The sequence below is a fragment of the Cyclospora cayetanensis genome, unplaced genomic scaffold (genome assembly GCF_002999335.1).
Source record: "Cyclospora cayetanensis isolate NF1_C8 unplaced genomic scaffold, CcayRef3 CcayRef3_contig_210, whole genome shotgun sequence".
Taxonomy (NCBI): domain Eukaryota; phylum Apicomplexa; class Conoidasida; order Eucoccidiorida; family Eimeriidae; genus Cyclospora; species Cyclospora cayetanensis.
In genome coordinates this window covers 1-60,953 of record NW_020312160.1, presented here as the reverse complement: position 1 = coordinate 60,953, position 60,953 = coordinate 1, and the positions used below count along the sequence as shown (strand labels likewise).

General features: G+C 55.2%; 9 protein-coding genes across 9 annotated transcripts; 3 read left to right on the top strand and 6 right to left on the bottom strand.

The window, feature by feature from the left end:
* Positions 1-480: 480 nt before the first annotated feature.
* Positions 481-12,175, bottom strand: LOC34620095. The gene is given in 11 exon segments (XM_026337923.1): positions 481-838; positions 1,137-1,243; positions 1,692-1,973; positions 2,258-2,623; positions 3,183-3,400; positions 3,939-4,149; positions 4,562-6,108; positions 6,280-8,005; positions 8,145-9,650; positions 10,539-11,792; positions 11,825-12,175. Coding segments are annotated over 11 exon segments (7,917 nt in total). The 5' UTR covers positions 12,167-12,175.
* A 998-nt stretch (positions 12,176-13,173) lies between these two features.
* On the top strand, positions 13,174-14,380 carry LOC34620094. The gene is made up of 2 exons (XM_026337922.1): positions 13,174-13,239; positions 13,271-14,380. Exons 1-2 carry the CDS (start codon positions 13,174-13,176, stop codon positions 14,378-14,380), a joined length of 1,176 nt encoding a protein of 391 aa, XP_026193707.1.
* Positions 14,381-15,245: 865 nt separating this feature from the next.
* LOC34620093 lies at positions 15,246-18,080 on the bottom strand. Its single transcript, XM_022733358.2, has 7 exons — positions 17,860-18,080; positions 17,649-17,703; positions 17,152-17,328; positions 16,793-16,979; positions 16,251-16,504; positions 15,758-15,887; positions 15,246-15,508 (listed from the first exon to the last, which is right to left on the bottom strand). Exons 1-7 carry the CDS (start codon positions 18,078-18,080, stop codon positions 15,246-15,248), a joined length of 1,287 nt encoding a protein of 428 aa, XP_022589438.2.
* A 9,833-nt stretch (positions 18,081-27,913) lies between these two features.
* LOC34620091 (AF4/FMR2 family member 4) lies at positions 27,914-34,090 on the top strand. Its single transcript, XM_026337921.1, has 12 exons — positions 27,914-28,033; positions 28,349-28,544; positions 28,837-28,934; positions 29,301-30,131; positions 30,303-31,067; positions 31,139-31,317; positions 31,471-31,561; positions 31,620-31,767; positions 31,806-31,874; positions 32,084-32,170; positions 32,254-33,041; positions 33,794-34,090. Exons 1-12 carry the CDS (start codon positions 27,914-27,916, stop codon positions 34,088-34,090), a joined length of 3,669 nt encoding a protein of 1,222 aa, XP_026193706.1.
* Positions 34,091-35,017: 927 nt separating this feature from the next.
* LOC34623858 lies at positions 35,018-39,264 on the bottom strand. Its single transcript, XM_026337920.1, has 8 exons — positions 37,822-39,264; positions 37,526-37,639; positions 37,361-37,419; positions 37,102-37,204; positions 36,542-36,768; positions 35,592-36,018; positions 35,178-35,396; positions 35,018-35,068 (listed from the first exon to the last, which is right to left on the bottom strand). Exons 1-8 carry the CDS (start codon positions 39,262-39,264, stop codon positions 35,018-35,020), a joined length of 2,643 nt encoding a protein of 880 aa, XP_026193705.1.
* A 1,707-nt stretch (positions 39,265-40,971) lies between these two features.
* On the top strand, positions 40,972-51,495 carry LOC34623861 (AF4/FMR2 family member 4). Its single transcript, XM_026337919.1, has 4 exons — positions 40,972-41,075; positions 41,564-41,627; positions 48,721-50,822; positions 50,976-51,495. Exons 1-4 carry the CDS (start codon positions 40,972-40,974, stop codon positions 51,493-51,495), a joined length of 2,790 nt encoding a protein of 929 aa, XP_026193704.1.
* On the bottom strand, positions 41,695-47,453 carry LOC34623860 (poly(U)-binding-splicing factor PUF60). Its single transcript, XM_022736966.2, has 12 exons — positions 47,355-47,453; positions 47,004-47,121; positions 46,590-46,666; positions 46,391-46,459; positions 45,984-46,120; positions 44,616-44,683; positions 44,339-44,380; positions 44,014-44,112; positions 43,768-43,883; positions 43,198-43,351; positions 42,254-42,684; positions 41,695-41,904 (listed from the first exon to the last, which is right to left on the bottom strand). Exons 1-12 carry the CDS (start codon positions 47,451-47,453, stop codon positions 41,695-41,697), a joined length of 1,620 nt encoding a protein of 539 aa, XP_022589022.2.
* Positions 51,496-52,108: 613 nt separating the features above from the next.
* On the bottom strand, positions 52,109-53,440 carry LOC34623862 (probable protein arginine N-methyltransferase 6.1). The gene has a single exon (XM_026337918.1). It carries the CDS (start codon positions 53,387-53,389, stop codon positions 52,109-52,111), a length of 1,281 nt encoding a protein of 426 aa, XP_026193703.1. The 5' UTR covers positions 53,390-53,440.
* Positions 53,441-56,656: 3,216 nt separating this feature from the next.
* Positions 56,657-59,295, bottom strand: LOC34623863 (RNA helicase aquarius). The gene is made up of 6 exons (XM_026337917.1): positions 59,149-59,295; positions 58,821-58,948; positions 58,356-58,528; positions 57,557-58,020; positions 57,180-57,211; positions 56,657-57,014 (listed from the first exon to the last, which is right to left on the bottom strand). The coding sequence occupies exons 1-6, from the start codon at positions 59,293-59,295 to the stop codon at positions 56,657-56,659; spliced, it is 1,302 nt and encodes a 433-aa protein (XP_026193702.1).
* Positions 59,296-60,953: the final 1,658 nt, after the last annotated feature.

The following is a 60,953-nucleotide window of genomic DNA, read 5'->3' as shown; positions in this document are numbered from 1 at the left end:
AAAAGGAAAAGAGTAGAAGAGAGAGAAAGAGAAAGAGAGGAAGGGGAGAGGAAGAATAAAAGAGAGGAGAGGAAAGAGAGAGGAGGGAAAAGAGAGAAAGAAAAGTGTAGGAGAAATGATAAGGCGAACACCGAGATAGACAGACAAGAAGAATGCGAGGGAACACAGAGCTGAGAGAGAGAGAGAGAGAGAGAGAGAGAGAGAGAGAGAGAGAGACAGACAGACAGACAGACAGACAGACAGACAGACAGACAGACAGACAGACAGACAGAGACAGACAGACTGAATGGGTGCAGCATTCGAACGAGCACAGAAAAAAAAGTGTTTACAGGAGACCAGAGGCGGCCCCCCACATATAGGGTGAGGGCAAAACGTGAAAAAAGCTTTGAGGAGACTCCACTATCGCTCTCTGTCTCTATCTCTCTCTCTCTCTGTAAGTTATCCCGGATTAAGCGATGCGCGTTTCCCCTTCAATCCCTCCTAGAAGGCTCTCAAGTCAACTGGCGCAGAAAGACTGCCACAGAAAGGGGATAGGGTGCGTCGCTGGACTGACGAGGGGAAGCCGTCCTTCCACGTGGCGGCAACTTGCGCCGCAAGGGTAGAGATCGCTCGCGCAGCAGTGAGTCTCTCTTCCCTGACGGAGAGCTCCAGCTGAAGGCGCAGCTTATCCACGATGAAGGCCATGTATCGTGGAATTCCAAATGCGTCCGAAGCAGCAACTTCCGTCCATAGGTCCCTATACACCGCGGCTACAGCCTCGCTGCTGCTGTGGCGGAAGCAAAAGGCGGATGCTGCAACGTGCCCCCGCAGTTCTGCGTTGAACAGCTCACTGGCTCGCCTGAAGCATCGCAGGCAGCAGTTCGAACATCGCGACTCCTGTGAAAAAAGCGTCGGGTGAGAATGGGGCTCTAACTATGTACCCGGAGAAGAGAGCCGCTGCTGCTTTGCGGCGTCTGGATCCTCGGGGAAAAGAAGCGGAGGGGAGCAAAAAGGGGCATGCAAGTTGAACGGGGAAGAGTCTAGGCAGCAGTAGAGAAGCTCCGTCTTGTTCTCCGCAGGCTGCGCAGGGAGGACGGCGAAGGCGTGTGCCAAAGATGTAGGGAGAGAGATGCAGGATGCAGATAGAGTGGCTGGACCTGGAAACGTGGAGGAGGGCGTTGCCAACGCTGAGCTGCGTTTCCACTCTCTCATAGACTTCGAGACAGTCGGGGGAGGGCAGTTGCAGCAACTGCTTCTCTAGCACCTGAAGTCACAGGCAGTCAGCAGGGGGGGCAGGCACCACTGAAGGAGGCCAGGGAAGCGGCAGAGAAGAGAAGCTAGACAAGCGCATCAGAAGAGCCTCCTTAGAGCGACGGTCGTGTGGTGGGGGTGTTGAGGAGCGTGGCGAGGGCAAGAGCTTTGCCTTGCCGCGGTGGAAGCCAGTGGAAAGGGCAGCACAGCTCAGCGCCGAGAATGCAAATGCAGAAATGCAAACACACGTGCAGGGTGACAAAGAGTTGGCGCAGCCTCGCAAAAAGAGTCCATAGAGTTTACGAAGGCTGAGACACAGTCCCCAGGCGTCTAAAGCCTATATGTGGGGGGGAGAGGATGTCAGTTGCGCAAGGTTGAAGTAGGGGCGAAGCAGCTCGTCGCCACGTTTAGACAACCCATTGAACATCCATTGAGCACACCAAGACATGCCTCGCACGCACCTCCTGCATGGCCTTCGAATTGGCAAACTTGCAAACAACCGCGAAGGCTTCAATGGCTGCCCCCCTAACGGTGGGGGAGGGGTCTAGCAGACTCCGTGCGAGAGCCTTTAGGAGGCGCTTAGCGTGGACAGACACCTCAGGAATCTTGGCTCCCCACTCGTCGAATAGCGACGACACGAAGAAACAAACGCCGCATCGACTCGCCACGCCGAGGCTTCCCCGCAGCTTTTGTACCAAAGGCGGTATCAGCGATCCCACAGCACTCAGATCCATTTGGCGTGCCTGAGGAGAAAGGCACACCCTCCAGGAGCAGCAGCAGCAGTTTCCACAGCGATGCAGCACCAGACGCATGGGGAAACAAGCAGCAGCGCGAGGCAGACGCAGCAGCATTCCAGCAAAACGGCGGAAGCTGGCGTGCCGCTTCCAAGCATGCAGCGGGAGCTCCTTCAGCAGCAAAAGCGGGAGATGAGACACCTGGACGTCAGCCGCGAACAGGGAGAGAAAGGCTCTGAAGGGGGATTTGGCCATTCGAAAAAAAAGCGATTTCACAGCAGGCAGCAACGCACAATGTCTTTGAGGATCTTTGCTGCCCTGCCCGTCTGAGAGAGTGACACCCTCGTCCTTTCAAAATCCTTCTGCGAGACGCCGTGAAGTCGCTCGGCGTGAAATTGGTGGAAGGCGAAGGCACGAGGTTCAAAAGCTCCCAGTCCCTCGATAAGGAAGACTACCAACGGCACCAACCAAGCCTCCGTATCGTGAGTAGAGGGGGTGTCATCAGCGGCAGTCTCACTGCCTCCTTTCTTCTCCGTGCAGCTGCCATCATCTCCGGGAGTAAGTGTTGCAGAGGAATGACGCTTAGAACGCCTGCGCCTTTCTGCCGCGAAACAGTTGCCCACGCACTCCCCCAAGACATCCAGACAAAGGATGCGGATCTGCAGCGGTGAGAGCAGCAGAAGCAGCAGCAGCACCATGCAAAACGAGAGGTAACACACAGATTCTTCAAAGTTTCCGCGCGCACAGCACGGTGCACCCCGCTCAACGCCATCTGCTGCTCAGGCTGTTTCTCTCTCTTTCTCTCTCTATTGTTTGTCTGTGTCTCTCTCTGTCTCTCTGTCTGTTTGTCTCTCTGTCTGTTTGTCTCTCTGTCTGCTTGTCTCTCTGTCTGCTTGTCTCTCTGTCTGTTTGTCTCTCTGTCTGTTTGGCTGTCTACTCAACGCCCCCGCGCAGAACATCCGCCTCCGCGCTGCCCTCCCCTTGAGTGCATGCATGCATGCGTAAAAACACGGTTGGAGAACTGCTGCGATGCAGCATGAACGTGGCAACACGGCATGCACATTCCCCACGACAAAGGCCGTCTCAGGAGCCATGGAGGATCGCTCAAAATGGGAAAAATGGATGACCAATTGTCTGGCTTGCAGCGTGCTGTCTGTCTGCCCCCTTTGGATACGCATGCATGTGCAGCAGGTTCCGAAAGAGGCGAGCTGCGCTTACCTCTTTGTTGCCGCTGTGTGCTTCGCAGACTTTCTGCAGCAAGTTCACCGAAGCCACCAGGGGGCGACCCTCGCAGCAAAGCTCCCCAGTGAGAGCTCTAAGAGTTCTTCCAAGGAGCCTTGCTGCTGCGCGCACTTCGTCTACGATATCGTCGAGACAGCGGGCAGCAGACAACCACAAGTCTTCGAAAAAAGGCTTTATTTCTGTCCAGTCGTGCCCTGCGCAACGGTCGAACGCAAACACGCCTCCACAGACTGACACACACTCACAAGCAGCCACACAGCCAACCCACCCGCACATGCCAAGCACTACCACCCACAGCAGATCTACATCCTCCTGAAGCCGCTAAGAGCCCTCTCGGCTAACAGCACTGAAAATATTTCGCTCGCCGATGCATGCACGCGCCGCTGCTGCATGCGATGGCACCAAAGCTTGCGGAGAAAAGAGGCACCAGCAGCAGCGGTATTAGCAGCAGCAAAAGCAAAAGCAGCAGCAGTAGCGCTATTAGCAGCAGCAAAAGCAAAAGCAGCAGCAGTAGCGGTATCAGCAGCAGCAGTAGCGGTACCTGCAGCAGCAAAAGCAGCAGAAGCAAAAGCAACAGCAGTAGTACTAGCAGCACCAAAAGCAGAAGCAGCAGCAGCAGTATTAGCAGCAGCAAAAGAAAAAGCAGCAGCAGAAGCAGCAGCAAAAGCAGAAACAGCAGCAAAAGCACTACCAGGGGGCAAGAAGGCAAGTTTTTCTTCGAGGCAAGCTCACCTTTCAGAATGTCTGAACCTGCTTTGCATGCAGCTTCTCGGAGCAGCTGGTTGGGGCCCTGCAGACACCTGACAATCTGTCTCACGACCAGCTGCCATGGAGACTGCTGATTCTGCTCACGCTGCTGCCTCTGCTGCAGTGCCAACATGAAGGGGTTGCGGGGAGCACCGATAGCTGTGAGCTCTGCAACGGAGGAGATGCCATACACTGCCTGCACACATGGATTCCAGACAATTACCCGCACAGACGCATCGTGAGTCACCTCCGTCGCAAGCAAATCTGCGAAAAAAGACCGTTTGAACGTTGGAATTTTTTCCAGGGCGAACACAAAGGCTCCACAAAGAGCTTCCGCGATTCTACGCCTCTCTGTTGTGAGACGCAGACTTTCCCCCTTCCTCTCTCTCTCTTTATACGTGTGGAGTATCGATCTCAGCCTCCATGTTGCCGCTGCCCCTGTGTGTGTTTCCACGAGCTGCACAACCCGACGTTTTCCCCCTGCGCAGTCACTTCCGTGCTGCTGCTTCTGTTTTCACGGACGTGTCTCCCAAGGATCCGTCTCAAACGCATGCCTGCCCCCTTTTCGCCTCGCCTCCCTGCTGCGGCATGCGAAGTGTGACGCTCACCTGCGAAAGCATCTCGACAGACTCCCTGAGAGGCACCGTGGAATGCCAGAAGTATACGGAAAAGGAAAACAGCAGAGAGAGGGGGCAGCTGAAGCGCAAAGCAGACACCTGGCCGTCCACAGCCAACGCGTCAAGCTCTTCTTCTTGTTCTGCTGCTCCTCTTCCTCCTCTTCCTCCTCGCGCTTCCCCTGCGTCTTGTCTTTGCTGAGGGGCCAGTACTGCAGCTGCCTCGGGAGGTTCTGCGGCTGATTCTGCGTCTGCCAGCCTACCACTGCTGCTGTACGTGCGGAGCAGCGGCTGTCGGAGTTGCTGGAGACAGAAGGCTGGAACGGAGACATCGCATGCAGCAACGCAGAGAAAATCCACGAAAAGAGGCGGCAAGGGCTGATCTAGCAACGCATACACCGCAGCAGCATGGCCACCATCGCGTGCTGCCTGCAGAAGCTGCCGCAGCAACTTGATGCGAGCAGCACCAGCATCAGCGTCGTTCAGCTCTGCTGCTCCTGTCCTCGAAGGCTGCCGCTCAGCTCCTGAGACGTCGCCTCCGCTGCTGTTTTTCTCCCTCTGCTGCTGTTTCTGCTGATGGTGCACTGAGAAGCCTTGCATCTTGAGAGCCTGCTCGGTAGGGCTCACAGAAATTCGAGAACCAACGTAGACAGACAACTCGCGCAACAGCATATCCTTCAAGCTGGCAGTTCTCTCCTCGCAACGAGTGGCTCCTGTTGCAGGGACTGCTGGCGCTGCTGTCGCTGTTTCCGCCAAGATCCTTGCCTGTGCTGCTGCTGCCTGGGGTGCTGCTGCTGCCTGGGCTGCTGCTGCGGCTGCTGCTGCTGCATCCTCGGAGGCGAGACACGCAGCCACGAGACAGCGGCTCAAGCCCCTCCACGCGCACTGCCCGACAAACACATCGGCATCTCCTACTCTGGAGAGGAAAATCCGCTGGAGCAGCAAGAGCAAAGCAGCAACTTCCGGCAGGTGCTTCGCATGCAGCAGCAGCGCGGAGAGCCAGCAGACAGCCGAACTAGACACACGAGGCCATAGTGAAGCCTTCAGTCGAGGCGAAGAAAACACTGCGTGTGCCAACTGCGTTTCTACTCCGCTTTTCTCTGCAGCAACGGCTGCTGCAGATTCCACAGCGGCCGAAGCCGCTGCTGCATCTTCCTCCCTCGGTGCAGCCTTTTTACCCTCTGAAGAATCAGCCAGCTGTTGCAACTGCGCCAGCTGCAAGACCAGCAGTAAGACTTGATTTGTCTCGCTGGCGAGGACTGCCTCTTCTCTCGCGTCTGCGGAAGCGGCTGCAGCAGAGCGCATGCGATGCAGTTCGAGCACCAGCCTCACGACAGCAAGAGCCGCTGCAGAGCGAAGCGAAGGCGAAACAAGAGACGCTGTCTCCATAAGGGCCGCTACAACACGGCGGTACTGCTGGCTCCACACTGCAGCCTCGCTGCTGCCAAGCCGGCAAGCGTTGATTGCACACAGGCTCCCTAGAAAAGCGACTGTCTGCAGGGAAGCGTGCAGCACCAGCAGACCAGTCCGCTGAGAGGTGTCTGTACAGGATCCACAGCAGCGCACAGCGTCCAGAGCACACAGATGGGGAGCAGCAGCAGCAGCAGCAGCACTGTGCAATGGCAAAAGCAGCCACCTTGCGCTTCAAAACAAGACTAGCAGCCACAAAGGGCAGAAACACCCCCGCAAGTGCTCGACAGCAGCAGACGCACTTGCTGCAGGCAGCAGAAGCTCCGTGTCTGCAGCGGCACAGTGGCGCAGACCAGCCTTCGAGATGGCGATTAGAAGCGAAAGCAAAGAATCCACTGAGGCGCTGTCTTTGTTCTGCTCCTGCGACGAGGGTTGCTGCTGCTGCCTTGGGGGTAGCGATTGAAGCGCAGCGAGCACTGCAGGAAAGTAGAACCTCAGAGCTTGTGCCAGCGCCTCCAGGCTGCACAGCAACATCGCGTCAGTCCATGACTGGGCATACACAGCGAAAGCAGAGACAGCCGTTGCCTGTGGCTGCTCGCCTAGGGGAGGCTGCGCAGCGGCAGCTTGCGCTGCTGCTGCAGCGTCGTCATCGCGGCAGTACGCAGCAGTCCACAGGTGAAAGTGCTGCAGCACGACAGAGACTGCCTGCGAAGCGACGCTGTTCTCTGGAGCCTCGCTGCTGCCGACAGCGCAGCTGCTCTTTTCCCTCGCTTCCGAAAGCGCGCCTCCCACAACCACGAGACTGCCAGCGAGCTCTCCCGGCAAAGGCAGTCGCTGTCTTTGCGTCTGCGTTTGCTGTTTTTCTTGCTCACGCACAGCCAGTCCTGTGTGCTGCTGCACGGCATCCTTCAGATGCAGGAGGAGAGGGTCGGAAGGGAGGCTTCCTCGCTCTCCCAGAGAACAGCAGCACTGCAGGCTTGCTGCAAAGGCTGCCTCCTGCTGCAGCAGCTGTTGCACATCCACGAGCCTCCCCGAAAGAAAAGGCAGAAAGGCAGCAAGAAGCCTCTCGTGATCCGACTCTTGGGGGGTACGCTGATGCACTGAAGAGGCGAACATCCGCAACAAATCGGCTGCAGCTCTTCGCGCGTCTTCTCGGGTGCACTGCACCGCCTTGAGGGCCCTTCCCTGCTTCTTCTTCTTCGCTGCTGCCGCTTTCTCCGCAGCAGCTGCAACTGAGCCAGCCGCCAGAGGCGCAAAGAGCACTGAAGAGAGCAGCAGGGGCACCTGCACAGACAGCAGCGACGGCAGTGCCGAGACTCCCCCATCGCAGCGGCCGTTCTGCCGCTGCTGTAGCTGCTTTTCCCACTTCAGCAGTCCCTTCCAGCATCGGCAGAAGGCGCAGCGCATGGCGTCAGTTAGCGTCTGGTCCGCTGGTCTTGCTGCCAGCAGTGGAAAGAGAAGAGCTGAGAGCAAACGCATGTCTTCTCCACGAACGTCGAAGCAACTTGCCGTTGCAGCAAGCGCAGGAGCCGTGCCCTCCGCCAGGCGCAGCTTCTTCAACGGCGAATCTGGGTCAGACGATGCTGCTGCTGCATCGAGTGTAGCTGCAGCTCCTGCAGCTCCTGCTGCTGCCTCTTCTTCTGGCTGCGTCCGCTGCAGCTGCCTTCCGGCACGAAGGCTTCTCCCCAGGTGCAGCTCGGCGTGCAGCAAGTCCGATAGACGTTCCACCAGAGCCAGTCGCACCTCAGCCGCCGATTCTAGAGACGCGTTCGTAGCGGCAGCGAGCTGCTGCTGCACTTCGTGTGCATCCACGTAGAAGGGAGATATCGCAGGTTTGTGGATCCCATAGGGCGTCACCTCCCCTGGCGTGGCCATGTCTTTCTTGGTGCAAAAGCGAGGCAGCACGAAACTCAGCAGCGCAGAAAAAGAGGGGGTCCCCTGCCGCTCGCATTGCTGCAGCAGATCTGCGGCTACCTCGGCTGCATTTGCCTCTTTTGATGCTCCGCTACTGCTGCTGTTGATCCTGCTCTGGTTGATGCACAAAAGGCAGTAGAAGCTGCGGCGGAGAGGACAGCGCAAGAATGCAAAGGAGACAGGAAGCTCTGACAAGCAAGGGGAAGGGGGGCATGCATGCAGCCTGTGTCTCAGGTGCTGCATCGCCGGAGACGCCTGCTTACCTGTTGGCGGGGTGGAAGGGGGGAAAAGCTTTGGAGGCTAGCCGCAACGCTTCCTGGAGCATCAGCTGTTGAGGTGCTAGAGCCGAGAGGTCTGCGCATGCGCCTCCGTTCGACTCCTCTGCAGCCGCGAACGGGGGGGAAGAAGAGGCGTCCTTCTCGCTTCTGTCTGCTGTCGGCGATACTGGAGGAGATGCGCCAGTAGGGGGGTTCAGCCAGAGAGCGACGGTCCAGTCGAGAAGCGCAACAAGCTGCCCCTCAAGACGGTCGTGGTGCTGCTGCAGCTCTCCAATCAGCAAGTCCTCTGGTTGCTTTCCCTGTAGCTGGAAAATAGCCTCTCTCAGCGTTTCTAGCCGCATCGCTAGCCAATCTCCACAGCTGCGCAGCGCCTGAAGTGCGGAGGGAGTGGTGGGAACGTCCACTGCAGCACTGAGTGAAAGTGCAGCAGAAGCTGCCCACCGACTTTGCGGCTGCGCCTTGGTCGCTTTTTGCTGCGCATCGGCTTCAACAGCGCGCGGCACCAGCAGCAGCAGCTGCTGCAGCAGCTGCAGCATGGTTTCCGTCAGCGGTGCAGCAGCCGAGTTTCCCGAGCGCGCTTCGTCTTCTCCGCCTGGCACGAGAGAGCAGCCGAGACGACAGCCGCTGCTACCAAGCGGCGAGAAAGGACAGACGCGGCAAGCCGTGGAAATCGCCTCCAGGAGAGGAGGCAACAGCTGACGCGTCGCAGGCTGCAGCAGGATATCGGCTGCACTGCGGGGACGCATGTGGGGAGGCAGAATCTCCTGGCTCAGCTTGAAGACAAGGTCAGGGGAGACTACAGAATCCGCAGCGAACACTGCGCCATACAAGCGAATCATCCGCTCAAGCAGCAGCTCGCCGTCGGAGACGACGAGACTGCCGTCTGCAGCAACTCCAGCCGGCTGGAGGCAGCATTCTGCGAAGATATCACTGGCCGATGGCGCCGCTACCAACAGCAGCTGCTCGACAGACTGCGAAAGGAAGTTGAGCACCAACCCCCCAGCCTCCGCTACTGTGGAGCACAGCAAGCGCGAGCGTCGCTGCTGCCGTCCTCCATCGTTCGCGGCTTCCGTGGTGACGTCAGCAGCTGCTCCTGCATGCACTTCGCAGACGAACCACCGCTGGAGACGCAAGCACCACTGCAGCAGAGAGAGGGAAGCTCTAAAGCGTACAGCTGGCTGAAGACTGCTGACTCCCCACTGCAATGCCAGCTGCAACAAGCCCAGCGCCTCCCACTGTAGCTCCAGCACGGCAAGACAGTGCCGCTGCTCTGCGGCTGCTCTGCATTTCGCAAGCTGCAACAACAGCTTTTCTTGCAGCTTGGCGGGCAGGGGACCCCTGGCTTCTTGCATGCGCCGAGTTGCCGAGCTGAGCAGCAGCAACTGCTGCTGCTGCTGCTGCAGAGGGTGCTGCTGGGGAAGCGGTCTCAGAGACACCAAATCAAACAGCAGCTGCAGCAGCAGCTCGTCGTCTCCATGGCTCTGCATGCACAGTTGACATTGCAGCGCATCCATCCAATTGAGGCGGGTTGGCAGCTGCCTTTGCTGGCGCTGTCTCGCCTCCGCTGCCCGCTTCAAGAGCATCGGCAACACGCTGCAGCATGCCTTAAAGAGGAGATTTCAAGGTTAATAAGTACGGCGACGGCACACAGCGACAAGCTGGAGACAAGGTTCTGAAGGAAAAGAGGCAGTAGCAGTAGCAGCAGTAGCAGCAGCAGCAGTAGCAGCAATAGCACTAGTAGCAGCAGCAGCAGTAGCAGCAATAGCACTAGTAGCAGTAGCAGCAGCAGCAGCAGCAGCAGTAGCAGCAATAGCACTAGTAGCAGTAGCACTAGTAGCAGCAATAGCACTAGTAGCAGCAGCAGCAGCAGCAGTAGCAGCAATAGCACTAGTAGCAGCAATAGCACTAGTAGCAGCAGCAGCAGTAGCAGCAATAGCACTAGTAGCAGCAGTAGCAGCAGCAGCAATAGCACTAGTAGCAGCAGTAGCAGTAGCAGCAATAGCACTAGTAGCAGCAGCAGCAGCAGCAGTAGCAGCAATAGCACTAGTAGCAGCAGCAGCAGCAGCAGTAGCAGCAATAGCACTAGTAGCACTAGTAGCAGTAGCAGCAATAGCACTAGTAGCAGCAGCAGCAGTAGCAGCAATAGCACTAGTAGCAGCAGCAGCAGTAGCAGCAATAGCACTAGTAGCAGCAATAGCACTAGTAGCAGCAATAGCACTAGTAGCAGCAGCAGCAGTAGCAGCAATAGCACTAGTAGCAGCAGCAGCAGTAGCAGCAATAGCACTAGTAGCAGCAGTAGCAGCAATAGCACTAGCAGCAGCAATAGCACTAGTAGCAGCAATAGCACTAGTAGCAGCAGCAGCACTTACCGCAGCAGCGAGGCGAGTCAGCGCAGCATTGCACGGATCCGAAACGGAAGCAAACGGAGCAGAACTGCCAATCAACAGTGGCGCTAGGATTGCTGGAGGAAGACGCAAGTCTTTTTGCAGTTTCTCGAGTACTGATGTTGCTGGAGCACTTAGTTGTACTGCTGTCTCTGGCACCTTGACAGACGATGGAGGATCAGAGACTTCTCCGGCAGAGGCGGAAAGGGCGACGGCTGCAGCTGCTTCAGCAGCTTTCTCGTCTACAATAGGGACCGCCTTCGTCGCTTCTGTCAGCAGCAGCACTGCTCGCGTCTGATAAAGCACTAGCTCCTGTCGGGAGAGCTTGCAGTTCTTCTCCCACAGCTGCAAAGATCCTACAGAGACGCCCTTGGCTCCTGCGCGTGCGGAGGTGGCAGCAGCAGCAGCTGCTGGTGCTGCTGCTGCTGCTGCTGCTGACTCTGTCGAATTCGAAGCGACTTCTGGAAGGCCAAGAATACTCGTAAACCCATACGTAAGAGAAGAGTCAGCCTTGCTTTTGAAAGCCTTCTGTCCACGCTTCTGCTCTAGCTGATGCAGCACATTCCCCCAGTCTCTGCTCCGTACAAGCTGCAGAGCCAACTGCTGAATGGCTGCTTCCTTTTCTTCCTTTTTTGCTGAAGAGGCGGTGGAAGACTCCGTGCCGAGCAGCAGCAGCAACTCACACATCGCCTGCAACACTGCCAAGAAAGCGCCATTTGGCTTGCTGCAGCAGGGCAGCTTGGTGCTGGTGATGCTCGCTGCAGCGGTGCTCGCTGCAAGGATCTCAGTCTTCTGAGAGGCCATGAAGCTCAGGATGCGCAATGCAGATGTGTTGCTGCTGCTGCTGCTACTATTGGGGTGGAGCGTTTGCAGCACCTTAGGGGTTGCCAAGCACTCCAAGAGCAGCAACAGCATCTTGGGGTAGCTGCTGCTGGCTGCCCACTCTTCGTAGTTCTGCAGCAGCAGCAAGCCTAGAGAGGAAAGCTTCTCCACGTCTCTCCGACGTACAGCTACAGAGAGGAACAAGGGAACAATGCCTCTCGCGACAGGAAGGTTGCCAGGGCGAAGGGGAGGCAGTCGCAGCTGCTGCAGCTGCGACTGCAGCTCCTGTTGCTGCTCCCCCGTGCGCTGCTGCCGCTCTGCTGCGGCCAAGAGAGACACAAGCTCCTCCGCAGGGATGGGTACCTCGGCTGCTGCTTCCTTCGATCGACGCAGGCAGCTGTTCACGATGGCAATAACCTGCATGCAAACACGCGCAAGACGGGGTGCACCTGTGTCCACAATTCCTCCCTAGGCTCTCGTCGTCTTGTCATTGCTCCTGAAGAAGCTCGCGCATGCATACATATATTCATGCGCATGTTGTTACAGCAGAACAGGGGCCAGCAGCTTGCCTTGGGTAGAGACAAGGGGGGGCATGTCATCAGCTCAAGGAACGCTCGAGGAAGCAGCTTTGCTACCACTGTAACGAGGGCTTCATCGCTGCACAAGCTGAGACGCAGTGCCGTCTGTTCATACTCCGCATTTTTGGCCTGCAGCAATGCGCTGTCGCTGCTCGCTGTAGCACCAGCAGCCGCGGCTGCTGGTGCTGCAGCCGCTGGCTGTGCGGGATCCATCGATACACGCTCAACAATGCCTCAAGGTAGATTGCACAACATAGGCTAGCAATGGAAACATAGAGCCCAGGGTTTAGGCGTAAGGGGTGGCAGGCTCAGCAGTGGTCCTGTGCGCTGCCCGCAGGTGTATTCGGAGGTTGCACACACACTGCCTGAAAGAGTCATGTGTCTTCTTTCGGCCCCTTATACTATTCAGCCAGCATCTTTTGAAGCGTTTCTTTATGAATGGTTTTCTCTACCTCTTCTCCAGAGAGCGGCAGATCGCCCTGCCGCTTCTGTCGGCGGCTGCCCGCTGCATGCAGATCCATAGGACACCTTCTCCCTTCAGGTTCGTTTTTGCGGACTCATTTCCCTAATTTCAATGCCACTGCCTGGAAATCACGTCTCCAAGGCCAACCAGTCTTAGAAGATCTTACCTTTCTCTTGTATTATCAAGCTTTGCGGCAGAAACTCAGGCCTCTTTTGAGCCCTGGCTGGGCTGGAGAATCATGATGAACTGTCTGTAAAAAAATGCCTAGAGAGCGCTCAGCATTAGCAGAGCCGTATGTGCCAGCTGTTTGTTCTCCTATCAGGGCTACGCCTTCGCTGTGGCATAGCGCCTCAGCTTCAATTCTGTGAAGCGGTTTCTGCAGCAGCAACAGAAGCGACGCCAGCCTAGCCACCTGCACCAGCCTCAGCGCATCGTCAAATATCGCGTGTCAGCGAGCTGTTGCAGCTGTCGGAGCAGCGGCAGCAGTTTCGTACAATCGGCAGTGCAGCGAGTTCAGGGGAAATCAAACCCTGTCCAACCCCCACATGCAGCAGGCAGCGAGGGCGACTAAGCAGCGCCTCGGCTGCAGCATGCAGAACTTTGAGTGCAGCTTCGGGGCTTGCTAACACCAACAACAGCAGCTGCCTATGGCGTTAAAGAAGGACCATACCACCTTGACGCCACTGGATGCTGCAGAAAGCGGCACTCCGCATCTACTGCTGGACACACTATCGCAGCAAAATCAACAGGCCCCACTATGGCATCCACACTCTCACCACAGGGATCGAGACGTGCAGCAAGAGATCCAACAGGAGCGGGAAAAGCATAACTCACACGGAGAACACGTGCAGCAGGAGCAGAACAAACGCGTGAAGCGTCGACATGTGTGTGAGGGGTGTGGGCGACCCTCCTCTGTGTGCTACTGCAGCACTGTCAGTGGACGGGAGCTCAATCTCTCAGACCCTTCTGTCTCTGCCATAGTGGATAGAGTCTTAGTTTTTCTGCATCCCCTGGAGAGGAAAAGGAAAAACGGATCTTTGCAGGTGCTGCAGCGCCTTGTCAAGGGCATAAACATATGGCCTCATCGAAGGCCTGGCTGTTGCCCATTTGCTTCTGAGCAGCAGCAGCAGCAGCAGCCGCACCGAGCGACTCCTCAGGCAGAAGGGTGTCAGAGTAGTGCTGAGGCAGAGAGGGTTGGTGAGACGCTGCAGCACACTGTGGACAGGACTGTTGCATCCGCCACGCTCAAGGAGACTCTGGCAGTCTCATCCGTCGAGGCGGTCTTAGAAAACGGAAATCGACAAGACCAGAAGCAGCAGGGGCAGCAGCAGCAGGAGCAGCACCATCATCTATGTACTCGCGATGGCATCGCCTTGTGCGACACTTCACGGATGGTGCTCTTGTTCCCCACAGAGTCGTCTCTGCCTCTTGGAACGGGCAGTCTTCCCCTCCGCCTGCCCATTACGCTGTTGGCTATTGACGGCACCTGGAAGGAAGCCAACGAGATGCTTCGCGCTGCACCGTGGCTGCAGCAGCTGCCAGCCGTGCATCTCCCGCACAGTCAAGTACTCCCCGTAGAACAGGGAGACCCTTTAGAGGGTGTTTCCTCTTTTGCCACAGCCAGTGGCAGGAGTACCTGCAGCACAACGAGAAGTGAGAGCTGCGAGGAAGCACTTCGTGTGTCAGGGGCATATGGGCTGATTCGAACACCCCCAGCACGCGTTGCGGCAAAAGGAGGTGTCTGTACAGCCGAGGCTATTGCAGAAGCTCTGGCTATCCTGGGCCGCTGGGGTCGCACCACTGCGCCCTCTCTTCTGCAGATAGCCGACACAACTAGACAGACCCTACAGCGCATAGTTGCTCTACAGCAACAAATGCGAAAACAAACCAAGAACTCCGAAAACACACTGGACAGTGCAATTGGTGCGAAGGGAGCAGCAACCCCCCGCCGCCCGTCGTCTTGAATCGGCATTTCCAGAGGGAGGAGACTTTTTGGCGTGCTTTTCAAGCTCTCAAACTTTGCGGGAACCCTTTGCGCCTTGCATCATCAAGAACCAAAATATTTGTTTTTTTCATGGCCCACATGTGACTCCAAACACATGGGGAGAACACCGGCGGCTTAGGCACATCTAAGGAGCGACACGGTTGCAGAAAAGCTTTTTTTTGCGTGTTCAGTGCCACATGCTTTGCACTAGTGCGCATGTTCTGAGTTGCAGTGCAAGGCGCTGAAACTTCCCTGGGTGCAAAAGTTCTGGCACCAATGCAGTGTTAGTAGAGGTTTAAACTGTGCTCTTCTACCCGTGAGGCTTGACACTCCTAGCTCCCCGCCCCTGTTGCCCTTTTCGCTCGCCTAAGATCTTCTTCCTACTCACTGAAACCTACCCCCTCTAGACTGTTCAAAGGCTCTTCTAGTTGGACCTAGGGCACCGTAGAAAGGATGTTCCTCCATCCCGATGCGGCGGGAAACAGCCCTTGTACAAGCAACTCTGAAGGAACATGCGCCTAGTGCCGTCCTCATGTTCCTCTGCCGTCCGATCCCTGCCTTCCGTAGAAATAGTCCTTTAAGGAAAATTAAAGAGTTTTATTCAACCTTTTTTCACCAGAGATGCTTCGACATTCCGTTGTCTCTCAGCATGGACCGGCTTACCAAGGTACCTGCTTTACTGGGAATATATCGAAATTTCCCGAAGCTCTATGGCCAGCCTGTTGCTTGTATAGGCCCCACCGTGTCTGCCACTGACTGCAGCCTGCGACGGAGGAGGGGCCTCCCTGGCCCCGCCAGCCTCCCTCTAGGGTGCCACGCTTACCTCCAGAGTACGTTTGTGCTCTTTAACACAAAAGAAGGAAGCATCCGTTATCGCGGAGACAGGAAAAAGATATTCGCACTCCTGCATCAATCAATTCAAGGCCACTGAGATCTCTCATAGCCTCTCTCCGGCTCGAGGCCTTTAAGGTCTCGTGCGCGTTTACTGGTCCTGCCTCCGTGATTGCCCAATCCGAAAAAGAGTCTCCGCTCCCCACGGTCCCTCTCCCTTCGCTCCTGCTCGCCCTGTTCGGCATCCGCCTTGCAGGTCGCCTGATGGGAGACTCGACTCGGATAGGCTTTAAAACTTCGGCTCTGATAATGATCCAACAAAGGGTCACTCTGGACGGATGAGGAGTGTCGTCCGTCCAGAGTCACCCTTGCTGCTCCCCACTGCAGCCTTGAAATATTTGAGGTAGATGTGCACAGCCAGAAAGAACAACACTCTTAGGGAAGGACAATAATCGGGGGGCAGGATCTGCTCCTTGCATCATACTGGCTACGGGTCACGGAAAAATGCCTCAAAAGAGCTCATTACTTTTCCAATTAATGGCCTTTTGCCACAAAACCGTCTCCCTAATTTCATGTCCCTCTTTTCCGGCTCCTCGCGGGAAACTTCCCGTGTGCGTCTTGCTTTGTTGCTTCCCGTCGGGGTCATGTGGCCATGCCTACACGTAATCGACAATCCACAAAACAGCAATGCTCGCCGAGCCAATCTTCAAACCTCATATTTCGCATCATGCTCCCCCCTTGCAGCTCTTCGCACACGAGCTTTCGCCAGCGCAAGAAGCCAGTCAATAATCTAGGCTCAAAGAACTACAAAATATGGTAGCAAAAAGCCACCCCGCCACCATCAACTTTTGCGTGTCTTCCCGGCTACCTATTTCCCCACTGGCGTGCGCTCAGTCTTCTTCTTGTGCTGGCCCTTAAATCAACAGGCCTCCCTGTCTTCTGCGCTCTACTAGGCAAGCAACGTCCGTGCATCTATTCTCAATAAACGTCGTGCTCACTCCCCCATCCATCCGTCAGACGTTGGAAGCTGCAGATGGGGCAGCACTGCCGACCGATTCCTTGGTAGACGCCTGGTCATCAATCTCCGCATGGGGTTTTTGCGACCCCGCAGGTTCTGTAACGTCCTGCTCTAACCACTCGTACAGAGACGGATCCACATCCTTCGATCCCGAGTCTGCCAGCATTTTGACCTGCCTCTTGCCGTGTGCAAACACTTCCTCTACCCACTGGCGCAAGTCTTCCATTTTGATAGACTTGAGAGCATGACCGTCATCTGCTCACAGCACAGCGAAACAGCTCCACAAGCGCGCACACCACAACCCCCGTAAACAGCACCGACCCCATCAGCTCCTCTGACCGGCATGCAGCAGCGTCCGCAGAAATGACACAGCCTGTCTTCCCCATACCAACACCCACACCTCCCGTTTGGTAGGCCCCTTCCCTTCTATCCATACAAAACGATAGCGTCTCTCGCTTTCTTCCTGCCCGCGTGCTATCGAGCACACCACCCAGCTCAGTAAACCTTCTTTCCGAGCATTTTACAAGACAGGAAATGCCTCACTTATCACTTCTAGACGGCTGCGTCCTGGCCCAGCGGCCGTCTCTAGGAGGCGGATCGAGTCGTCTAGGGGCACAGTCTTGTCGCCAGATCCATGAACAATGAGGACGTATGGAATTGCATGCAAGGTGAAGACATTGCGCAATCGCATGAAGCGTGCATACTGCTCATGCGCTGGTGACAGCAGCAGCTGCAAGGACCGAGACACGCACACCCAACGCAGCGCAGGCTTCACCGACACCTTCGCGGCTGCCGCTTCGAGTCACAATTGCACACAGTGCCGACTGGCTCTGCTGTCGAAGGATACGACTTCGTGTCAAAGAGGCTACAAACAAACATGCGAACCTTCGCTCTCGCCGTACCATCGGAACTTTTGGAACGTCCATGCTGAGTGCCACGACGGCACCGAAAGAAGTCGCAACAATGACGTTGGATCTCTGCTCCTTGAACTTCTTCTCGGCAATGCGGACCGCCTTCATCCACATGAAGTGGGTGGCCCCTTTCCCGCCAAGCCAGTACAGAAGCACCAAAAGAGCCATCTGCCAGAACACAACGGCGCGAACGCAACTAGCGTGAGGAAGCGGCAAAGGCAACCCGGTCCAACAAGCAACCAAACACGATATATATATATGCAGCGCACCCAAGAGCAACCAGCACATACACGAAGAGGCTTGACGCAGAAAAGGGGAGAAGCCGGCTAAGTCTGGGGAGGTAGTCTTGCAGAAGCAGCTAGTACCGACCACACCGGCAAAGAGTCCGCGAGGCACACACACAGCGAAACCTCTGGCTAGTGCCTCTCCAGCCGAGGCAGACAGAAGAAAAAGGAGCTCAAAGAAGAAGTTCAGTGCTCTGGACTTACCGCTCCCAGGAAGACTGATAGGCCTACATACCACTTGGCAAGCACGGCAGCGGCTCTACGGGAGAGACACAAACACGAAGTGAGAAGACGGAGGAAGGACTACAACGCATGCTCGCCTAACGAGCGGCAGACTCCCGCAATATCCAGAAAGCAAAAAGCTGAGGATGGCGAGAGGACGCACTGGACAGACGTGAAGGGAAACTGTGCCTACATGCAAGCACTAAGCAGGATAATTGCCACGACCACAAAAATGAGGACAAACATCATGATGGTCTGTCTGGTCTTCAGGTTTGGAGCTTTAACCCTTTGCTTCCCGATAGCTTTTTCTAGCAGACGCTGCTTATCGCTGCCAGGGGCCGAGTCCAATTCATGGAGAAATAAGACTCTAAGCCCCTGATCCCCTCCGAGCGACGATGGTGACGAGGCAGCCATGGTGCACGCTTCTCTCAGGATTTAACAGACAAGATCCTGGAGGCGCTTAAAGCAATGACGAAGGTGAGGCGAAAACCGACTCAGAACGGACGATTGCTGGAAACTGGTATTTTGGGGGGTGCGATGGATGCAACTAGCTACTGGCTAAAAGGCCCCGAGCAAAAAGGTGCCTGGAGAGTAACAACAGCAACCGAACTTCCTGCTTTTTCTGCTGCTGATACTGCTGGCTGGAGTCGCTTACGCCGCTGCTGCTTCCTCCGGCCTTGGTGCAAGCCAAATGCAGTGCGCTGGATAAGTGTCCACTGTAATGGTAGAGGCAACCCTGGCGGGGAGCGTCGCTTCTTAGGGCTGAGGGGGTCCAGATACCTGTAGTTAAATAAACATATAAAATTTCCCACCAAGCTCCGAAATCCGCGCGAAGAAGCTGTCAATGCAGATGCCTTGCCCCAAAGAAGGAACCAAAGAACCAGTGGACGATCAGTGGATTGGTGATGGCTGTGGATCGCCTCAAGTGTGTGAAAGCTGCCCGCTGCATAAAAATTGACGAGAGGTCCTCACGATAAAGCAAAAAGGCACAGACAGACAGGCAGCTCCAGAGCGTTAGCTGGAGGTGTGTGTGGGGGTTGGTTGAGCCCAGCTATAAGGCTACCGCTCGTGAGGTTGAGAGCGAAGGCTGCTATGGCCACAAGAGTAAACGACTTCGATTGCTAAAATCTATCTTCAAGGCAGACCATCGGATCCATGTTTGGTGCTGCTGCAAAGCGCGTGCAACGCGCTGGCAGAGGAGTTCTACTCGGCACGATAGCACAGGCTTCGATATCCTGGTCTGGCTGTGGGGCGCATCCCCAGGAGCCACACGGAGAAAGGACAACCTCCCGGCAGAAATGAGCCACCTAAGAGCGCTTAATGACACAATGTAATTGAAAATATATAGAAGCAAACAAGAGGGGCAGAAGTACTGGCAAACACCTTCTCCGTAACCACAGCGAGCGGTGCTCACTGAAGGGATGGTATTGACCCACGTAGAAGAAGCGCACGGCTCGTCTTAACCTCTCTTAGGCAGAGAGGAAATACAAAATGTATAAGAGAATGCAATTTTACCTTTCTGTACGGTGTGAAGAAGGAGATTAGCACAAGCAGACGTCGCTGCTCAAATAGCACGCAACGAAACCCACGCGCAGCAGTGCGGGCTGTACAACAGCACTGGCCCACACGTGCTTTCCCACTGCTGCAGTTTCTCTGTGCATGCCTTCTATTTTCATTAAAAGATCCCCTTAAACGGCTCCATCCACCCTGTCTGCGCTGCCCTAGAGCACTGGGAAGCGCAATACTTTCAAAGAGACTGCCCTTGATCCCCCTTATCCCCCCAAGTGTATATGCGTTTACATCCAGGCAAAAGATTGACCTCTTGCGTCTCCAGTATTTGCATTTGCAAGGCTTAGGACCTTATGAGTTTCTTTGACCCCAGAAACACCGTTGCTCGCTTTAAGCAGAGCTCTCGTTGCGTGCGGCAAGCTCCACGGGGGCACTTCCTTACACTTCCTCTACATTAAACAGCAGCTTTGCTAGTCGCTAATTGTACGGACTCGTTTTGTTCGGTTTGTAACAGAACTGGGGTAGGCGCACACGTCCAGTACGAATGCTGGGTTAGTGGTCACTTGTTCACCGCATCATGAGCGCCATGGTCTGTTGACCCTCTTGTGCATCATCAGCATATTTTAACAAAGCCAGGTCGCCATGCCCAATTCACAAAATTAGCCTCCGCTTATACCTGACATGTGCATCGCTCTACTGAGATTCAGGTAAGCATTCCCGTGGATTGGTCATTTGCTTCGCTGGGCATTGTTGTTGTTGGAACATTCTTCATCTGAGGTCACCCTAAAGCCCACTCCAGGATCTCCACAAGAAGACACTTCAGTCCACATTCAATTCAAATTTAATAGAAAATTAATTACTGCTTCTTAAAAGAGCTTCCTCCTTCCCCTGCCCGCGCCCCTGTGAGAGGACCCAACACTAAGGTAGAAGGACAGAAAGTTTGATCGTTGCTGCATGGTGTGAGCTCTACCAGTATTCACAGATATTTGCACATGACATCGAGGGCAGATTCGCACAACATTGCGCCTGTCTCTATCGAGATCTCAGGACTTTGTATAATTAAGATCTACAAGGAGCGGGTCAATCAGTCAATCTTTTATTCATTCTTTCGGAACATAACCAGCGTAGTCAAAATTTGCCAAGTGTAGCTTGCCCCTCCCATTCGTTTCAAAGCATTCGCCCTTGTATTTCATGTCTGTCCGCCGAGACTAAGTGCGTGCAGGACAAAGAGTTCCCGCCCCACCGCTACTCCCCAGGCACCAAGAAGCAAGTACAATAGTGCAAAGAAGAACCAAAGGGGGGATAGTCCCCCAAGGACAGATTGGTGATAACAAACGTAAGCACCGTAGCCAGCACCAAGTGAGGAACCAAACTTACACGACGGCAGCGGCGCAATGACCCGCTCTCGTCAAAGAAGCGCTACACTGTGTACGCCTCCTGCTTTAGGAAATCAGGAAAAGTAGAATGTGTACTGGCAATCAAAATGCATATCATGTAAGAAGTGCCTTTGCTCCTCATTAAGGGATTTCAGTATTCAAATATGGCCGGCGCATGCAGCATAGTTGAGCTCAAAACCGCAGAAAAGCATCAGGATGAAGGTTAGACCGAAACGTCTGAGAGTGCCTGTGCATTAATGTGAGTGTAGAAAACAGTTGAAACATAGCAGTTGAGGGCCCTTAAACCAGTATTCATCTAGAAAGGTAGCTAGTTGAGGCAGAGCGTGCTGTGGGGTAGGAGAATTGACACAGGAAGAGAAGAATACCTTCCATGGCGACCAGTACTGTTGTAGGCGAAACAGAGCTGCAAATTATCCTGGAGGCAACAAAGCTCACCTCTGATCCCCCTTTAGGAACGTTGATATTTTCCCCCCTTTCGAAAGTAGCTCCTGTCTCGTGTGTCCTCGGCGCTCAATCGTCCTAGAATTTAGCGCTTCTACATGTCACCTCGGATTGTCCACCTCCACACGGGCCACTCGCCTGGCCGGCAAAGTTCCGCGAATAATCGAAGGAGCCTCAAAGCTTCTTTCAGAAGCCAATATTGCTAGCGGTGTGGCCCCTCCTGGCCTAGACAAAAACGATATAGTCTGCAAGAGAATTGGGTCCGAGCCACCAGACCAAACACGTGTTTGCTCAGTCACCTCTTGCAGTTCGAAAGGCAGGCCAGCTCCCAAGGACCAAATATCCGGGCTCAAAACACACAGGCTATCGCCGCTCATCATAATTCCGTGCTTTTGTCTCCTAAACTTTGTACATACACTCGCGTACCCTAGCTAGGTTTCCTTTGATCTTCCACTGCTATGGGAAGCACTGACGTTGGACCACCAGGTTTAGGCTTCGTTTGTAGAAGGAGTCCTCAATGTACGCCAAGGCTGCGCGAGAGCAACAGGTCTACTAGTAAGGTATTGTTGCATCATAAATTCACTCAACACAAGAAAGGGATTCAACCAAAGCAATTGGATTTATGGTAGCACAGAGCAGCAGATACTTTAGAAGAGTGCGCCTCGTGCGCTTTTGCCTGCTCCTTTGTCTCACGGTGGCTCGCAGTGGCCACGCTGTACTCGACGGGTGGACGGGTAAACGACAGGCACGTCTGCACGCATTATTGAGTATCGGATCCCTATCGCAATGATATTCCTGTGGAATTTGCCAAGCTTTCAGACATGAGTAGAGAATAGGCGAACTGCTTCCTGAGCCATGACAGAGCTGGACCAAAAAATGAAGTAGGTTTTTCTTCTGAGTTGATCTGCAACGATGTAGGTACGATCCTGACCCTTGGCCTCAGCCAGGCCAACATAATCAGTCCAAATCCCTTCAGAAGATATACGGCTGTGCAAAGGCTCGGGTTCAGAAGAACTGTTACGGTGTGGTCGCTTCAACCATTATTGGATATGGCTCAATTTGTGCAACCAAGGCATGGATTCCTCAAAGCACAATCGTTCTCACAAAAAGCGAACACATGTGTGCCTTGAAATGCACTGCTTGTCCCACAGCAGCTGTAGCGCATGCTGTGCTGTAGGAACTCTCGAATCTTTCAACTGGGGACAACGACGTGCTTAATATAAACAGCCATCCAGCCCTCCTCAAGAACTTTGTGAAATTAACGCATACACAAACAAACAAACATACATACATACACACACACACGCACAAACTCCATATGATCAAAGTTTTGAATTGTAGATACGTAAGAGAATGGTGATTCGTCTGGACAGTACGATGACGGCCGTATAAATAGATTCAGCACGCCCCTTCATACCCTATACTCTTCCTTCTTCTTACAGCCGATCCCGCTACTCGATGTGTGGGAGTGTCCTGGACGCTTATGAAGGTCTGGGCAATCGATGTTGACTTCGATGTTCCAAAATTTCTATCGAAAATGATTGAGTGCTTCACATTTGAGACTCATTTATCAGCTACATTCGCGAAAATCCAGAATGGCAAAAGGTCAAGCATTATCCTATTGGGTATGGCTTGGTATGCTTCAAACACAGTGAGGACTCCGCTACTTGTACATTACGACTCCTTTCGCGGTGGCGCCCTGCGCGTAGCACAGTACTGTAGATTTATAATACAACACTACGTTACCAGAGTACCCATGGCTTTCATGCGGTGTTGAATTTCATTGAGAACTCTTTTTACAAACCAAGCCTGAACCTGGTGGTCCACCGTCAGTGCCCCCCGTGGCATTGAAAGAAGCCAGAAAACAAGTAGCTCGTGCAAGCAAATTTGTAGACAGCTTTTAGGAAACACAAGCATGGGTTCATGATGAGGGGCGGTAGCTTGTATGTTTCAAGCCTAAATATTTGATACTGGTGAATCAGCATGGCTTCTGACTTGCAGCAGAAGTGACCAGACGACGACGTTTGCGGTCTGGTGTATAGAATCATTGGCAATTCTCTCACAAGCTAGTGGCCTTTGTAGCACAATTGATCTTGTTCTAGGCTGATAATGCCACAAAATCATCAGGGGAGCTTTGCGGAGCAGTCAAGTTGTCCCGTAGGGGGGCAGATGATCCACAGGGATTCGGAAAAAAAAGTAGAACGATTGAGCGCCGTGGACACGAGACAGAATTTTCTACTTCAGCAAGGAGGGAAGCGCCAACCTAAGTTTGTGATGGAGGAACGGCTGCGGTCTTCTTCGTCTGTGGGAGAATTCGCAGCTGTGTTGTGTCCACCGTGCTGCTCGCCAGGCAACATCTTCCTCGCATTCCTTGGTAACACTCTTGTTCCCTCGCTCCTTCTGCATAAAATATTTTATTTTCAATGTTTGTGTTTTTCAGATGGTCTTTCTCGGCTACTGTTCAGTTTTTTTTCTACACTCAAATTTATGCGCATGCACTCCTACGGGAGGCTGTCCCACCCATGCTTCCTTATGCCTACTTTGGGGGTCTGAACTCAAGTTTACTGCATGTACGGGATGTGTTCGTAAGCTGATATCGATCCGTGATGGGCGAAGGCACTGCTGAATAGTGTCAGATTTGATCCGCCCAAAGCACATATGCTTCTGCCGTTCCTCGTATCAGTGTGCTCACATATTGGGTCGCTCCGACGCTACCGAGCATCGCACCGCCGCGGGGGAGTAGGCTTGATCCCTTGTTGGTGGTTTTATAGTGGGTGAATATCTTGTTGTAGCTTTATCTTTACCGGATAACGCCCACCTTGGTATTTTTATTTGCACTGTTTTCATGTTTCTGGCATCCTGGGAAGTCGCTAGGGCGGGAGCCCTTTTGCTGTCCTGCGCGCAGCTTGTCTTGTTGGACAGGTACAGCATACGGGGGCGTGTGTTTTGAATGGAGAGGGTTGAGGTTGTAGGGATCCAAGCTACGCTTGGGCATTCTGTTGCCCTGATTATGATGACCAAGAATTAACTCAAAGTTGACTCATTGCAGTGTGTCTTTTATATCTTACCAATAAAAGAATATTGCTTGCTCTTCCAAGAAGCACAGTGCTCTATGTAAAAGCTGTAGAAGCTATGGTCAGCAAGCCGTAAATCCTGTTAAAGACCAAAGGGTTCAGCGACGCGGACGCTAGCTTCCCCTCTCCCCTCATGTCGGGAAATCTGAGATGCGCGGGCAGAGAAAGGGTTAAGGTTTCTAGTAAACACTCAATAATTTCCTATCAGGTTTTCATTGAATCTGGAGTAAAATATTTTACACGAAAAGCTTGGATGGAGCGTTACACCCTTCAAAAGGTTTCTCTTGAAGTGAAGTGCATACTCAGAACCGTCCAATCCTGTTCTGCAGAATCCCCTGCAAGAATTCTCTGCCTCATTGTACTGAGGTACGAACTGTGCCCTACTTGCTATAGATGAGATGATGATTATAGAGTAAAAATGGACCTGCCCCATCCTAGTGCTTCTGGGAAGGCTTACCTCCACAGCACGCAGCTTTGGCCGCATTTGGACGTTCCATTGGGTCACCTCATGGCATACCTAAGATTACGTCATGGTTCTCAGATCCAACATAAAAGCACTTGACCATACTGAGAGGATCAGATCAAAGCGGCATTTTAATGCCCTGGATCTGCCAACTCCTACATTTTGCAGCTGGTCAACAAAGTTGACTGTTTGGAGCTACGTTAACAAGTGAGCAGGCATAGTGCCGTCTGCGCTTCATCCTCAGGTAACGAATCCACTTTACGTGCAGCTTCAAGTGGCACTACCAATTCTTAACTGTCAATGGGAAACGGCATCATTGCGCAATTGCCCCATGGTGGGTCTCCAACTGTGGCTCTAGCCGCTGAAGCCTGCTTGTTGCGTCGCAGCCTGTGTGATGGTGTTGCCTAGGCAGGAAACTTCGAGTAGACCCATTCTCGTTGTTTAAGGTCTTTGCCTGCTTGCATGTGCTTGCACTTCCAGATATGATCACTTTTACCCACAATAGGTACAGATGCGTTGCTGGGGGGCTGCATCGGGCTGTCTAGGAGAGCATTTAGTCTCTACTATCCTCGTTTTGCTCACTTTCGCTTGTAGGCTAGAGCCAGTCGACACAACACCAACATTCCAAGGTTCTGGACTCCCATTTAGCTCTTCCTTTTTAGCCGAAAACGCAGCAGCTGCACTTGATGGCTAATTGGCTGCTCAAACTGCAGTCTTATGAAGTGTGATTGCGGGTAGACCCGAGATAAACCACCACTGAAGCAGTGTCTGTCTACGTTGTGGCTTCGGCAAACAAAAGCTTCATACCCCTCGGTGTACAAATCTACTTGTAATTTCTCCCTCTTCGGTTTCTTAATTCTTCCGAAGCTTGCTGTTGAGCTGATCTGGGCATATGCCAATAATACAGAGCTTGTCTGAAGACCTAATCGTAGTAGTTCTTGCATGCAGACGACCTCTCCTGCATGAATAGAGTCGCCATCGAAGTTCTCCTTCCAAATAGCAGAAAGCCAGGAGCACTCGCCTTCATCTGAAGAGTGCAGCGTAAGTTACATTTCCAAGATGCCGATGCAATTGCGAGTACTGGCCTGTATTTATGGATGTTATACGTTTCCGATCAACAGTGCATTATCAGAACATCGAAAAAATAATTGTTCGACTAAGGGGTCGTGGCTTTGCCGCATCAGCAAGCATCGCGCCATTGTCAGGTTTTAAAAGACTGGCGAAGACTGAGTTCAAAGTACTAAATCAGCAACTGATGGTTTTGACGCTGGACACATGTTCTAGGAAAATCGGACGTCAAGCTGCATTGGTGGCTAATATACTAGCGGTAAACAGCAGGATCGAACCATGTAGTCTTTCCTAGTAGTGCGCTCGATCTAAGGCCTCCGTAGAAAGACCCTTGGCCCGAATTCGACATAAGCTCAACGGAAAGCTAATGGGTGATTTCCAAAAAAAGTGCCACCTCCCCCTATCCGCGCCTTCAGGATTTCGACGTGACAGGAGAGATACAGCTAGAGCGAGCGGATCTGCACCCTCTGAGCATCCGGAGCATTCACAACTAGTTGCACACAACATCTAGGGCGGACTAACACAACAATGTGTCGTCTGGTATCGACCAAACAGTACTCTGCAATAAATGAGCTGTTCGAACAGGCAAACGATATAATCAGTTTCGTGGTCGTTCATAGATGATATGACTACTGTTCTAGAAATTTTGAAACGTAGCTTTGCCCAACACGCAGGCTATCCCTTTCTCCCCATGTCAGAACCTTTGAGGACGGGAACAAGTAGAAGCGAGAGTCCTTTTGTGGAACACTCGAAAACTCTCCAATCAGATCTTACTGAGTCCAAAGACAGGTGTCTCCCTATGGACACCTTAAATAACGCGTCACACTTCCAAAAGCGCCACGCTTCTCTGCTCTTTCTCCCTAGGGCTCCGACGTGAGGATAAAGGGCTGGCCAGGGGGCGCGTAGCTGCACACAATAGGCCCTTTGATAATTGAAGTTATTCGTATACAGCATCTAGGGCAAACGCGCCCAATAGTCTTGTTGTATCGAGCTAGCTCTACAATAAACACCATGCAAACAGCCATAACAATGTTTCGATGTATCAGTAGTGCTTACTTCATGATAACTAGTGTAGCAGAAAGTGTGTGAACGCAGAATAACCCTTAGTTCCGTGGAGTATGCATAGGGCAAGTGTTTGCATCGGGTACGCTCCACTAAGATAGTGCTGCTGAAAGCAATGAAAAAGCTCGCCTATATGGCCTCCAGAGGAGTCGAATATCTCAAGGGCAAGGCAGCCTCTTTCGCAGGTCTGCCAAGGGGTGCTGCTTTAGCGGTTTGCCAACCACTCCAAGGGATTTTGTCAGGGGTTGAGTAGCATTTAAATCAGCTGGTCCTCACTGCCGCAGCAGCGCTTAGACTACCAGAGCTGAAGGTCTCCTAGGATTAATTAGGGGCCAGGACGGCAATCTTTCAAGGTGAAATTTGATTCGTTGCATGGCCTGCCCAGTTGGCTCGGTCGGTTTGCATGATTCAGCAGAAGATACAGGGATACGCGCCATCAATATGCACGCGAAACATCCCATTTAAGCTCTCCATGGCGCTATTTAGAGCAGCACCCACAGCAAACTTTCGGATGGGGGGCCCCAGGGGCCCCCAGTCGGCAGCGCTATCGCCATATCCGCAGTGCCGCTGTATTGCCCGTGCAGTACACGCGCAGCAATCCGGAATGAGGCGGGTGCTGTATCACTGTACTTACTGATTCGTGTGTTGCTTACAGGGCCAGGACCATTCCGGTTGCTCTGTGGCTGTGCCTATACACCCCACCGGGCACTAGCGATAGCAAGTTGATGGAGATCCGGGGGAGACTTGGGGTATCTTCCGCCTTGTGGTAATCGCCTGAACTCGAGAAAGCCAGCAAAAACCACTGAAGCGTCCGTAAACTCTCGGGTAGCCATCCTCCTTGGCCTCTGCTTCCGGCCACACAAGCGACACTGCGATCTTGTGGATGAAGCTGCTGCTTATGTCCTGCAGCCACTTTCAGAAAAATTGCCTAGAAAATCCACATCTGTATTTTTAAGTTGTGGATGCAGAGCTGTGGAGCTCATTCCCCAGCTGTCGCTCATACCGAGGCCGCTTCCCATGGATTCACCGAGGCAGCAAGCAGCTCCGCGTAAAGGCCAAAGAAAGCAAGCACAACAGTACCAGAAGGCACGACATCATGTCTCTGTGTGGCTTGTCGACCTCAAGGGGATGATAATCTCGCAGTGGATCTCGCAGATACGGGCATCAGGAGGCTTCCCAGTAGCAGCAGCCAAAGAGCACCACGAACACTAGCAGCAGCTGTAACGGCAAGGAATGGATGAGGTGGCTCTAAGTCCACAAAAGCTGCGGAAGGTGCAGCAAGTCGCCGAGATCTCGTGTCTCTCAGAGCAGCTGGCCGTGGCGCTGCTCGTCGCCTCCTGCTGGAGTGTACAGGTTCGGCTGCTTCCGTAGCTTTCGCCCTCTTTCTCGAAAAACTCGCTCCTCTTGCAAGCCGAAGCTTCTTCTTCTGCTTCACACCGTTGCTGCCTCCAGGCAGTCATGCCAGGGGCCTTTCTCGCGCAGAGTGTGTGTGTGTACTTGCGGGGTGTTCCCCAACGGCTGCAAGGAGGATCCTCTTGGCTCCCCCTCGTGCCTTTTCAAAGAATTCCATCCGTCTCACCAGACGCTTCCGTTGCGCGCACATCCTATAGACGCCTCCCTTAGGCTAATACACTTGCGTGTTCTTCCCGGTGCCGCATGTGTGTGCAGCGCGCAGTGTCTCTACACGTGGAGGGGCGTTTGTGGCGCCTCTTTGGACTCCGCCGCTGCCCTTCAGAGCCGCAGACTCTCCCTCCTAGCCTCATCCTCTCTATTTGGACTGCCAAAGATGTCAAGCACAACGGAAGCTACAGAGTTGTCGTTGAATGTGGCCTTGCGGCACGTAGACTCAGCGCCTGGACAGAAGGTCAGTCAGCTGCGCGGGAGCGCGGGAGCCGTCCCTTAAGGCTTCTCTGCCCCTCTTCCGACTACCTACTCTTCTTCTCCTTCCTTTCCTGCAGCTGGATCGCCAGCAGCACCACTGCAATATGCGGCATCCCCCCACCAGGCGGCTCTGCATGCGAGTCGCCACACGCGCGACGATTCTGCCGCTGTTGTGTAGCGTCGCGAGGTTTCGCTGGACCTGCCTTTGTGCAGTGCTCGGGAAGGCTGCGCAGCGCATGCATGCCATGCTCCTGTCTCGCGACTGTGTCTTTCAGGCACCAGGGAGCTCGTGCCGCTGCAGTTCACCTGTGGCTTTCCCTGGGTATCTGCCGGGGAGCAGCTGAAGTTTTCCTTGTGGAGGAAGAGGCTGGTGGTCAGCAACAACACAAAACTGCCCGTTTCAGCTTCCTTGTCGAGAGTTCCTCTCGAAGACTCGCTGCTTCCAAGGCTCCCTGTGTTTGTGTTGGACGCTTTTTGAGTGCTGCCGATGTGTTATTTCGTGTATTCTCTCCGGCTCTTGGGTGCATCCATGTCTGCCTCCTTCATTTGCTGGCCATGCGCTGCTCTCCTTTTCCTCCCTCTTTCTCTCTGGAAGCGGGAGTCGCTCTTTTCTTCTGAGAAGACCTACGCGTTTCTCTCCGTTTGCTGCTGCCGTCCTCCACATGAGCCTGCCTCCCTGACAGAAGACACATGCCGTTTGTGAGCTCTCCGCGTGGAGTTGTTATGGGGGTGTTTGCAGCAAGACGACAAGTGCGTCGGAGTCGCCTACTTGGCGTGCTCGCTAATTCCTCAAGAAGTCACCAGTGTAAGCCGCCTCGCTCTTGAACACAAATCGCGAAAAAGCGGTGTTCTCACCGTTGAAGGCTTTCGCTTCCGACCCAAAATTCCTCCTGCTGCTATTGCTGCTGCTGCTGCTGCTACTACTGCTGCTCCAGCAGCAGCAGCAGCAGGAAGAGCTGCTGCTGCTGCTGCTGGAGAGGCCGCCAAGCGGCAGCCCTCGCACAGCCGACTCCAGCAGCTGACTGAAGGCACCTTGAAGACGCAACAAGCACGTGGCGAGCATGCAGCTGCCGACGCAGCGGCAGCAGCTGCTCCACGAGCTGGCCTTTTACGCGAAGAAGACATCTCAGCCGCTGCTGCAAGCCTCCAGAAGGCGCAGGTTGGTCTGCCACAACGAAGCAGTCGTAGCAGTCTCTCCCTTGATTTGCTGGATCTATTCGACCCTCCCACAGAGGAGCACCACGAATTGCAACAGCAGCAACAAACGGATGAGCAAGGAGTCATCCAGCAAGGCTTTCCTGCCCAGAATCGCGTCGAAAAGAAGTCTGTGCAGCAGCAACAGCACCACCCCTCCATTCAGCAGCCCACGCAGCTGCGTCGCGAGCCACCGCCCAAACCGCAACCGTTGCCACAGCAGGAGGAGGAACGTTCCAAGCAGGGGGAGTCTCTCCTCGAGCTGCAAGAGCCAGAGCAAGAGCCACGTCTAGCGTATCCTGCCGCCGCTGCGCTGGACGCACTTTTCTATGCAGATGTAGCTGCGCACTGTACAGATCCTGAAGCAGCAGCGGCGGCCAGATCTGCTGCTGCAACTGCTGCTGCGGCTGCTGCTCTGCCTTCCGAGGAAATGTTAGGTCTGTGGCAGCCGACAGAAAAGCTGCCTCTTCCAAAGCCGCAGCAACAGCAACAAGGGCCGCATGCAGAAGCGGTGGAAGCCCTAGTGGCGAGCAGCAGTGCGCCTCAGCTGCAGCCGCTATTTCTCGTGGGCAAGACTGCGGAGGCGCCCGCTACTGCCGCTTCTGGCTCACCGACGTCGCACGCAGCTCCTGCAAGCACTGTCAGTCAAGGGGGAGTTCCTCCCCAAGAGGCAGGAGTGGCGGCAGAAGATCGGCCGCTCTTCTCGTCGCCGCCTCCCGCTGGTGCACCCCCCAACGCTGCTGCAGAGTCTTCTGCAGGCAGCCCATCGTGCTCGCGTCCAAGCCGACCGCTGCCTGCACTGCAGCACGCGCTCGCGAATATCGAGAGCTCAGCGGCTGCGACGCAATCAGCTCCCCACGCTGCAAGGGGAGCGGAGGGAAGGCTCTCAGCAACGGCAGACGCGCTGCCTGAGCGAGTCTTGGGTACCGCCTTCCTCAGTCCAGCGACTCCCCGCGCATCTCCTGGTGATGGTGCGCCTGCGCCGTCGAAGAGAGTGGTGGCACCCGCAGACGACGAAACCTTCAACGGCGCAGGCGAGCTTCCCCACGAAGACGGTGCTGGCGAAGTGCCTCGTGGCGAAAAGCTGCAACCAAGGCACCCAAGCGAGGGAGAAAAGCAGCACCTGACGGCTCCCTTCTGGCCTGCTGCTTCCGAGGCAAGCAGTCAGGCACCACGCGCTGCAGCAGCAGCTGCCTCGTCAGCCGATGCCTCCTCACCCTCAGCAGCAGCTGTCTCACGAAGCTGGACCCCTTCACGTGCTCGTAGTCTTGCCCCTGCATGGCCTCCTACAGCCTCCCCTGCCGGGAGTTTTGTCTTCCAGAAAAAGACAACGCCTCCGAAATCACAGTCCGAGCAGCAGCAGCTACAACAGCAGGCGCGGCACCAAGCTCAGCAACAGCAGCCACTGCCGCTGCTGCAGGGGGGGGGAGAAACGCCGCCTGCTCTGCTGGCGCCTGCGCAGCCACAGGTGCTCCAGCAAGCCAATGTACACTTGCAGGGGCAGGGGACGCCGCCGCAGCTGCAGCAGCAGCAGCAGCAGCAGCAGCAGCAGCAGCCATTCTGCATCGTGCACAGCTCTGATGCACATGGGCAGCTGCAACAGCTCCAGCTGGATTCTTTTTCCCAGCCAGCATGGCCTCAACAACAGCAGGAATCGCCTCCGGCTGCCCAGCTGCAGCACCTGCAGTTACAGCCGCAGACCTTTCCACATGCAGCGCAGCAACAGCAGCACCAAGCGCAGCAACAGCAGCACCAAGCGCAGCAGCAGCAGCACCAAGCGCAGCAGCAGCAGCACCAAGAACAGCAGCAGCAATCCACCAAGAGCTTTTTCAGTGCGTTCAATCCGTTCCCCGAAAAACAGCAGCCCAAACCCTCTTTTGCGGCAGCTCAGGAAGGGTCCCCTCAGCCGTTATTGCCACAGCAGCAGCAGCAGCCACAGCAGCAAGCTCAGCAGCAGCAGCTGTCAGTGCCACCACAACAGCAGCAGCCACAGCAGCAAGCTCAGCAACTGCAGTCGCAACAGCCGGAAGGGGGTAAGAAAAAGTCCGTGTTCTTCCTGCCGTTCCGACTGCGGCGCAATACGAGCAGCAGCAGCAGCAGCAGCAGCAGCAGCAGCAGCTGTGCTCCTAATCAAGCAGGACTAGCTGTACAGGGATATCGAAGCGAACCTGCAGCACCTGCAGCTCAGCCGTCGTCAGCCGCAGTGCCATCACACGCCAGTGCTTTAGAAACAGGAGTTGCAGCAGCTGATCCTCAAATGCAGCACCACCCGCAGGAGGAGGATCAGAGGCAGCGTCTCATGCATTACTGGCCCTTCGGAGTTACCAAAGATGCAGCAGCAGAGGCAGGAGCAGAATCTTCACCCGATTCATCACCAACAAGCTTCGACCACTCGTGTCACTCACTTTCCTTGCAGTTTCCAGAGTCCGCCTCACGATCCGAAGCCACGCTTCCTGCTGCTGCTCCTGCTGCTGCTGCTGCTGCTGCTGCTCTTCCTCCTCTTGCCACGGCTCCTCAGTTTCCCACCGCAGCTGACAGCAGCCCCTTTGAGTCCAACTTCCGTTCCCCCGTGGCCACTTCGCGTGTCGCTACACCACAGCATGTCTCGTGGGCAGCTCCCCTGCGCCTACCTGACGAGCAGGTCGATGATGAATCCGAGCAGAGCCAACGGAGTGCGCGCGAGGAAGAGACTTCTTCGTGCAAGCTGTCTCACCGGGACCATACTTCGCGTGAGCAGAAACACAAGCGCGATAGGCACCAACGCCAGAAGCAAAATAGGGGGTCTAAGATCTTCAAAGACGCGCAAAATGAGCAGCAGCAGCGCCTGCTGCTGCTGCAGGATGGTGCGACGCAACTGGAGGAGAACGAGCGACGCCTGCGAGAGCAAGGGCAGTGGGAAGGAGGTGATGACAGTCCAGTTCGCAGCTCGTGGGAAAAGCGTGTCGGTCCTAGGCCTAACGACCCTTTAGACGCGGCAGACACCCCTCGAGAACATGAAGCCTCAGCAGACTTTGGAGAGCAAGCAGCAGCAACAACTGGACAAGTCGCTGCGGAGCAGCAGGCAGCGCTCATGAAAAAGGAGCGCGAGCACCACCGTTCCCACAGAAAATCAAAGGAGCGCAAGAAGGCTGCTGCGAAGAAGGAGACTCGCCAAGAAGGCACGCCAGATGAGTGGGGCGAATGTGGCTGGGAAGGCACTACAGCCGAATCCTCTCGAGCTGGCATGCGAGTGTCTGCGTGGCCTTTGTATCCCCATTCAAGCGAGAGTGGCAGCACAGCAGCAGCAGCAACAGGGCAAGTGCAAACCCAACAGCTGCAGCAGCTGCAGCAGCTGCAGCACTTCTGGGGGCAGCTGCCAGTGCCTGAACGGCAGGAATATCCCCAGATCAACGAGAACTCTGCTCCCCTTGCGGCCGTTAATCGATCTCCCTTCTCTAAGCACATGGCGCAGCAGCAGCAGCAGCAGCAGCCGCAGCAGCAGCCGCAGCAGCAGCCACAGCACCCTTGTCGCTCTCTAGAGCAAGATGCAACTCACCAAAGGGGCAGGCACACTCTTAAGGTCGCCTTAGCAGAGTCTGCTTCGCTTGGAGGCATTCAGGCTGCTCCCGTGTCGCAACCCTCAAGTCTCCCTTTGCAGCGAGTGGCCGCTGTTTTGCCCATGCACATGCAGCAGCAGCAGCAGCAGCAGCAGCAGCAGCAGCAGCAGCACCCTCTCCACTACCAGACACACCTGCATCCCTCGCATGCCTATCCAATTGTTTCTCACCCCATGGAGCAGGCGCTCTCTCCTGGAGTGGTGCCACTGCAGCAGCAGCAGCCACAGCAGCCCTTCTTCCAGCCTCAGCTGCAGCAACTGCATGCACAGCAGTATGGAAGGCTCCCTCAGCAGCTGCCGCCTCATCAAGGCTTGCCAAACTCGCTGCACTTCGGATCGCAGGCCTCACTGCAGCAGGTGCAGCCACCGCTTCAGCCTCAGCAGTCGTTAGCACAGCAGCGACTGCAGCAACAGTATGTGCAAGAGCAGCAAAAATTTCAGCAGATGCTCCGGCAGCAGCAGCTTATGCAGCAGCAACACCAGATGCAGCAGCATCTGCGCATGCAACCGCAGATTTCGATTGGCTTGCCGGCTGGGATGCATCAGCAATCCCAGGGGGTGCAGCAGCTGCAAGGCGTGCTGCCTGCTATGGCAGGGCAGCCGTTGCAGCAGCAGCAGCAGCAACCACCCTATTATCAGCTCGGCTTGCACTTGCACCAAGGGCAGCAGGAGCAGTTTTCTCCTATTCAGCAACAGCAGTCACCGGGAAAGCAGCATTGGAGCGGCCCTCCAGGGCATAAGGCGCAACAGCAGTGGCCTTTGCAGGCGTCGCGGTATCAGCTTTCTGGATCTCAGCTACCTCAGACGCAGCAGCAACCTCCTAGCCAACAGCAGCAGCAGCAGCAGCAGCAGCAGCATGGACCTATCAGCCGTAATCCCTTTGCGCAGCCACGCATCCGACTTTGTGCTGGAGGGGGGGAAAAAGCGATGGCCCCTCATCTGTGAGCATCTGCAGTTTACAGCATCTGCAGTTTAGAGCATCTGCAAGTTATAGCATCTGCTGTGGCAATACCAGGGAGACACGCCTGCGGCGCCAAGAAGCAGAGTTCAGAGGCACAGAAGACAGCGGGGCCTGCTGCAGTGCGGTGTTTTGTGACGATTGCATGTCTCGTGCACATATTGAGTTCGGCATAATAGAAGCCATCTAGAAGTGCTTTAGTGTCGATACTTTGTTACACAGCATTAGGAAAGGAGTCTGTGGCTACTACTGCTACTGTGGCACGATTAGGAGCAGCAACAGGCTCTTGCAAGAACTTCATCTCCAGGCGCTATAAGCAAGTCAAGCCCGCGCGCCGCTACTCTCGTGATGCAGCTGCACCTGCTGCAACCTCTGCTACGCCAAATTGGCATGTAGTGCTAGGAGAATTCGAGAGAGAGAGAGAGAAAAAGAGGGATAGAGAAATAGAGAGAGAGAGAGATAGAGGGATAGAGAAATAGAGAGAGAGAGAGAAATAGAGGGATAGAGAATTCGAGAGAGAGAGAGAGAAAAAGAGGGATAGAGAAATCGAGAGAGAGAGAGACACGCTGTAATCAAGCTACAGAGGCGCGCCAGCCGTGTAGACTCGGCATGGCGGCCTAGGATACATCAAGATTCGAGGCAGAAAACGCAAGGGCAGTGATGGCATCTTCAAGTTGCATCAGAGGCACGAAGCTGCTGCCCGTTGAGCCTAGACACAGCTGAGCCCCTGCAATGCTGTGGGTGCTCCCCTGTCGTCCTCCTGCTGCATCAGAAAGAGGCAGCAACATAGAGAGTTTTGACTGCATAGCCAGGTGGAGTGACGAGGGACGAGGGCGCTAGAAAGAGTCTAGTGACATTCGGAAACTCACCTTTTCTTCGTCATCTCTCTCGTGGAGCCCACCACCACCCTTTCTGTCTGTCGCTGCCGCTCCAGGATCTGCTGCTGCTGCCGCATGCGCCTGCAGGATGCGTGCTGCTGCTGCTGCATCCAGGGCCTCTTCGCATCGCCGCTGCCAAACCTGATGGCGCAGCCGAGAAAACTCCTGACTCAAATCTGATGGCCCTCCTGTAATGCCGTACACTGCAACCTGAAACCGCATCGGCAGCCAAAGGCGAAGGGCTTTTTTCCCGATGAGCAGTGTCACCGACAGAGACAACTCCGTAAATCCCTTGTACTGACAACACCTCGCCTGGGCTTATCGCCTGTTCAGCCACGGCAAGCAACCGCGGCACGCTGGTCAGGGGCTTTTCAACACTCTGTACTGCTGCAGAATGCCGCATACTTGTCCTTGAACTGCAGCCATCAGGATGCCTGAGACGGCCGCCGATGAGACGTCTTCTTCTGGGAGCTCCTCTTCCTCTTGCTGCTGCTGCTCTTCGACCGGTGGCTTGCTGGCAGGCCTGACCGCAAAAGAGCTAATGATGCTGTGCTGCACTTGAGGTGCCATTGCGATTGCGGCAGGCTGCAAGTGGACTGCTGCTGCCTGCTGCTGCGGCTGCTGCTGCGGTTGCTGCTGCTTCTTGGGGCGTGGGGGCACCGGAGACGCACAGCACACATCGAGTGTCAAGGGAGGATGCTGCACTGTCTCTAGGCCGAACAAGTGAAACGCGTTGCGGCTGCAAGGGCAGGTGTTGCTAGAGTTGCTGCTCGAAGCGGCACCGCCTCCTCCGGTACAAGCCTGCTCTAGTCCAGACGGCAAAAAATATGTCCTGCAGTCAAGTAGCATTCACGGCACACGCCGGGCGGAATAGCGAGCGTGTGTTCTCTCATGTTTAACCCGAAATTGGGAAAGCGGATGGACCGCCAAGAAGCATTAAGAGAAAGCAGGCGGCCACTACACGATTGAGCAGAGATCGAAAAAAGGGGCTGGCAAGGACTCATCAAGCTCCCGTTGCGGGCGTTTTCCTAGTAGAGGGGTAAGGACGAGGCGCGGAGATGAAAGGGCAAATGCACACTAGAATAGAGCACAGCATAAGAGGAAAGCAACAGGGAGGGGGAGGCAGGCGGCGTGAGGGGAGGAGGCAATAACAATCACCAACCACCCTAGAAAGGACAGCGGGGCTGACGAGGACTACGCTTGCGCACCAGTATACACATGCCGATACAGCAGCAGAACAAAGCAAAGAGCGACAAGCAAAGTGGGGAGGGAGGAGTTGCCAGGAGTGCACAGTGGGAAAGTAGGAACAGTGGAGAACAAATCACAGAAAAACGCACACACAAGCGTTCACGCACCGGATCTGATGTCGGTTTCCGCCGCAACACGCGGCTACCCTTCCCTCTGGAAGCACTGCAACTCTGCAACAGTAAAATTGCGTCGTCAGAACCCCCTCATCGAGCGGAGCCTTGCTTATGAGGGTATTGTTGCCGTCTCCATCTCCCAAAGGAGTGGGTAGCAGCCGGGGGGCCTCTGGAGAAGGTCCTGAAGGGCCACAGATGCACGCCATATTTGCATCCAAAACCTGCACACACACACATATATATATGTATTTCGGAAGCAACAATCATGTATATGACTGTGTGTGTGTGTATATGCACTTGTCTATCTATTTGTCGAAGCCAAAGAACGGGTGGCTCCGTATTACGCCTGCAAGCCTGGGATCTATCTTGTGCGTGCTGCGATTGGTGTTGCTGTTGCAGCGCCTGCGCCTTCTGCGGCCACCTTTGAGTGGGCTTGCTTGTATGGCGTGTTAGGTGTAGTCTTGCGTGGGGGGGGACGGGGGTAGCCGGTTAGGCAAAGTTAGGCAACCTTAAAGCCTGAAGCTAGCGTATGGCTGCCAATGGTGGCTACTTACCTGCTGCACCTCAAACTCGGGAAGCTTCAGGATCATCAGCTGTCGTTCATCTCGGTGTGAAGCCACCAGCGCGGCCGAAGGGGAGAGGAGCACTACGGACTCCCTGCAGCAGCACTAGCAATTGCACCCGACACACGCCTCGCGCTTTCAGACTCATTGAATGTCGGAGCACCTCCGACAGTGGAGAGCTGACCGGCAGCGACAGCGCACTAAAATATGCGTAAAGGAACGCAAGCCGCAGGCGCAGCCATGAACGGACCCTAAAGGCGAGCACTCTGCAGTCCCCCCCACTGAGAGCTGTCTCTCGGTGCTCCACAGCTGCGAAAACATTGCAGAACAGAGCATGCAGCCAGTATCCACGCCACAATCCCAGAAACGCGTGCAAAGGCATGAAACTCCGGGGAAGGCCCAGCAACCGGCCGACCTGAATGGTAGAATCGACTCCACAGGAGATGATCGTGTGTTTTGTCAGCAGCTTTGGAACCTGCTGCTTCCTGTTGCTTTTCACAAAGTCTTTGTCCTCTGGTAAGAACAAGACCTGAAGGCATTCGAGCACGAAAAGCTTGCAATGAGTCCAAGTTTACTGAAAGTGCCTTGCCATACCACTCTTGGGCAGGCCCCACCCTCGGAAACCCCGGCAGAAAGTGCACCCAATGACTGTCGGCGAAGTAATTCTTCTAGCCAAACCATGGAGAAATGAAACGAGCACCAGCAAAGCACCTGCACGATTCGGTTGCCATGCGCATGGTGTTCAGATGACCCCACACAAAGAGCCAGTGGGTGCCTTGGTACTGCCGCAGGAGCCCTCTGAGAGGTCACTCCGCTGCTTTGCGTTGTTGCTGGATTTGCTGTGGATAATCCGGGACCATGCGGTGCAACTGCTACGGGAGCAGCTGCCGCCCCAGGCGACGTCTGCGATGTGGATGCTGTCGCTGGCTGAGGTTTGCGGACTGCAGACGCAGCACCAGCACCTCCTGCAGGCGCAGCCGCACGGGGAGCAGGTGGAGCACCAAGGGCATGAGGGGCCCCCCCCCTTGCCACGGTAGCTGCAGTCCCTCCGGCTCTTGGTACGCGCTGTACTGCAGTGCGTTCTGGCGCCGTTGGTCTTAGTCCGGCTGTTGCATTCGTCAGATTGGGAGGGCTGGACAGAGCGAGGGGGTCCTGCTGCTGTTGTGCGCGGGCTGAAACACCCACTGCCTGGGTGGTAGTAGTAGTAGGTGCGTTACCCCCAGCAACAGCAGCTCTCAGTGTACGAGCGAGCAGGGGGTTTTCTGGGGATGCCCTACTCAGGGAGTGAATCAAGTGTTTTGTTGCTGTATCAAACACGTAGACTGTGCGGCCCCTGCCTGCAGCGGCAAAGGCGTCGCCGCGGCTGCTGAAGGCGCAGCACAGCAGCTGCTCTTGAGGGATTTCCTCCCTCCATACTTCCGCAATGGTATAGTGCACCGATGGAACGAAAGCAGCAGGAGGACTTTCGGGTGTTGGTGGTACTGCTGGTGCTTCTGGTCCTGGGGAACTTTTGAGGAGACGCACAGGAATCACTTCGTCAACGAAGAACGGTACGATTCCTCGTGTGGGGTGGTCATTTGGAAGTGGGGTTTCTTTAGCCGGGGGTGGGGGTTCAGGTGCAGCAGGTGTGATGGGAGGCTCAGCAGCAGACGGTATTGCAGTGACGAGGCATTGTACTATCTGACCTGCCCCTGTGGTGGCTAGCAACAGCAAAGAGTACCCCAGGGCCTTCCCCTCCTCTGAGAAGAGCTGCGGCGCAGCCGAGGGTTCCCAGGCGACGCAAGTCACTGGAGCTATCTGCTTGCCTTCCGACAGCTTCCTGCGTGTCACCCAGCCTGACCCCGTAACAGCGACAGCAGCAGGTGCGGGAGAAGAAGCAGCAGCAAGGGTGCAGGCTTCAGGGTGCGCTCCCGAAGCATTTGGAACTGCCGCCAACCGCAGGTAACCATCGCTACAGCCGCAAGCAGCTACAACCCTGCACGGACTGATGCGTAGAGAGACTATACTGTAGCAGTTGCGGCCTTCTTTTGGCCCTGAGGGGCACCCTGAGCCTGCAGGCATCTCTCCACCTGGAGGAGGCAGGAGGGTTTGAGACCTCGGGACGGGAAGCTCCGGCTCATCAGAGCCGTAAACAAATAGTGGAATTAGCCTCATTTCGGTAGCGACAACAGCAGCCACTCGCCTTGGCACACCACCTCAAGAGCAGCACAGCAACACCTGTCACACTCGGCTCGTTGCACGCCGATTTGGGGTTGCTTGTCCGTTTTCTCCCTTGATTCGTGAGCCTCACTGCCAAGAAGCCTCTAGACGTATAATAGAGGAGCCTCTCTTCAAAGGGGCGTACCAATAAGTACTCGTCGTGCAGCGGGGTCACCCGGGCTAGAGGGCGGCCTCTCAGCAGAAGCCTTTTATCAAGAGCCCATGGAGTCTTTGATAAAAGTTCGCCCCTTATATCGCTATACCCTTCATAATCAATGAAGATGAAATCGCATGCATGCGCGGCAACGGGCCACTCGCAACACACTGCGCATGGGGGCCACCAGCCACGGAGCCCCCTACCCTACACCATTGAGCCGTCATCTGAACCCTATGGAGAGCGAGACTCAACCCGATCTAACGACTGAAACTGCGTAGCCTACATTTAAAAAGCCTGAACCGACTTCGGATGCGGTGAGGTCCAGCGCCCTGCTAGCGCGCGACCGCCCCTCTGTCGTGCGGGTGACAAACAACGCATGTGCGGCTGCTGCTTGCCCTATTTTCTGCTGGCAGATCCAACATCAGCCCATGCTGCGACTGCTGCGCCACATGGAGAAGTTCTGCAGCTTCACTGCAGGGCAGCTCTCCGCCACATACTTAAGCCTGGGGGCCTTGCAACAGTCCACCGTAAAGGCTTTGTTGACGATTTGTAGCCGTTTAATGACCCGCGAAGAAAGAGAAAAGGGCGTCGAGCCTAATAAACCACGCTCTAGGGAACTGCGAGCTCTTAAGTGCCAGGCGGGAAACTGCGTATGTGTACTTAGATGCGGGTCTAGGGCAAGCTAGATGCCTGCCCAAACGCACTCAAACACCTAGAGCGGCTTCCTGTAAACACTTTGGAAGCTACACCTAATGACGCCCTTTTCGAGCCCTATGTCCACAAAGAAATGTACAAATAATGCTGCACTCATGCACGGGAACGTCGTGTCAGCCGCACGCCACACGCGCCACTATAAGCTGTATCGTGCCTCTAGGGTCTCTAAGCGCTAGGCTATTCCGCCGAACTACTCAGGGGGGGAGGCCTAGTAGATATCCGGCAGTTTCGGAACGGCATATAGGGGCTGACACCTGAAACGAAGCTCTGCTTTTGACCTGCAAAATGCAAAGGTCAAGACCACGGGCTCCTTTACGCCTTCTCTAATTCAAATGCCATAAGACCCCTTGCGCAACGAATTCTACGGCACCGAGAGAAGTGCTGTACCCCCAACGGGGACGGCTGGCACCTCAGTTTGCTAATCTCGAGGCCGACGCCTAATATGCCCCCTGCACATATATATATATATATATATATATATATATATATATATATATATATATATATATACATATTTATATGCACCCTGCATCTACGTTTTTGCACCAGCCACTGACTGTCGCATCTTTGCGCAAGGAAGCTCCTGAATACCGATGCTTGGCCAGAGGCAAGCGTCGCTTTGCTGAGCACCGCCTGCCTATGCATGCGTGCTTGGCTGTCACTTCATGCCCCCCCTACTTCGCATGTGAACCATTTAGACAAACTGTCTCTTCCTCTCGGCCCCTGTGTGTGCCCCCTCGCCGTTCTAACTGCTGCCTCTTAGGACGCACAAAAGGGACGAATGACGGTATATGGCTGCTACTTGGAAGGAAGTCTCGGTAAAGTCATGGGCAGAATGGAATGCGGGGTTCAGCTGCGCTGTCACCTTGATGGACAGCAAACTAAACCCTAAAAAGTGAGCAGCTGGTGGCCATAAGAGGAGCATACTCCGCACAGTTAAGAGCAAAGCGAGCGGTGCAGCACGCTGCCGCCGTTTTTTTGCTCCTGCTGCCTACGCAGCACAAGAAAGAGTGGCTCCTCCTCGCCCCTTCCCGCCACATCGTGAGCCTTCCTGCTTCTGAACCCTCTTCACTCTGTCCTCACTCTGCCCCAAAACGCCGAACGGCTTGAATTTTTATCCTCCATTCCCAGGACAGAAATAGGGCTTGTTGAGTAGGGAGGCACCCACGCGAACGCCTTGTAACCTTCGTCGCATGCGCGCATCCCGCTGAATGAATGCGAACTCGAAGAGGGATGCCGAGTGGAGGGGGCTGGCGGGGGGGGGAAGTCAAGGGGCAGAAAGAACGTCAGAGGAGTTTCTGTCTCAAGGATATAGAAGAGCTCGACGTGAGGGACGTAACTGAACGTCGCCAACGCGTTCCCTCCCTTCCTCACGAACAGAAGGGCCAAATTCCAAAGCGCCTCTGCTGCTGCTGCTGCTGCTGCTGCTGCTGCAGAATCGCTGGCTGCATGGCATGATCGGCACGCGACGGCCAATAATAATCTTTCGCCGGTGAGTGTGGCTGCCACTGAAATTACAACACAAAGTTGCCAGCCTCATAAGCGGCCTTCTCGTAATAGCGCACCTTGATCTGCCTTCCCCCGAACCACCTGCCATGAAGCTGTGGCGCAGCTGCAGCCGCTGCTCCCGCCTCCTTGAATGCCACAAAGATGCGAACGTCGCCCTTAATGATCTCGACTTGGACAGCATCTACGTCTCCGAAGCGGCGGCACTCCTCCCTCATCTGGAACCCCCATAAACACAAAAAACACGAATAGGCATACGCTTGACCATCTCAGGAAACGCGTTAACTGGGGTTCCCTCCGAAGACTGCCCCCTCCCCTTCCCTTCCCTCCCCTTCCACGCAATCCAAAAATCACACTTTTTTGCACCAGCGAGATTCTAGGGGAGCGGAGGCAGTGGCGCGCAAGCAGCAAGAATCAGATTGCCACCCGAAAAGCGCCTATCAACTCAACGCTACAGAGCCAACATGACGGGCAACGCGGGGAGGAGAGGCGCGTAGAGGGAGTGCAACGAGCCACGAGCTGCCCACTCTAGAGGTACTGCGGAGAATACTAGACACAGGGGCCTACTTCTTCTTTGAGATCGTCATCGACCTCCTCTGGAGCAACCGTGTTGGTCAGCAGCAAGACACTGCTGCTGCCAGGCTCCCCACTCGGCTTTTCTGGGAACGGGGAAGAGGACGCAGCTGCCGCCTCTCCAGTGCCTGTTTGCTGCTGCTGCTGCTCGGCAGCAGCGGGAGATGGCGAGGGAGCAGCTGCAGGGGGAACTACTGCAGAAGGCGGCCCTAAGGGAGATGCTGGAGGAGCTGGCTGAAAGCCTAGAGGCACAGTGTTTGCCCCCGTGCCGCCTTGCATCACAGGCGCTGCGCTGCCCTCTATAGATCCAGGAGTGCCGCTTCCAGCCATTAGGGGAGTCAGCTGAGCGCCCATGCCGACTCCCAGGCTGCCTGCCACTGCAGCGCTTCTGAGGGCTGTCGCGTAGTTGACTTTCAGCTGCTTTCCTGAGGGAGACACACGCCCACAGACGTTCTTCGTTTTTCGCGAAGGCGTGTCGATAGGCGTCTAGACGGCCAAGGCGCGCAGGCGCATGCTGCGACTGCCGCCTCGAGCGACACACACCCCAAAAAAGCCAACACGCGGCACGACAGAGAAGGGTGCCATCATGTCCACCCTACCCACCCCTCTGCACACAGATCCAAGACATGGAGTTTAAAGACCCGACGTCAGTGCACATACAGAGGGTGACGCAAGCACACACACGAAGCATTCGCCAGCACGCTTCCCGCGCAACCCCTCTTTTCTCCACACAAAGTCTAAAGGCCTCCCGAGCTGTACTGTACCCCCCCTTTACTGCAACTCCGTCGAATGCCAACATCCCCAGCCATCCATGCAATGAGCTGGCACCCTACGCCGCCCTAAGGCACGCGTGAGAGGTCCAGCAGTCAACACAGAAAAAACTGACGGTGTGCCAGCGAAGCTGCTGCTTGTCGTCCAGTCCTCACCCCAACACTTACCCACAACCTCGAATCCGTTCATCGTGTCGATGGCGAGTTTTGCAGCGTCTGGCGAAGCGAACTCAATGAAGCCATATCCCCTGTGCTGCTGGGGATTCTCCTGAGACGGCAGGAGCTGGCAAGTCAGGATGGACCCGAAGCAAACGAATATCTTCTGCGCACAAAAAAACAAAAGTGCCTCAACAACACGCCTCTGAGAAGGGACGGCCGCACTCACAAGAGGCCAATAGCGCCTCAGGCGAAATACAGCCATACTTCCATACATATAGACACATCTGCCGTTGAGATGTATACACACACATATATATATATATATGCATATATGTGTATGTAGTATATATATGAAGGCGGAGGAGAAATCGCCATGTCAAGCATGAACGATCGTGCAAATACAAATCAGTTTCCGCACAGGAAATCCACCGACATGCGCCAGAAGAAGAAAGAGAACCGTACAGATACGCCCACATAGACGCAAAGGCAGCACACACCACAGCAGGCAGCATAACACAGAGGCACCAAGGAGAGGGGATTCCTGTTGAGTATCCTGGCACTGGACTGCTCCCGACTGACCTTCAAGTCTTCGGAAGAAAAGCCGAAGGGAACGTTCCCCACGTAGATGCGATTGCTGCCTGGCTGCGCCTCCTGCTGCTTCTCTGGCGTCAACTGACCCAAGCTCACGATGCTGGCTGCAAATCGAACAAATCGCACATCGTTTTTCTGGCTTTTCCGCAGATGAAGCTGCTTCCTTGACGCTACCGCTACTCAGAGTCACTGAGTCTTTTAAAAAGAAATGAGAAAAGAGGACTAGCCACGCACCCATGTCGCCTTGAGGGGTCTGACCAGCACGTCCTGCCAAAATGGCCGTTGCTGCTGCAGCGCCAGCTTGAGCGCTGCTCACCAGTGACATGTTGGGCGCTGTAGGCATGCACATATATATATATGCAAATTTTCGCAAACACATGCAAATCTGCATGCAAATACATGTAGCTATGTATCTATCTACGCGCATGGAGAAGAAAATCCTATTCAGTCGCTTGTTCGGGGTTGCCGGGGATCTCATGTTCGAGCTACTCTTCTTCTGATCAGCGAAGAGCAGTGGTTCCGACGACAAAAAAGGAATGAAGGGAAACGGAGAACTCACTGGCAGCAGCACCCCCCCCCATATTCATCTCGTAGCCACCCACTGCGACACACAGTCCAAAGCACACGCAACACGAAGCCACCCAGATGCCTTCACGCATGCAGAACGCATTTCCAGCCTCCTCCACACATGCCGCTCGGTGTGCAACAGCTGAACGCCAGTCGAACGAAGACTGCAGGACGACTACGCATGCAACGGCTAACAGCCTCCCCCATCCAGCAGTTCAACCTCTACGCCGCGAGCACTCAGAGCGAGATAAAGAAAAAAACAAACGTACGAGGTCGTGCAAGAAGCTGCTGCGGCTGTCCAGCGCCAACTGCCGTTGGACGTCCAACCTTGATGGTTCTGAAAGCAGTACGTACACCGCACAGTGCATGCATCTTTCTCCTTTCTCTGCCTTCCTTTCACAGCGTTTGAAGGCGAGCTGCCAGAAAGGCGCGAAGAAGAAGAGATACATCGCGACTACGACCCCGCCACGACAAACGCAAACCCCCAGAATGTCTGAGCTGTCTCGGCTGTCGCAGTTCTGCGCGCGCAAAAAGTGCCCCTCAATCAGAGGAAGCTCATGCTCTCGTCGCTACGCCGACACGCCACACACGCCGAAATCGAAGGCCTACTACACCCTAGAGCAAGCCAGAGGAAGGACAGTAACATTTTGCATGCATGCATGCACATACTCCGCCGCAAACCGGCGACACAACACCCAGCGCGTGCTGGGAGCAACAAGCGCCCCCCTCCCCACACGTATTCGCATCAGAGAGCAGAGTAACCGGCACAAAAAAGCGAACATGCGCGAGTATGTGCATGTATATGCTTATATACAAAGGCACATAGACCAATCTCTGCTACTCTAAAGAGCGACCCCTAGAGACGCAACAACGCATGCAGGAGAAGACAACATCCACGCGCACTCTTACAAGCCAGCACTACTGGTGCAGGCAGACAAGGAACTTCACAAGGCAGCAACCCCGTGAATCAACAGGCGCATCCTGGTAATTGTATCACGCCATAGCTTCATGGCCGCATGCGAAACACAGCACCACGCAGGCACACACAAACACACAAATTCCACACACACACACACAGAGCAAATTCCACACACACACACACAGAGAGAGAGCAAATTCCACACACACACACACAGAGAGCAAATTCCACACACACACACACACAGCAAGCAAGCACAGCAATCACAGCAAACACCAAGAGGGTCTTGATGCAGTCAGCTGCTGCGACTCACGTCTGCAGGCACGCAGCAGCAGCAGCAGCAGCAGTGGCAAGCACACAAACAGCCACCGCACAAGGCATTCCACAACACACAAGACGCGCAGAGGCGCATGAAGCGAGGTGTCCACCGGATGCAAAACAGACAGAGAGACAGAGAGAAAGATGCCTTTTCCCCCTCCCCCAAATTTCCTCGCAGAGACAACAGCCCACGCTGCCGAGCGCAGCATTGAGAGGAAGCAAGACGACGACGTTTGCCATGCAGGTATCCTCTGCACTGGCTGCGCGCTTCAAACATTGCTCTAAAGCGCTTCCCTCTTGCTCGAAAAGCTCCTATCTTTCTTCGAGCCGCTCCCGCGAGCCATGCAGCGACCGGAGAAGATGCAAAAAAGACGACGATCGTGCAGTCGCCAGTTCTCACCTTCCCTTGAGCACAAAGTTGTGCATGGTGCTGAGAGCCATCTGAGCAGCTTCCGGGGAGGCGTATTCGACGAAGCAGAAGCCTTTGGAGCGATCCCCTTCCTTAGGCATATCCACGGAGGTGACTGTTCCGAAAGCCTACAAGGCAGCACATGTACACCGCGTGGATGTATCTGGTTAACGGGAGCGTATTGCGCGCTTCTTTTGCATGCGCTTCGAACCCTCGCGACTCCGCCCTTCCCCCTAGAACCTCATTCCCTTCACCTGCACCTGTCTCCCGCATGCAATTCATCCCGAAAAACGCCCATCGCCGCCACCTCTGGCTAATGCTTTGTTTGCGCCTTCCAGCGCAACGGCTTGCACCACACATTTCGCCCAAAGTGCCCCCACTCTGGGCGAGAAACGCACCTGGAAGACAGACTTGATCTCCAGCTCCGTCAGATAGTAGTCTAAAGATCCAACATAGATGCGGCACATCTGCAGCAGGAAAACCCACGCCAGGCAGCACAGGGAGGCAGCACCGACCAAGCGTGTTCTCCTTGTCGCTGTCGCGACTGCACGAATCTCCTTGCAGCCGAAGGGAGGAGGCAGAGAGGAGACGACTTACCGAGGGGTGAGGTGCCTGAGGAGATCGTCCAGAGATCCCCATACCCACCGCTGTCATTGCCGGGGTGTACATCGCTCCTGCGGCAGACATAGGAAGCCCTAGGAATGCCATGCAGGCAGCCAAGGCATGCGCAACGGAGAACAATGAAGCAGCGCCAACAGCTCTACAAGAGGAGGGCAGAGAGCGCATCAGCCCAAGGCAGCTGCTGTAACATACATGTATATGTATAAATATATATAAATATATATATACATGTAGATATATACATATAGATATACATATGTATAGGTACATATAGATGTACATATGTGTAGGTACATACAGACATACATATGTGTAGGTACATATAGATATACATATGTATAGGTAGGAAGGGGAAAAGCCTGGCAGGCTTAGCTGGAGAAAATGACGAACCAGAGTTAATTCGGGAAGCCGCAGCTGCTGCAATGGCAGCCGCTGCCGCTGGATCTGCTGGATTCGCTGGCTCGCCCCCCCCGCCAACATCCCATCCTGTTCTGCGCTTACGCCGCCGCTGCACGAGAATCGTACACCGCAAACAAAGCGGGAAAACTTCAAAAAAGCTCGCAGACAGAGAGCTGCCTGACTGCACCACAATGAATAGGCGGGGCAGCATCCGCCTCGTCTGCCTGCGAGAAGACTCTGTCTCACATCACACGGAAAAACTTCTGCAGGGAACCCTAGAGGCTCTGGCAGCTACCAGAGCTGCTGCTCCATGCATGGCAGCAGAAGGGGCAATGTTTTTACCTCTTCCCTTGCTTCCGATGTACGTGGCTCGGAAGAGGGGGCTTCTGACACCCGCGAATCTCTCCCTCGACTCCTGCTGCGACTCCTGCTGCCTGGCATCTTCGGTGCTGCTGCTGGCAAGCGCGCAAGCAAGCCTGCTAATGCTGGTTCTGATCTCGAGAGCGGTCAGCCTCTGCGGCTGCAAGCGCGTTCCGTCCAATAATACGAAGGCGTTCCTCTTGAAATGGCAGACACGGCACAGCGCTGGCGTGCTGCTGATGATGATGAGCGGGGGAACGGGCCTGATGGTGCTGCTGCTGCTGTTGTTGTAACAAAACGCCGTAAGTCGAGTGCCCACAGCGATTTTGCGCTGACAAGCGCAATTAGGAGGCCTTTAATCCTGCAAAAAATGTCGTTTAAGAGGAAACTCACCCTCGGTTCACGCCGCTGCTGCTGCCGAGGCTGCTGCTGCTGAGGCGGCGGGGCAGCACGCGTTCGTAGAGAGGGACTTATTGCGTGCTGCTGATGCTACAGAGAGACAGTAAAGCGGGAAAAGCCGGGATTTTATGAAACTCCCTTGGCGAATAAACTGTAGTTGGAGCTCCTGCTACGGCCGTTGCCGCTGTTTTCGCACCTCGCGGACTGCCCGCAGCTCACGCCAGTGGCAGGCAGCAGCAGCAGCGAGAGGCGCAGCAGTACAGCAGAGAGAGGCGCAGGGAGGGAGGGATGCCAGAGCAGCCGTCGGTGCTCTGGAAGTATTTAAAAAATTAGTCAGACACAAATTGTGTTCCAACTTTCTTTTAAAGCGCACTCTATTAATTACTTCGAAGGTTGTGCGGCGCCCAAGCAGTCGGAGTTCCCGCAGAAGCAGCCGGTCTCTGCGTGGGGTTGTGTCGGTCAGGTGGTGGTGTACATACACTCCAGTGGCGGCGGCGGCTGCTGGTGGCAAGTGCGGTTGCATGCACCGCCGTGGTAGACGCATGCAGGGAAAAATCTCGCTAATTTTTTGGTAGTGCAGTAGGAATTCGAGCTAGCCATTTACGCAGAACATGTATTAAACTTTATAGGGCAAAAAGCCTTTGTCTGTAGGGGTAATTTCGTCTTCGATTGGCCTCCGCATTTGTCGGTCCCCCGTCCTCTCTGAAGGAAGCCGATTCGGATGGCATATATATATATATTATTATAGCCACAGGTTCCTGTTTGTCCATGTTGCGCACACCTCGTCCGCAGCTGCTGCGGACGGAGCCATAACACGGGCTTTGGCTACAGGAAACTAGAAACGGTGGTCGACGTTGGAGCCGTCCATCCGCCTCCCTCCCTTGCTCTCTCCCCCTTCCGCCTCCATGTAGGTGGAATATGATTCAAGGTCATGGAAGAGTTGCCGCAGGCAGCCCCTTCTGCTGCTGCGGGAACGGGTGGCAGTGAGCACCAGCAGCAGCAGGAGTATCTCCAGCGCGAAATTGAGAGTACAGCGCAGCAGCTAGCAGAGCTGCAGGAGCAGCACCAAACCCTAAAGCAGCTGCTGCAGCAATGCGTGTCAGACGCCGAAAGGGCAGAGCTGGCCGATGCTGCCGCAGCAACAGCAGCAGCAGTAGCAGACACCGCGTCTGCGCTAGAACTAATGCGAACCTCTCTTGTGGAAACTCGCAAGCTGCAAGTGCATCATCTGCTGCTGAGCTTGCAGCACGAGCAGCGCCAGCAGAAATCCGCAGATGACGGCAGCACCAGCGACTCTGCGATGAGCGTCTCTGATGGCGAACTAAGCATCGAGAGCGGAGAAGATACAGCTCCCAAGAGCAGAAACAGCACCAACGGCCTGAGCGGCAGCAGCCACGGCAAGACACCACCCAGTGGACGAGAAGGCAGCTTGTGTGTCTTTGCGTCTCTCCAAACAAACGGCAGGGATGGGCTGCAGTATGGCAGAGTGAGGGCAGCCGTGAAGGGTACACCTTTCCTGCAGCAGTTACTCCAGGGAACCTCCACCAGCACCAGCACTAGCAGCAAAAGCGATGGATCTTCGGATATCTGTGAGGCTTTGCCAGCGGGAGGGTGTGAGCTGCGTACTGCGCTGCTTTTGCACGAACAGAAGGAGCAAAGACAGAGCCAGCAGCTGCTGCTGCAGCAGCAAGAGCCGCAAAAACTGCCTCTGCTGCTGCTGATAGTTCCAGCCTGCCCTGAGGCTCTGCGTGAAGCACCTTGCCGTCACATTTTGGAGGCAACCGAAGCGGCTGCAGCTGCTTTTCAGGCGGCAGCAGCAGCTGCGCAGCAACAGAAAGTGCAGGAGCCACACGGTAGAGAATGCGGCAGTCAGCGTGAGGCTGCAGCAGCAGCAGGTCTGCAGCTGGAAGTCGATGGCGCAGCAGCAGCTGCTGCTGCTGCGGCAGCAACGACTCCTGCGGGGACGGTATCTCTGGACGAGCTTCGGGAGAGCTGCCCCTTCAACAGCCGCTGCGGCTGGTGCCACGGTGTGCTGCTCCCTCCCGCTGCAGTCACCTTAGTGCAATTCAGTGCGCACAAGATCATCGAGCAGCAGCAACAACTGCAACGGCAACAGCAGCAGCAAGAGGAGGGCTGTCTTGTACGGGGTAGCAGGGTGATCGTTAGGCTAAGACGCCAGCAGTGGCAGCCAGGCTCCCTGCGGCAGCTGCTGCGCAAGCGCAAGCACTCAGCAGCAAAGGAGACTGAAGTCTCTGCGGATGTGCTTCCCCTCTCCGCAGCTTCTGCGCAGAAGCAGAGTGGCAAGCAACACCAGAAGCAACAACTTCAGCAACAGGAGTACTCGTGGTTCGCACGCGTCTTGCTGGATGGCGCAGCAAGCAGCAGCAGTTGCAATCCCGAAGGAGCAGCCGATCGCAAAGGGAGGCTTCACGTTTGCAGAGCGCAACATCTGGTGCCTTCACTTATACAGCGGCAAGGACAGGAAGGGCAAGAAGAATCGGGTGTACAGACACCTTCTGCGCGGCGAAGCGCACTCAGGAGCAGCAGCAGCGCTGGTAGCAGCAGCAGCAGCAGCAGCAGCAGCGAGTCGGAGGTTGCAATAGAAACAGACGGCAGCAATGGAGACGTCTCTGACGGCGAGAAGATGCATCAGCAGCGCAAAGTGCAGCGGCTGCAGCAGTTGCTGGGGAAGCCCGCAGCAACTGCCGCAGCACAAATGCTGCGACGAGCACCACGTTGCCACAAGACAAGTTGGTGGCAGCCACTGCGGAGCACTAACCCTAACTCTGCTGCAGCAGCGGGTGCAGCAAACAGCAGCAGCAAGAAAAATTGCTGCCCCTTGAGCAGCAGCAGCTACTTTGGCGTCTGGATGCTGCATACGAGTGGCGTCGGTCTGCGCATCATGGAGCGCCTCGGGTACAAGCTGGGGGAATGCTTGGGGAAAAGGCAACGACTGCTTCAGCAGCAGCAGCAGAAAGAAGGAAGTGAAGGGCTAGAGCAAGGTTTAAGCGCGGAGAAAGACTCTTTCTTGCTGAATCCACTTCCCATCGAGTCAGCCGAATTCATTTTTGCGGCCAGCGCCGTGCTGCTGCTGCTGCTGTTGGGTGTGTATTTGTGGGTGTTGTTCGCCCATTGCGTCTGCGCGGTGCAGCAGCTGTTGCATGCATTCCCTCTGCCTCGGATGTGCTGATACTGGTGCTGCAGGATACTGCCATCTGGGTATTCGCTGGATTACATTCGCTGCCCCCGTGTAAGGCGCGCAGCAGCAGCAAAAGAAGCTGCAAAAGCAGCTGCCGCTGCAGTTGCAGAAGAAGGAGATGGAGCATTCCGTCTGATTCGAGGGGTTGGTCAAGGGGCTGCTGCTGTCGCGAGTGCCGCTGCTGCTGCTGCCGCCGATGAGCGCAAGAAGCAGCAGCAACAGCAAGACTTACAGGTGCAGCAGCAGCTGCACAGGAAGTACAAAAAATCCGATGAGCAGCAGATGCGGCGCGAGCTGCTGCAGCTGCAACAGCAGGTGCAGCAGGTGCAGAGTGAACTGGAAGCTGCCGCAGCCAACTGCCGCAGACACCAGGGAACTGCCACGGAGGGCCATAGAGTGCACGAACATTATCAGCAGCAACACGCACAGCTGCAAGAACAAAAGCGACAGCTTCAGCAGCAGCAGAAACTGCTAGAGAGAATGCTGCCCACCAAAAAGACTAACAAGCTGTCGAAAATCTTCTGACAGAACCTATCTGCTGCCGTCCCCACTGCTGCTGCGTTTGCTGCTGTGGCTACTACTGCTGCTGCCCCTGCTACTATTGCTGCTGCTGCTACTGCATACCGTGTAGGGATAGCCGAGGGTCGAAGCGGAGGTACTCATGCGAGATCTCTGATCTTAGGTATCTGAGAGGGAGGTTCTGCACAGTGTTTGAGGCTTGGCGGCTCCTACTGAGCGCTGCAACATCCGTGAGGGATGTGTTTGGCAACAGCGGGAATAGCAGTACTATGAGCCATCGCTCAAAAAGCAGCAGAGGGGCGCAGAAGTCGTGCTCCCCGTAGTAGTAAACGTGGTCTCCCTTAGTCAGTTTGTTCGATGGCATAAAGAGACGCTCTTTTCTTTGTTCCTACACTTCTCCAGTGCTGCATGAGGTGAGCCCCCTACGTTGCGTGGTTTGCATGCCTGCATGCAGACCACGACTGGCGTCTGTGCTGCCAGTGCTGCAGTTCATGGCAGACTTGTGACAGGGGAGCGTGTGCACACGGGTGTCTCAACACACTGCCAAGCAGGTGAGGGTTTAGGGTGGAAAGAGAGCACTTTCCAGAGAGTCGAGACAAGTGCAGCAGCAAGGACGACCCTAGGCGGTCCCCGTGCTGTCGCTACAGATGCTTTTGCTTCTGCTAAGGGCCTGATGCGGCTGTGCATCTGGCACCTCAGCATCCAGAACGTCCACAGACACCTGATAAAAGCGGGGGTTGCTGGCGTCTTGCCGCAGCTGCGCCTCCACTGTGAGTGTCATTCCCGAGGGGGCATGCATCGGCTGAGGCAGCAGCAGCAGCAGCTGCTGCCAATGAGTTGGGGGTGCAAAGGGGCTGGTGCTCAGGGTGACTGCTTCTTTGCTGCCGGCTCTTGGGGGTTTTGCTGCGAAGGTTTCTGATGATGCAGCGGCGCGTGCCGCTGCAGCGGCTGCTGCCTGCTCGATTGGAGTGTAGCAGCTGCTGGCTGCCTTGGGTACAGCAGGTAGAACTGCGGCTTCAGCAGCAGCAAGGCGTGAGGCTGCAGTTGCCGAGGGATCTGAAGGCGGTACCCCCCTGTAGAGTGCAACGTCGGCGCTCGACTGCGTTCCATCGGCGACACTGCGACGCTCATCGTGCTCTGCTGCATGCGAGCTGCCGGGGAACGTTACGTCGAACCAGAAGGCGAAGCCGTGGACTGTGGCTTCCTGGTGCACATGAAGCTGCACCTGGCGCTTGATCTGCTGCAGCTGTTGCGGTGTGGCAGTATACAGGTCTAGCTCGGCGACGATCGCGGGGGGAGTGCAACAGCACGCCTTTGGAGGTAGCTGCAGCACGAGCGGTGTTTGGGCATGCTGCTGCAGGAGCTGCCGCTGCAGAGGGAGGAAGGAGAAGCCGCAGTAATCGTCGAGGAAGCCGACTTGCTGGTCATGAACCTCGCTGCAGGAGCACAGAGACACCAGGATGCGGGCTGCACAGGGCAGCAGAAGACCAGATTGAGGCTTTAAAAACATATCCCTGGCAAACAAGAGGGATTGCAGCATGCCTTCGTGGAGCAGGAAGAAGCCCATCCACTCCGACACGATGATATCCACTCCCTGCAACAGCTCCAACGGGAAGTCGGGGTGTACAGACAGCTCTTCCACCCTGCAGCAGAAGACTCGCACCACTCCTGGAGCCACCCGGCCCAACCGCTCGTTGTGTTGCAGCTGCCGCTGCAGCAGAGCAGCAGCTCCGCGACTGCCTTCAACGGCAAGAACGGAGGCAGCACCAGCAGCGGCAGCAAAAAACGAAAGGATTCCACTTCCCGCCCCCACATCCATGACAACTTTGCCCCTAAAGAGGGGAGCGAGCGAAGCAGTGGCAGCCGCATAGCTGCTCACGCGGTGCCAGTCGCGCAGCATTAACGCATGCACGCGAGGGTCGCTGTAGGCTCTAAAATAGTCCACGCTGCCGCTGCTTGGCATGCGCACAGGGGTAGAGGTGGGTGTTGGAGCGGCAGCGATGAGGGCAGGAGAATCTCCGTCGCCACTACTATTACCAGCAATAAAAGTCGTGCCCAGTTCTGCTGCTTCCGAATCCTGTGCATCACAGAGCGGCGGCACGGAGGCGCTGCTCGCCTCGTTGCAATCCTCAAGGACCATCGCGCAGTACCAACTCGGTGGCTTTGGCAACGCGCAGAGTCTCGAGCTCACAGCGAGCAAAAAACAGAATGCGATGGGGAAGAAGGCCTTACGTGGAGGCGCGCTTAGGCCTGATCCATCCAAACGAGTGCTGGAAGATCGCAGGCTGGAATTGCAGCTCTGCCATGCCCAACGTCTGAAGCGAGAACCCTTCACTAGGCTCCACAGGGCAGTGGCGAGTTGGGCAGAATCCACACATCCGAGCACCAATGTGCTGCTCTTCAAGGAGGAAAGCCTTTAAAAATCCGCAGGAAAGTGAGCCTTACGAACCGCGAGAAGCAGGGAAGAAGGAAGGAAAATCCACAAGAGGAAGGGGGGCGGGAGGAGGGGGCCCCTTCAGTGGGGCCCCTGGCCCCTTCCCTGGGGAACCGCGTGATGGGGAGAAAACATACGAAATCGACTCCCTCCTTTGGGCTTAAAATCGATCTTCTCGCGATTAAAACCCTGATGGAGGAGCTACACGTCGGGTATAGCATGGAAGGATGGACCTGCGGATGATACTCAGCGATCGGCTTATGTACATATACATATACATATGCATCTGCTTGCCGCGTGCAGCATGCTACTTCTCGGCTAGTCCTTGCAATAAAGTCTTCGTGTGTTGATGAGTGCAGCTCGACTTCTCCTGTCCTGGCGCTTGTGGCTGTATCCACTCTTTTGTGGGCCTGTTTCTACCCACTGGTTTTGCTCGTATCCGTTCTGCGACCTGTCTGCCTTCTCGCACACATGACTTTTTCCGCCGTATGATCTGCTAACTATAGCGCACCTCTCCTTCAGCGAGTCGTCATGAGAACGCTTTGTCCTCCCCCAATCCACCAATAGACGTAGTAGAGGTTCCACCGGTGTATCCCTCCCCAGAAAAGCCCCCTCCCCCATCTCTGTACCGTCAGTTCAAAGGCTTTGAGTAAATTTTGAGAAGGCTGTACCTCTCTAGTGCATGCGTGACTCCGCACCCTGCAGCTACTCCGAGCAGTGGCACCCAGTTGCCCACAACATTCCACAGAGCCCAGACAGGCAGCGTTCATTCTTATGAGACTGCGCTACCTAGCCATCTCTACTATGCAACAAATTGCCATGACCGAAACCGTGCAAAATATGCACTTTGTTAGCTGCTCAACCATAGCTCTGGGCCCGCTAGACGGCTACTGACACGGAAATTAACCACACAACTTGAATCGACGAGAAGCGCTCTTCTAGCAGATACCCGCCATCCCTGTGTAGGCTCTTGCACATTGTAGGAGCTCCACTCAGCAATGGGTGCACAGCAGTACGCAGTACTGCCACCAGCCGGACAAGACACCGCCTTAGAACTCGAGAACACGATGAAAGGGAAAGTGTAGCCGTGGGACCGCTAAATCTTTGGAGCCACCAGACAACGCGAAAGCAGTGACATCTTTGGCTGCTGCTCGGGGGGAGTGTCGCCCCCAGGGAGCAGCAAAAGAAATCCCAGCCAGTGGCGTTTCAAGCCCGTAGCATGACATGACCGGCAGTGTTCATAAAGGAGTTTTCCTGCATGAGTGAGCACTGCATCCATCCCACGACCCCCACCTCTCTTCTCGCATCTTCCCACATAACGAACCAACAACAGCCCCTTCGACAAAGCCAGGCACATGACGCAAGAGGATGCCTGGTCGTACAGTCACAGTGAGAAGGCGACCCGGCTGGCGATGCCTGCATTCGGCAAGCTTTTATTGTGGTGAAACGAAGTGAAGTAGGTCCTACAAGCCCCAGCAAACAATCAAGGAAATTCTTGCGTGGCTAGGGGATGTCCACCCATTTCTACGAAGACATAGATCCACAGAAAATTCAGAAAAATGACCATCTAAGGAATGAAGGCATTCGGAAAGCCTAGACTCTTTGTGGGGCTTCTGCGATGATATCGCCGTGGAGGACCTCTTCGAATCTATTCAACAGCTGCTATTTCCCCCCTCCCTTGCGGTTTGCATCTGGCCAGGCTCCCTAAGTAAGCCCAAACGAAGCGCCAATGAGTAGGGCATCCGAGCACTCTGTTGGTAACCGAAACTCTATCTATGCAAAGTCTAAAGGGCGCTGAGGCGCTCGAGATTTCTAGTTGTAAGGCCCAATGTATCGCTTGCTGTGCTGGCTGTACACGCTGACCTCTGTGACTCGGGAGTTTCGGCAGCGCGTTGGATGACAAAAACCTCTATACAGGCCCCAAGCTAGCTGCTTGAAGGTCTGCCTTTATATGGCCATGCACGAGCGGGCTTTTGATGTGGCGGTTCTCTTTATCTGCCGCTGAATGCGAAGGAGGGCAGCAGTAGGACTGACTGCGGGGTAATAGTTACTGTAGTGCTAGCCCCCTAAGGACGCGATACACCCTCTCGGAATCCGACATCTGTTTCATTTCTAGAAGCATCCACACTCCTCAAGAACCTAGTCAGGAAACGTTACCCTCGGTGGCTCTCTCACGGCTGCTCATCGAAGAGCAGACGACACGAAGCCCTAAGCCTTGCACACCTGACCTTCAACAGCAGCCGTCAGCACTAACGCAACGCACACCAATCGCGTATGCGGTCATTGCTCCGCAAGCAAACCCACCGCGAAAGGCTGCACCTCCTTCAAAACGTTTGCGTCACTAGGGGGGGAAGCTGCCTTCGCACCCGGCAGAAAAATCGCTCAGTGCGAAAAACCTCGCTTTCAGAAGGGCTCCCCTCTTCTGCAGCGAAAGCAAGCTGTCCGGAGATGAGAAAGAATTGCATGTGGTCTCAAAAGACGAAGGCCGTTCAGCACAACTTTAAGGCCCTTAGAGACGCAGTAGACAGCCGTCTGTCGAAGGCTCTCGGATCGCGTGAGGACTACGTTAAGAGCTGCTGCTCACAACCCAGCAGCCGCTGCAGTCAATGGCTAGAGTAAATGCAGGCAAAGAAACCGAAAGCAGAACACAGATGGTCTCGGGTGCCTGCTTGCCAGAGTCGCCCGCGACATCCTCCCCCGTGTGAGGAGGGCTGTAAAGGCGCTCCTCAAAGACTAAAAGGGGGAGAGCAATGTCTGCATGCGGGGCAAAGAGAGTTTTTGTTTTTCTCGGCAAAGACACCCCAAGTTCTGCTCCTCCCGCGCCATCCCTCTGGAACCATACTTTCGTAGGGAGGCATTAGTTCGCATACCCCCAGATACTCGCAAGTTCGCAGACACACATGCAAACGGCTGCTGTTGGCGTTCGGAGTGACGCCTCTCTTCCCGCGCATAAAGCGCAGCACTTCTTTCGCGAGCCGCGATCCTCCCTGGGAGTAGGAGTAATGTTGCCGTGGCTAGCCGCTTTTTTGCGTTGTGTGAGCCGCGAGGCGGCCTTGCTGCAGCTGCCGTGATGACACTACAGGGGTAGGCTCTACAGGCTTCGTATCCTTCCCTCCCGTCCCCTCACCCTTAGATGCCCTGCTGCTGCAGCTGCTGCCACTAAAGCGCGGACTGCGAAAAGCCTGCCTTTGCAAGAGGTCTTGCTGCTGCCTTCGTGGCGGCTGGCGCTGCGCAGTAGCCGGATCAAATATCGAACCTGCTCCCCATAAATTCCCCTTGATCATCGGCCTGTTTGTGGCAGCCCACACAGCGCATAAGAGAGGAAGGCGCTGCTTTTTTGCGCGCAGAAGAGGACCGCAGAAAAGAGCCGCTACCACGACAGCAGCAGCAGCAAGCCAACGGGAGAACCACCCCCTTTGAAGTAGGCATGCATGTGCCCCTTCATCACCCGTACTCCTCTTCAAGACCCCCTTTTACGTCGATTTGCTAGCCTTTCCTCTAGAGGTCAGGTCAGCACCTGCGCATTTGCGTGGGCATGCGCCTTCTTACCGAAGTGGCGACGGGAGCAGGATCTGCCGTCGCAGCCAGCGGGTAATCTGGGGGCCCCCCACTGTCCACAGGGGCCCTCGGCGCTTCTTCTGCTTTCGCCCCCGCTGTCGAGACAGCCTGCAAAGGGGCTGGTGTCGTTGTCGCGCCGTTGAAGGACCGAGGCACTTTTCGGCCGGTCGGCGTAAACTGCACCTCCCTAAGGTTGCAAATCGGTCCTGACACGATGCAGTTTTGCTTCTCGTAATGCAGCACAAGCAACGGCCACACAGGCAAAGTCTCCAGGAACTGCGAAGCCGCCATTTGCAGCAGCTTGCAGGTGGACGGGGGAGCCGAGGGGCCCTGCCCGGAGGGGGGGGCCCCCCTCTCCCCCTCCGCGTCTTCTGGGCCGCTGGGGGCCCCCCGCAGAGAAGGCGGGAGTGCAGCAGACGATCCTGAAGACGGCGTCCTCTGGATTGACAGAAGACTCGCGTTGCCACAAATAAACACGCAGAAACGAGCGCGTGTCAAAGCCACATTCAGGCGGCGCGGATCCGACAAGAATCCAATGGCTGCATGCATGCACGCGCAGACACACAGACATATATTGCGATATATAAATATACATATATATATATACATATATATATATACATATATAAATATACATATATAAATATATATGTATAAATATATATATATGTATATATGTATACACACATACAGACTCATATACGCACAAAATCGCAGACACACGAACACAAGCAGAATGCAGACCAACAAGGCGGCAGCAGTCTGCAGGAGTGCAGGCAGCAAACGCAGCAGCAAACCACCCGAGTAGCCTGGCCCCAGTCGTCGCTGCACACTTAGCAGCAGCCACAGCCGGAGCTCAAACCCCTGCACGTACAGCTCTGCGTGTTGCTTCTGACACAGGAAAAAATGATGATGTCTTTCTCTCTGCCCTGGAAGGCATCCACTGAACTTATCTCCACTTCTGCTGGCATCGGATTCCGCTGCAGCAGCGTCCGCAAGAAATTCCGCTGCCCGAGATACGGTGTAATTACACCGATTTGTTCAGGACTGCAGCATTTCTCACGCAGAAAGAAGCAGACGACAATGCGCAGCCATGCCAGCGTGAAAAATGCAGACACGAAAAACAGGCAGCCTAGCGAAAGAGAAGGCTTGCAGAGCCAGAACCTCGAGAGCACAAATTGTGGCCGCGTTTTTTGAGGTCCCCCCGAGCAACCAACACGCACGCCATACAGCAACGGCGAAAGCAGCAACAGCAAAAGCAGCAGCAACGAAAGCAGCAGCAACAGCAAAAGCAGCAACAACGAAAGCAGCAACACGCGTAGTGCCAGCCGAGACACACGTGACTCCACTCCTCAGGAGCGCCAGGACCAGCCGCTCAACAACGGACGCCTCCCCACGATTGAGGTAGGAGGTGCCTGTGCTGCTCAGTTCTTCCTTCGCTACACGCCCACACACATCCCACAGTGTCTCCAAAGCCTTGAGAGTGAAAAACGAGCCCACGAAAAAAACCCCAAGTCCGCCTTTGTCGCCACTTCCTCCTCCTCCCCGCCCTTATTCCCCACAAACGTCCACGCTCCTGCGAGACGCCAGCGCGGAAAAACGCGAAAAAATCCAAACACCCCGCAGCTCACTCGTGCAGTGATAAAAGAAGGAAGGGAAGGAGGCGCTTGGCCACTTGAACGGCGGACGGGGTACGAAAGGGAAGATCCTGTCTGCGCTGGAAACGCCATTCTGCAGGGAGCCCATGTAGAAGCACTGCGACGGAAAGTAGGCGATGCTGGGATGCATGCTGCGAAGAAGGCCTCAAAACGCATCAGCGACAGCCGGAGAATTTCTCCCCAAAGCAGCTTGCCACCAGCCACGCACGCGGAGGGCGCCAGCAGCAGGCGAAAAGCTGCTGCACGTGCGTGGCGATCCTTTTGCATTTCTTTGAGAAGTGCACAGCGACGCAAGAGTGCGCGTCACCGGACGCCTTTCAGAGGCCATGGGAAAGCGGGGAGCGGCTGCTGCTGCGAACAGGTGCTTTCTGAAGAAAGAGACACGCGACGCAGCTGCTGAAGCGTCGCGGTGAGAAAGGCAACGGCAAGGCTTCAAAATGCGACGAACCGGTACTGAACGGAGAGGCGAAAGGAGGGCTGGTTCAGCAGGAGCATCCTGACAAAGAGCGACACGCCGAGTCCACTGGCGGCTGCGCGCTTCGAGACAACGACAGGCCCCATCTGCATCTGATCGCCAATCAGCACGACCTGCGAACCCAAGGCAACGATTCATAAGGACGCTTAAGCTGGCAGTACAGCAAGAGAAAGAGAGAGAGAAAGAGAGGCAATTTTTACATTCAAGGGTACACATGCAAGCAGGAAGGCGCTTGGCAGACTGTCTAGGTTTCCCCGTGAGCGGTCTGCGGAAGCAAGACGCACGGAAGGGAGAGACACACAGAGAGAGAGAGAGAAGAGTGGAAGAAGAGGGAGAGAAAAGGCATGCAAAGAGGCGAAGAAGCACTCGTGGCAAGGCACGAACAGCCAGGCCGCCTTCAAGGTGCCGAGGGGCTGCACAGAGGGGCGAGTGAGAGGCGGCTAAGAAATAGATACACAGAAAGATAGATAGAGAAAAAGATAGAGAGACAGAGAAAGAGTTGATGTTCGAGGAAGAAGGCGAGCGCGTTTTGGGGGTCATGAAGCCGAGGGGGAAGAGAAAAAACAGAGGGGTGTAGAGCCGGGGGTACCAATAGAGGCGGCTCAACTCAGAGGCAAGACGGGTAGGGATGTAGTCTCGAACACAAGTGGGTTAAACCATTTCAATCCACACACACATGGTTCGCTCCCTGCGTAAGAGGAATGAGCGTCTCGGGTTCTGTTGCCTGTGTGCACTCGTCTATGAGAACTGTGCGGAAGTCGAAATGCGCCAAACGCCTATCTCCTGCGTGCCAACACACTCACGTATGCATGAAGGCCACCCGTAAGGAGTTGCCCCAATGCATGCAGATAGGCGAAATTGGGAAGCAGTGTGCAGGAAAACTGGCTAAAGGCACGCAGAGAGAGAGAGAGAGAGAGAGAGAGAGAGAGAGAGAGAGAGAGAGAGAGAGAGAGCGAGAGAGAGAGAGAGAGAGAGAGAGAGAGAGAGAGAGAGAGAGAGAGAGAGAGAGAGAGAGAGAGAGAGAGAGAGAGAGAGAGAGGGAGAGAGAGCGAGAGAGAGAGAGAAAGAGAGAGAGGCGTAGAGAGGGAGAGAAAAAAACAGAAAGGGAGAGAGAGAGAGAGCGAAAGAGAAAGAGAGTGAGAGAGAGAGAGAGAGAGAGAGTCAGAAAGAGAAAGGGAGAGAGAGTAGCAGAAAGAGACAGAACGGGATAGAGAGCGAGAGACAAGCCGAAAGAGTAAACGAGATACAGGGACAGCAAGGGATAGGGGGAGAGAGAGGAGGGGAGGAGAGCAACGAAGGCGGGGCACGAGGGGGGGGAGGGGGACGCGGGGGAGGGGAG

What these genes read in the sequence shown, in the direction of transcription:
- LOC34623860 (XM_022736966.2), bottom strand. Translation starts at nt 47,453, where the DNA reads ATGCCAGGCAGCAGGAGTCGCAGCAGGAGTCGAGGGAGAGATTCGCGG. An exon ending in GGCTTCCCGAATTAACTCTG is followed by an intron (nt 46,667 to 47,003) that starts GTTCGTCATTTT and finishes TGTCTGCCGCAG; the next exon opens with GAGCGATGTACACCCCGGCA. An exon ending in GGGGGGGGGTGCTGCTGCCA is followed by an intron (nt 44,113 to 44,338) that starts GTGAGTTCTCCG and finishes GCATGCCTACAG; the next exon opens with CGCCCAACATGTCACTGGTG.
- LOC34623862 (XM_026337918.1), bottom strand. Translation starts at nt 53,389, where the DNA reads ATGCTGCGCGACTGGCACCGCGTGAGCAGCTATGCGGCTGCCACTGCT.
- LOC34623858 (XM_026337920.1), bottom strand. Translation starts at nt 39,264, where the DNA reads ATGAGGCTAATTCCACTATTTGTTTACGGCTCTGATGAGCCGGAGCTT. An exon ending in CCGAGTTTGAGGTGCAGCAG is followed by an intron (nt 36,769 to 37,101) that starts GTAAGTAGCCAC and finishes GTGTGTGTGCAG; the next exon opens with GTTTTGGATGCAAATATGGC. An exon ending in AGAGAGATGACGAAGAAAAG is followed by an intron (nt 35,069 to 35,177) that starts GTGAGTTTCCGA and finishes CTGATGCAGCAG; the next exon opens with GAGGACGACAGGGGAGCACC.
- LOC34623861 (XM_026337919.1), top strand. Translation starts at nt 40,972, where the DNA reads ATGGCTGCTACTTGGAAGGAAGTCTCGGTAAAGTCATGGGCAGAATGG. An exon ending in AGCAAACTAAACCCTAAAAA is followed by an intron (nt 41,076 to 41,563) that starts GTGAGCAGCTGG and finishes CACGAACAGAAG; the next exon opens with GGCCAAATTCCAAAGCGCCT. An exon ending in CTGCTGCAGAATCGCTGGCT is followed by an intron (nt 41,628 to 48,720) that starts GCATGGCATGAT and finishes GAGTTGCCGCAG; the next exon opens with GCAGCCCCTTCTGCTGCTGC.
- LOC34623863 (XM_026337917.1), bottom strand. Translation starts at nt 59,295, where the DNA reads ATGCGTTTTGAGGCCTTCTTCGCAGCATGCATCCCAGCATCGCCTACT. An exon ending in CTCCTGAGGAGTGGAGTCAC is followed by an intron (nt 58,529 to 58,820) that starts GTGTGTCTCGGC and finishes GAAATGCTGCAG; the next exon opens with TCCTGAACAAATCGGTGTAA. An exon ending in CGGGGGCGAAAGCAGAAGAA is followed by an intron (nt 57,212 to 57,556) that starts GCGCCGAGGGCC and finishes TGCCACAAACAG; the next exon opens with GCCGATGATCAAGGGGAATT.
- LOC34620091 (XM_026337921.1), top strand. Translation starts at nt 27,914, where the DNA reads ATGGATGAGGTGGCTCTAAGTCCACAAAAGCTGCGGAAGGTGCAGCAA. An exon ending in ACTCAGCGCCTGGACAGAAG is followed by an intron (nt 28,545 to 28,836) that starts GTCAGTCAGCTG and finishes TGTGTCTTTCAG; the next exon opens with GCACCAGGGAGCTCGTGCCG. An exon ending in ATCCTGAAGCAGCAGCGGCG is followed by an intron (nt 30,132 to 30,302) that starts GCCAGATCTGCT and finishes AGTGCGCCTCAG; the next exon opens with CTGCAGCCGCTATTTCTCGT.
- LOC34620093 (XM_022733358.2), bottom strand. Translation starts at nt 18,080, where the DNA reads ATGGCTGCCTCGTCACCATCGTCGCTCGGAGGGGATCAGGGGCTTAGA. An exon ending in ACGTTCCAAAAGTTCCGATG is followed by an intron (nt 16,980 to 17,151) that starts GTACGGCGAGAG and finishes CGGTCCTTGCAG; the next exon opens with CTGCTGCTGTCACCAGCGCA. An exon ending in CCCCATCTGCAGCTTCCAAC is followed by an intron (nt 15,888 to 16,250) that starts GTCTGACGGATG and finishes GATTACGTGTAG; the next exon opens with GCATGGCCACATGACCCCGA.
- LOC34620094 (XM_026337922.1), top strand. Translation starts at nt 13,174, where the DNA reads ATGGCATCCACACTCTCACCACAGGGATCGAGACGTGCAGCAAGAGAT. An exon ending in ATCCAACAGGAGCGGGAAAA is followed by an intron (nt 13,240 to 13,270) that starts GCATAACTCACA and finishes CACGTGCAGCAG; the next exon opens with GAGCAGAACAAACGCGTGAA.